Source organism: Phocoena sinus, chromosome X, assembly GCF_008692025.1.
Source record: "Phocoena sinus isolate mPhoSin1 chromosome X, mPhoSin1.pri, whole genome shotgun sequence".
NCBI classification, from domain to species: Eukaryota; Metazoa; Chordata; class Mammalia; order Artiodactyla; family Phocoenidae; genus Phocoena; species Phocoena sinus.
The window spans coordinates 53,961,385-54,033,473 of NC_045784.1; the positions used below are offsets into that span (position 1 = coordinate 53,961,385).

The 72,089-nt window shown below is 40.0% G+C and overlaps 1 protein-coding gene across 1 annotated transcript; it reads right to left on the reverse strand.

Annotated features, from left to right (window-relative positions):
- Window positions 1-4,514: 4,514 nt before the first annotated feature.
- ZC4H2 (zinc finger C4H2-type containing) lies at window positions 4,515-40,649 on the reverse strand. Its single transcript, XM_032618721.1, is given in 6 exon segments — window positions 4,515-5,975; window positions 8,602-8,764; window positions 9,636-9,808; window positions 11,405-11,460; window positions 11,463-11,575; window positions 40,523-40,649. Coding segments are annotated over 6 exon segments (672 nt in total). The 5' UTR covers window positions 40,576-40,649; the 3' UTR covers window positions 4,515-5,861.
- Window positions 40,650-72,089: the final 31,440 nt, after the last annotated feature.

The window sequence follows — 72,089 nt, forward strand, 5'->3', positions numbered from 1 at the left end:
TGGTGGGAGGTTCCGTAACAGGTTCACCCCATCACCAGCAGGGGGCAGCATCTGCCCAGATGGCAGGGTAAGTGGGTCAGGGCCAGATCTGAAACTGTCTGCCCAGAGCCCCTGAGCATGCTATGACGTGGATTAGAAACAAGAGGTGACAGCTGCCCTTAACACTACCAGAAAGAAAGAAGGCTCACAGTACAGCTGGGCCTAGGACTGAGGGATTTCCCAGGATGTTAAAACCAGAGCAGTCCTGGGCAAACTGGGACAAGTTGGTCACCCTAAGTAGGAACGCAGAGCTGTCTCTCCCTCTCTCTCCATTATCATCTGTTCTACCCGGTGCTCTGCCAATTCCACATGGTGGGGGTGGGGGGGGGGGTCAGTGAGAGCTATGCTGATTACACAAGAGGTCAAATTAGAAAGTGGGAGTGCTGGGGAACAAACCAAGGCTTTTAGGCAGAGAAGTAACATTATCAGGTAGATGTATTATGGCCCCGATATTTTATTATGAAAAAAAATTACATATACAGCAAATTTTACAGGTAGCACCCATATGCCCGCACCTAGATCCTACAATTAGCATTTTACTGGACTTCTTTTATCACATGTCTATTCTTCTATCCATCCACCAATCCACCTAAGTTTTGATGCATTTCAAAAAAGATTGTAGACATCACTACACTCTTCCAAGCATTTTTGAGGTTTAGTGGAGTCAGATAGACCCAAATTTGAAGGCAGTTGACTTCTACCAGCTTAAATTTTCTCATCTCTAAGTTGATGACACTGAGTGCTGGTAGGAAGATTTGATTTGTTTACTTTATGAAACACTCAGATAATGCTTTCTATGTGCAACTCATAAATCTTATCTCATTTAATCCTAGTAACAATCCAATGAGGTAAATTCTGTTATTACCCCCATTGTACAGATGAGGTTTCAAGAAGTTAAGGAGCTCCCTGAAGGTCACACGGTCAGCAAATGGCATTGCTGAGAGTTGAATCCAGACTCTCTGGCTTTGGTATCCACGTTCTTAGCTACTACACTATGCTGCCTCCCACAGCGCCCACTAAATTCTGGACATCCAGTGAATGGTCACCCTCGCCTTCTTTGTTTTTAGATCTTTCACTGCAACCCCACACAGTAGGTATTATCTCCAGGTTACAGATGAGGAAACTGGAGGTTGGAAAAGTTTGATAACTTCCTCAAGAATGCACTGCTAATAAATAAAGGATTGGGGATTTGAACCCAGGAACGACTCATTCCTGGGTCAGTGTCATTTCCCTGTACTGCACAGTACAGAAACCACTGAAGTGCACATGAGCCTAGACCACTTATGGGGGATTCTTGTTTAGGGATGGTCTTTCCTCAGCCATAGCAGAAAAGAATGTGGTGAAAAGAGGGGTTTCTGCCTAGTTACCATGAGGGGCCCGTGTCTTTTTATAGCTATGAAACAGACTCAGTGGCAAGTGGCAGCAGAGCCTCGGAATCTCATCAAGCTCCAGGAAAGGAACCATGACTCTTAGCTATCAACTCTCCCTCTGAGGGAGGCCTTACATGGGGGCAATCCCTTCCCTATTGTACCCTGCCTCCTCTTCCCTTTTCTCCCCCACCCTTCTCCTCCCCTTCCCTTCCCTTTCTCTTCTTCCTCCTCCTCCTCCTCCTCCCTCCCCTCCTCCTCCTCATCATCATCTTTGGCCTCTCAGGAAGCCAGTCATAATCATTATCATTTTCTTCCTCATAGCTATCATTTACAGAATGCTTCTCAAGTGCTGTTCTAGGCACTTTACATATATGATTAGCTCATTTAATCTTCACAACAATGCCATGAGGAGAGGACTACTACTATTCCTACCTCACATATGAGATATTGGAGCCCCAGAGAGGTTAAGTACCTAACCTAAGGGCACCTGGCCCTGAGTTAACAGCCTTCCCAGAGTTCACCTTGGGAGATGTTGATCATTGCAAAGATGCTGATAATCGCTATGGGAAAGCTGGGGGCATAATAGTAACAGGGAACTGGACTTTAAGAGCAGAATTGCTAAAATTGCCTGGCCTTCCCCTGTGGAGTGAGCACCTATCCTCAGTGTAAAAGCGACCCATCTGCCACAAAGCAGGTATACAATCATCCCCACTGTGTCAAACGTGTAAAGAGAGCCCCAAACCAGGTTATTCCCAGATTGGAAGGTCTGGATTCTAGTTGTGGCTTTGCTCTTAACCTGCTAAATGACCTTGCGTAAGTCAGTTCCCCTCTCTGGGTCTCATTTATAAAATGTAATACTACTAACAGTACAGGGCTATTAATGTGAGCATTAAATGAGAATGTTGAAGAAGGTGCTTTACAGCATCTTACCAATATAACAAATAACTTCCCTTACTCTCCTCCTCCTCCTTCATCTCTCTCTCCTTCACCTGCCTCGTCTTCATCTTTTACTCTATTTTGTTCCTTCTCTTCCTTTCTTCAGTCTCCTCTAACCAGGTCTCAGACTTACCTGAAGAACTGCTCTTAGGCAGAAGAAACACAGGCTTTAAAGGCAGACAGACCTAGCTTTGCCTCCTGGCTTTGCCCCTTCCTAGTGCTTTGTTGGGCAACTATTTTACCCTTTTTGAGCCTCAGTTTTATCATCTGTAAAAATGGACACGCATAATGCCTTCGTTGTAAGGTTTCTGTTGGATGATGTGGTAGGTTGTCTGCAAATACGACCAAGAATTGCCCCCATCTCTGGCATACATGCAGCTCCTCCCATCAAGAGGCGGAGTCTCTTTTCCCCACTCCTTAAATCTGGGCTGGCTCTGTGACTTGCTTTGACCAATAGAGTACAGCAGCAGTTTTGCTGTATGACTTCTGGTCTTATGCCACAAAAGGCCTTGCAGCTTTTGTTTTCACCCTCTGGGAAGACTGCTGCCACATAAAAAAAATGTCTCACTATTCTACTTGGAGAGAGAGGTCCAATGGAGAAAGAAAGGCCCTGGAGAGTAAAATACTACAAAGGGAGGTGGGAGGCCCAGCCAGCCCACAGCTGTTTCAGCCACCACAGCTGAGGTATCAGATATGAGAGAGCACACATCTTGGGTCCTTCAGCCCCAGCCAAGCTGTCTGAGGCAACACCACATGGAATAGAAATAAGCCATTCCCAGCAAGTCCTGCTCAAATTGCAGAATCACAAGCAAACACATGGTGGCTGTTTTAAGCCACTAAGTTTTTGGGTGGTTTGTTTCACAACAGATAGCTGAACCAGAAAAATTAAATGAGATAGTAGCACCCCACCCAGTGGCTGGCAGGTATAGGTACTCAACATTTGATTGTTCCCTTCCCATTCAGAGGTGTTCCCTGGGAAACAGCTGACCTGGCTAGTTGTGCTGCAGCTGCATTGACAGATCTGACCTCCAGTGTGCCAAAGATGCAAAGCAATGACCACTTCTCCTATACTTTACGGGGACCTGCTGAGAGCTATACAGGTTAAGGTGTACTCCAAGTTACACAGCTGAGTGTCCTCCCTTTGCCCAGAGTGAGTCTAGGCCACCTTAAAAGCAGGCTTGTAGCTGAACAAAATCTGGGGTGGTAGAGTAATGTCAGCTAAGACAAATAGTGTTTCTTTTGACCGCTTATCCAATCTACCTGGTACCAGAGGCACAAGGGGTAGAAGTACTTACTACATGCCTGGCATTGAGTGCTTACTATATGCCTGGCATTGCTCACAACAGTGCCAGAAGTAGGTACTGTTATTTTCCCAGATGAGGACACTGAAGCACAGAGAAGTTTCTGTCAACTGTTGGGTTTCTGGAAAGCATTGGGACAGTTTAATGTACAGGATATTAATTAGGGTGCCCTTGGGATCAACACTTGTAGAAGAAAAGGGAAGAGAAGGAGGCAGGATTGGACAGAGGGAGCTATTGAACTGCAACTCAGTCTTAACGGAAACCACAGCCCACCCATGGGGAGCTCTGAAGCTGGGATGACCCTTCGGAGTTGTTCCCTATTGTATCCTCATAGGGGAACAGGCCTTTACATTCCTGCATCAGTCACTGAATTCCTAGTCCCTGATTTCTAGTTCAGAGTTATTTCACCTACTCCTGTGATCAAGCCATCCCAAACGGGAGAAAAGCTTAAAAAAGTGATCATGGAGAAAAAGTAGGGAAAAAAATGGACTCTGGTACCAGACAAATCTGTGTTCAAATCCTGAAACTTCTCTTACTACCTGTCTGTTTAACTCTGTACAAGTTATTTAACTTCTCTGAGCTTCAGTTTACATTTTTGGAAAATGGCAATAAGAATACTTAGCTTGAAAGGTTGTTTTGAAAACCAAATACAATCATCTATATAAAGCATCTTACATAGAGACTTGACACAGAGTAGGCACTGAATACATGGAAATTATTATAAAAATAGGGTAAATTATTATGCGGCGGTGTGCCTGGTTTTCTCACTTGTAGGGTGGAGTGAATAAGAGTAAAGAAGAGTTACCCAGAAGGGGAAAGGGCATTACATCTTTTCTGTTACCTGGTACTTGTAGGCACTGAGTCAGCATTTACTCCAATGAACAAACGTTTATTTAAAAGGATTTGTACAGACATAACGCTCTTACTTTCAAAGAGAAGAGGAACCTTTTATATATTATGAACACACAGACGCTGTGGCAACTTAAAACTACAGCTAAGAAAGGAAGGAAAAATATCCCCCCTCCCCAGCCAGGAGCTAACACTTTTTCAGTCAGCCAGCCCCCATCCCTGTCCCTTAAGTTTGAGAGTGACTTGACTAGAGATGTGGCTTTGGAGGAGGGAAGAGCTGTAGGGCTTGGGGAGCCTGGTGCCTTTTCTTTTGAGAGGGAAATCCACCTACACAATCCACAGAAAAAGGGGTGGCCAAAAGCTGACCTGAGCTGAGGCTGCCTTAGAGAAGAGAGACTGGAGTAGAAATCCCACCTACCTGCATGTGTAAAGTGATTGGCATTCACTTGAATCTCAACCCACTATTCTGACCTCTAAGATATACCATTTGAGTAAGTGCCAGAGTAATGGTTTTGAACAAAAGTCAACACAAATGTCAGCCTGGGGCCTCTCCAGCCTAAGGCAGCCCCGATAGCAGAGCCCTCAGACCAACGACTTAGGCAACGAGTTAGGCAGGACTTGTGGAGTGGGTCTGGCTCCCTGATTTCACTGTGGGGAACATCTGCTACTGATTTTCAAAAGCTAGGGTTTATTATGGGAGAAAAGCCCACAGATTTTAGGATCCCCAGACACATAGCCTGGTACCTGAGAACTTTAATATATCTGGGAAACTGCCAGGTGGTGGGGTGGTGAGCTCAATAATAACAGCCAGGCCTCCCGAATGAATATGAAAAAGGAGAGCTTGTCCAAGCTACCTCCGGGCCTTGAGGATGAGATGAGGTTGCGGGTGGGGCAGATAAATGCACCAAGCCTATTGAAAAGTCCAGCAAGAAGACTGTTGTCCCTTCAGAGCCTAAGGCAAAAGTACAGGGAGGGGGCACACTGGAGCCTTCACCTGAAACAAGATATGGGTCTCCCCAGGCCCTCAGGCCTTAGGCCCCAGGCCTCAGGCACAAGAGACAGAGAATCACATCTGGGACTTCCACCCTTCCCTTAGCTCCAAACAAGGGCAGGGGTTGAAATGTGGGTGAGAGAGAAGGGATCTTTAGACACAACTGTCATTAGCACCTGAACCACATCTCTTCCTAAACCAGAAACTCCAAGAGCAAAAAGAAATAAGAGCAAAGTGAGAGAGGGGTTGTGCTTCCATCACATTAAATAGGAGACTTTGTAGAGGTGGGGAAGGGTTGTTTCACATGGAGACATCAATCACTCTGGCCAAGGGGAGAGGTTATGAGCAGCAGAGCTCTAAGTGTTCTCCCTCTTTTCATTCATCCTGCTTCCGTTTTGGCTTTTTGGGGTTCCTGGACCGACTCTTGGCTTTGCACAGAGGGCATATAGGTGCATTCCGGTGAATTTGTTGGTGACATGACAAGCAGGCCTGGTGGGGGGCACAATACAAAGCAAGTTAGTGGTCAGATTCTTCTAGGCCATGGCCCATCTTTCCCAGGGGCCCCCACAAGCAATTGCGATTTCCCAACAGGAAGGAGCAAGACCCAAGTAGTGAGTCCCAAGTAGCAAGACCTGTGCTGGATGTAAGGGATGCAAAGGATATAAGGGAGTGAGAGTCAAAGAGGGGTACTGAGGAAAAATATCCAAAATTTGGCAATAAGGCAAAATGTGACTTGCATATTCATTAAGCATTATACTGGAGCATGATCTAACAGGCTCACTCAAGGATTATTTAATTCTCTAGGACAGGTATCAATAAACTTTTTCTGTAAAGGCCAAGATAGTAAATATTTTGGACTTTCTTTTCAGGTCATATGATTTTAGTTGCAACTACTCAGCTCTAACTGCCTTACATAAAAGAAGCTATAGACAATACATAAACAAGCAGGCATGTGTGGGGGCCAATAAAACTTTATTTACAAAAACAGGGAGCAGGTCACACTTGGCCTATGGGTTCTGGTTTGCTGACCCTTGCTCTAGGAGAATGTCTCTTTATTTGACTATTTACTACTTATTTAAAAAATTGAAGTATAGTTGATTTAAAATGTTGTGTTCGCTTCTGGTATACAGCAAAATGATATAGATGATAGATAGATAGATAGATAGATATTCTTTTCTGTTATGGTTTATTACAGGATATTGAATATAGTTCCCTGTGCTATACAGTAGGACCCTGTTGTTTATCTATTTTATACATAGTAGTCTGTATCTGCTAATCCCAAAAGCCTAATTTACCCCTGTCCCACCCCCTTTCCCCTTTGGTAACCATAAGTTTGTTTTCTATGTCTGTGAGTCTGTTTCTGTTTTGTAAATAAGTTCATTTGTATCATATTTTATATTTCACATATAAATGATATCATATGGTATTTGTCCTTCTCGGTCTGACTTACTTCACTTAGTATGATAATCTCTAGGTCCATGCATGTTGCTGCAAATGGCATTATTTCATTCTTTTTTATGGCTGAGTGGTATTCCATTGTATATATGTACCACATCATCTTTATCCGTTCATCTGTCGATGGACATTTAGGTTGCTTCCATGTCTTGGCTATTGTAAATAGTACTGCTACGAACATTGGGGTGCATGTATCTTTTTGAATTAGAGTTTTCCCCTGGATATGTGCCTAGGAGTGGGATTGCAGGATCATATGGTAGCTCAAATTTTAGTCTTTTAAGGAACTTCCATACTGTTCTCCATAGTGGCTGCACCAATTTACGTTCCTGCCAACAGTGTAGGAGGGTTCCCTTTTCTCCACACCCTCTCCAGCATTTGTTATTTTTTAATGATGGCCATTCTGACCGGTGTGAGGTGATACCTCATTGTAGTTTTGACTTGCATTTCTCCAACAATTAGTGATGCTGAGCATCTGTTCATGTGCCTATTGGCCATCTGTATGTCTTCTTTGGAGAAATGTCTATTGAGGTCCTCTGCCCATTCTTTGATGGGATTGTTTGTTTTTGTGTTATTGAGTTGTATGAGCTGTGTTTATATTTTGGGAACTAAGTCCCTGTTGGTCGCATCATTTGCAAATATTTCCTCCCATTCCTTAGGCTGGCTTTTCATTTTTGTTTATGGTTTCCTTTGCTGTGCAAAAGCTTATAAGTTTGAATAGGTCCCATTTGTTTACTTTTGCTTTTATTTCTATTGCCTTGGGAGACTGACCTAAGAAAACACTGGTACAATTTATGTCAGAGAATGTTTTGCCTGTGTTCTCTTCTAGGAGTTGTATGGTATCATGTCTTACATTTAAGTCTTTAAGCTGTTTTGACCTTACTTTTGAGTATGGTGTGAGGGAGTGTGCTAACTTCATTGATTTACATGCAGCTGTCCAGCTTTCCCAATACCACTTGCTGAAGAGACTTTCTTGTCTCCACTGTATATTCTTGCCTCCTTTGTCGAAGATTAATTGAACGTAGGTGAGTGGGTTTATTTCTGGGCTCTCTATTCTGTTCCACTGGCTATAAATACTTTTCCACTAAATAGTATACTATTTGCCTATTTACTATTGATCAGGGCCCAGATGCTGTGACTTAATGTTGATAAGGCACAAATGGCTTTTGCCCAGTAGAGATGCAAATTATTTTTGTTACAAAGAAAAGGTAATCCTAAAGATTACAGTTTTATTTTCCTGTAGGACATTAACCAGTTCTGGATTTAACATTGCAAACTTATTTCGGCATTCCTTTCCTTTCTTGACTATATAATTATCTGTTCCTCTAATGCTTCTGGAACCAGCTTTGTGATGCTGCTGGCTCCCTTGTTAATGACACACGTTCACTGTATATTTGTCCGAGTCACGTTTCTAACTTTCTGAAAATTATACTTTAGCAGAGCCTGCCAATCTCCCTGCATTCTAACCTCTCTGGGAATATGAGGCAACAAGACCAGTGGCTCTACTATAGCACACATACACACCACCCCTTCCTCTGTGTCCCAAGCAAAGGCTGTTTTAGGAAGACCCCAAACAAGTAAGGCCAAAGCCCCAGACCCAACCTTCCATGGGGCGGCTTGAGGATACCTTGCTTCCTCCACAGTCCATACCCAGCTCACTCACCTTCATAGGTGGGGGCTGCTGCCTGAAGGTGGCTGTCTGCCGAGTGTCCTGCTTCCTAGCCACTTGGAGTTGTTGGGCGGCAGCGGCTGCGGCGGCCAAGGATTCGGGGATTGGGGGCTCCTGAGGCTCCGTCTGCCACTCTGCTTTCTGCTTCTCAAAGTAACTTTGGAGATGAGAGACATTAGCTGGATCATTCTGAAAGCAAGGAGGACCTTGCCCCTCTTAAGGACTCCATGCTACAGAACGAAGGGGGTTGGGCTGTGGCTCACTGTAGGAAGCTCCTGCACCCTCTCCAGCCCAAGGCTCTTTTCCCTGGGTACCAGGCCCACTGTGTGTTGGGAAGGGTACTCCTCCTGCTCCTTGGCTCTGACAGGCCCAGAAAAATAAAAAAAATCCCAAGGCTAGCCAAGTCCTCAAAGGGCATTTGTCTGCCCTCCATCCCATGTTCCTTTGCAGTATTCCTATTAAGTGTTCTCAGGCCTCCGCTGGCATACCTCTAGGAATAAGAAGCTCACCACTTCCACAGGCAGCCTGCTCTACCTTAAGGAAGTATGTTCCCTTGTATTCCTTCTACAGAAATGAGCTCTGTGTCTCTGTAAAGTAAGCCCAGTTCTTAACTCTGGGTCTTAAGGTGAAGTTCCAGGCTAGCCCCTGGAGGCCATGAAAGCTCACCCTTTCTGTGTGTTCAAGGTTTCTGGACACCCCTTCTAGACCTTGACTTGGAAAGTGACCTCTTAAGAGTCACAGACACATACACACACAAAGAGTCATAGCCATAGTCTTGTATTGTCAAATTGCACAAGGAACTTTAAAAGCCATCTAGTAATTCTAGTCTAATCATCTGACAGCCCAACACAGAGACTTACCCAAGGTCATGCAATGAGTCGGCCACTGACAGGCCTGGGGCTAGGACTGGGTACCCTGACTTTCAGACCAGGCTTTATGTGTGTATATATACGTGTGTGTGTGTGTGTGTGTGTGTGTGTGTGTGTGTGTGTGGTGTATGTTGCAGGGACAGGAGGCAGGCAACTTACTCCAAGGAGAGCTTCTCCTCCTCTTCACATAGGTCAGGGAGCCTCTGCAGGCCCAGAGTCATGCGCAGGGCATCCACATGTTCCTTCAGCGGCTTATACTCATCATGTAGCCGCCGGGTAGACTCTAGCAGCTTGTTTAGGTCATTCTCAGACTGTTTGATGGTGTTTTCCATCTGGAACACAGAGTGAGGCAAGCACAGAGAAAAGACTCCAAGATTCTCAGCGAGGCTGTACAGCTGAGTGGATAATAGCACAGGCTCCAGAGCCAAACCAATCTGTGATCAAGTCCTCAACCCACTATGTATTCTATGTGACTCTTGTCAAGCCTCAGTTTTTTCATCTGTATAATGGTGGTAACTTTCATACCTACCTCATATAATCTTGGTGAAGATTCAATGATTGAATTCATATAAGCGCTCAGTACAGGGGCTAACACAGAGTAAAGGTTCAATTAGTGGTAGTTGTTATTCAAATATAGAATCTTAGAGCTGGAATGGCCTTTAGAGTTCATGTAGTGCACCCCACCACCATTGTACAGATCAGAGAATTGAGACTCAGAGAGAAGAAGTAACTTCCTCAGAGAAATGCTTCCTAGGAGCAAAGACTACATAAAGACTCAGGGCTTTTGCCTCCCAGGCCAGTGGCTTTTCTCCTAGATCAGTGGTTCCCAAAATGCAGTTACCAGATCAGCAGCATCAGCATCAACTGGGAACTCATTATGAATGTAAATTCTCAGGCACCACCCCAGATATAAGCAATCAGAAATTCTGCGGTGAAGTCCAACAATCTGTGTTTTAACAGGCCCTCTAGGTGACTCATGAGGCATGTTCAAGTTGGAGATCCACTGGCCCAGATTTTCAGCCCCTCTGTGATTAATACCTTGTTTATTTCTCTATCCTTAGTTACCTGGCAGCAGAACTGCCAACTCCTCATGAGACCCTGATATCCTGTGATCTTGTGACACAGACAATCCCAGGTAACTACTGTCCAAATTGCATTCATATTTCCTTTAAGACCCTAGGCCTGGCAATATCAGGAAGTAGATATTGCCACAGAAATGAGTCTCCCAAGAATAGAAACTTAGCTCCTTCAAACGTGATTTAAAAAAAAAAAAATTCTCATTATCATAGGCTCTAAGGGTTGGAAAGGGCCTTACAGGTCAGCACCTCCAACCTCCCTCCTGGTGAAGGAATCACCAATACTGCAGCCCAGACAGGTGATCATTCAGACTCTGCTTTAATAACTCTATAAAGTGGGGGACTTATCACCATAGCAGGCAGTTCATTCCCCACATTCCAAGGGTCTCCAAAAGAGAGACTGTAATGAGGGAGCCCCAGTTGGGTAGGCTGGCAGAGATGGTTTGTTTGGCTTAGTTGGAAGCTTTGGATGGAGCCCTAAATTTAAGTTAGATCCCCAAGGCATCTGCCTGCTCTGCTTTTCCCCAAAGCTAGCTCTCAACTTCTAGACTCCCAGAATGAGAGTACACCAGTGCTGAGTGAGACCTCAGAGGTGACTGAATCCCTCTCACGGTACAGAAAAGGAAAATGAGGCCCCGAGAGAAGAAGGAACTTGTCCAGTGATATACAGTCGATCAGTGACAGAGCCAGGGCTGGATCTCAGAACTCCTGGATTCTTCCATTTCACCATAGCCTGATGCCTACTCCCCCAAATTGGCCACAGCCATATCTCAAGGAGAGTCCACAGCACTCACCACTGCCTATTCCTCCTCAAAGGGCCCAGAAATAGGCTTCAGGCAGCCAGCCACATACCACATTGATATCAGCGTGGATCAGTCGGAGTTCCTCCACATGGGCCATTTTCTCTGTAGCAGGAGGTCCATCTCCTGCTTGTATTCCTTCAGGTGCCTCTCTTCTGATTCAAGGGCCTCAAACTCAGCCTTCAAACGGGTCTTGATCTTTTCCATCTGCAGGGTCTTGTTCCTGCCATTCCCCCAAAGGAGGAAACAGACCAGGCAGGAGAAGGCAGGAAAAGGGAAATGGAGTACAGAGTTAGGGAAATGGAGTACAGAGTTAGAGAAATGGAGTACAGAGTTAGGCCCTGAGCCAGGGCTATCTTGTTAAGCCATCTTTCTAAGCTTCCCTCTCTTCAGGCAGAGGCAGCCTGAAGCCGTCCCCACAAAGGCAGGAGATTCTTTCTTCTAAGCTAAAAGCTCAGTGGGTCTTGAATGGGGATGATTTTGTTCCTTGATGGAGCATTTGAAAACATGGGGCAGGTTTTAGCTGTTAGATTTATTCAAGGGAGAGCACTACTGGCATTTAGTGGATATGGGCCAGGAATGCTAAACAGCCTCTCAACGCACAGGAAAGTCCCACATCACAAATAACTCCCACCCAAGATGCCAACCATGACCTCTTGAGAAACTCTAGAGCAGCACTATCCAATAAATTTTCTACAATGACGGAAATTTTCTGTATCTATGCTTTCTAATACAGTAGCCACTAGGCACCTGAAGCTACTGAGCATTCAAAATATGGCTAGTGCAACCGAGGAACTGAATTTTGAATTTTATTTAATTTTACTCAATTGATCAAAATTAAGTTTAAACAGCCACATGGGGATAATGGCTCTCATATTGGACCACACAGCTCTATAGGGTCCCCTCATCAGTTCCAGAAGAGGCAGGAGACGGGAAGAACTGCAGCTCATTTCTTTTCCTAGAAAGCATAAAACCTATTTCTGGTTGTTAAATCCCAATTGCATACCCTCTGGCTCAGTAATCCCACACCTAGCAATTTATTCTAAGGAAATAAGTCAAGGAAGCAAAAAGTTACACAGGGATATGCTTTCTGGTCTATGGGCAAAATTGGAATATTTGGCAGCCACTAAAAGGAATCATTATGAAGACTTGTGACATGGAAAATGTTGAAGATACTCCATGAAAATGTATATACACTAGGATTGCAATTTCAAAATACACATGTATGTGACTAAACAAAAGGAATTGGCAAGAGTACAGTTTCAAGGATCTTTGAGACCACTGAAGCCTGCCTAAGTGAAAGAGCCACAAAACTTTGGAAGGAAGCCCCTCTAGGGCACACTGATGCCCTCCCACTCACTCTCTACTCTCTGGTTCTCAGGTTCTGTCTAGCCATCATCCATTACTCAGATTAGGCATCTCCTTTATTCTGCCTCAGTAGCTGGCTTTCTCCTCTGCCCCAGCCCATCCCATGGTTACTCTTGCTCCACACCCTGGCCTCTGGCCTCTGACCTCAGCCTGCTTCTGTGTTCATTCTCTCTCCTTCCTTCAGCATTGCCTGTGGCTCCTGCCTCAAGAGGTGGCCCTCAATGGCACAGAACCACAGAAAGAATTATGTAAGGTGGGTAGGATGACAGACGAAATTTTTCTTTCAATATTCAAAATTTTCTTTTCAAGTTATTATATTGCTTTTACCTTAGAAAAGGTTAAAAGGATGGGTGTTATTATCCCATCTGTAAAGAAGGAAATTGGGAGTTCAGGATGGTAAGTTGCGGTAAATGGGATGTTGTGATTTGAACCCAGGGCTCTCTAACACCACCCACTACTCCACACTGCCTGACTGGGGTTACCCAGACTAAGGGGCGTAAACATAGTGAGGGTTTTCGGTATACCTGTTCAACTGCCTTGCAGAGGGATGATAGTGATTTGTACTGGTCAGTTAATCCACTACTTAGAGCCCCCTCCCATCTAGACTTCTATTCTCTTCCTCTAGATTGCATACAGTGCAGTCTAAACTTCACCTATCCCTACCCCAATTTACAGATGGGAAAACTGAGATTCAGAGTGATATAGTGTCTCACACTGATTCATACAGCCAGTTTGTGGCAGTGCTAGGCCTAGAACCCATTTCTGCAGGCAGAGCCATAATTTGAAAGGAACATGGGCTTTAGATTCAGACGTGGGTATAATTCCTGGTTCTGCCCCTGACTAGCTATTTGCCCTTGGACAATAAGAATAACAACTATATTTATAGTTTAATTATATTCATTGAGCACCGATTATGCACCAATTATAGAAGGTTTGAAGATACATTCATTCAACAAATACTTATGGAACATTTATCATGTGCCAGCCACTGTACTAGGTGCTAGAGATAGAGCAGAGAACAGGACAGCCTGTGGACAGGAATCTTCACCTAATGAGGAAAATAGACCCTGAACACATGTAAAACTAAGTGGTAAGTAATATGGATGAAATGCAGAATGCAATGGAAGGACACACCAAAGGGTTCTAACATAGTCTGAGGGACACTGTAGTCAAGGGGGCTGTCACAGGAAGCTCCCCTGAGAAACTGAGAATGTGACATCTAAGCTAAGACCTGGAGAATGGGTCGGAGGTAGATGGTGGGTAGCAGGTAGACATAGAGGAGAGCAGTCCAGGCAGAGAATACTATTTGCAATGGCCCTAGAACAGAAAAGAATGTGGCACATTAGAGGAACTGAAAAAAGGTCAATGTGGCTGGAACACCTACTGCAAGTGGTGTGTGTGTGTGTGTGTGCATGTGCACACGCGTGTGCGTGTGCGTGTGTGTGTGTGTGTGTGTGGTGGGGGCTGTCTGAGATGAAATTAGGGAAGTTGCCAGAACACAACCTGGAGATTGAGATGAGGAGCGAGTACTTTTATCTTCAGGAGAAGGGGGAATCATTGTAGAACTTTAAGCAGCAGGAGTGACATAATCGGATTATCTCTTTTCACTTCTCTCAGCCCTGGTCTCTTCATCAGTAACACAGGAATAATAATAGCACTTACCTTACAGGTTCTTTGCTGAGGGCTAAATGAGCTAAGACATGTAAAGTCCCCAAGCAGAGTATGTGGCACGTGGTGAGCAGTCAACAAATGATAGTACCTATCCCTCCCCACACTGCCCAACTCTTCTGCTATGGTTATCTCCTTTACCACAGTGGTTTAAATTTTGTTATAAAGAGCCTACAATGGGTAGGATGTGTGTATAATGTGTGTGTGTGTGTGTGTGCCCACATGCATGTGTGCACATGTACTAGCATGAGTAGCGAGGTATATTACCACTTATTAAGACTATAATAATAATCATTAACATAAGTCACCTCGTAATGTCAGTATGAATAATGGCATTTTATAGGGCTGGCCCAAGACTTCCTAATTTGTGATCAATTCAGTTAAGATGCTAGCGACTACTACTAAATGAAATCAGGGGTGAGAGGTCTCTCTCACTGACACTTCATAGAAATCAACATAGTACATCTTTCCCTGCTTGGATGAGTGCCTTTTATCTAATCCTCCCTCCTCCATCCATGTCCAATTCTGCTTATAGACAACCCCGTGTTGTCGGGCAGGGGACACTGCAATCCCAGATTAAGTCAAAATAAACCAAAGGTTTTCACCTGGTGGGGTCACAGTTAAAGTGCTGCCTGGAACTGGAAAATCAAAGGCACAAAGGCTTCCTCAAAAGCACCGTGGTATTTCCTCTCCTTCAGGAGGAGGGCTGTCACCAGCAAAATGGCAGCTTTATCCTTTGGGTATGAGGGCCAGGGAGGCCACAATCCAAGGTGTTTTGGAGCCTTTTCCTATTGTCCACCGTGGCAAGAAATGGCAAGGACTAGGGACCCTGACTAAGGGGCAGAAGGGCTAAGACTCCTCGTTATGAGAAGGAAGCAGGGTTATGAAGATGGAGTTCAGAAATAGCCTCTATTTACTGCTATTTCTAAAGTCAGTTTCTCAGGGGCTGGCGGGGAGCCCGGCCCATGCTTTAGTGGAGGGACAGTGGTGTCACTGCAGCCTTTGACGGTACCACTGTTACCTCTCAGCAGTGGTTTACCAAGGGCCGGGCAGTGAGAGCAGTCCACCTCAGGTGCGGAAAATAAAGAGGTGCATTGTGTGCAGAGAATTAAAAAAAAAAAAATAGAACCAATTAAAAAGTTGGCCTGCTCTTTATTATCACCATGCACTGACAATTCTAAACACTGTCCACTGAAGGACATCTGGACTGATTCCAGTTTTTGGCGATTATGAATAAAGCTGCTATGAATATGCAACTACGAGTTTTAGTGTGACCGTAAGTTTTCATTTCTCTAGGATAAATGACCAAGACTGCAATTGCTGGTTTGTATGGTAATTGCATGCTTAGTTTTTTTTTTTTTTTTTTTTTTTTTTTTTTTTTTTTTGCGGTACGCGGGCCTCTCACTGCTGTGGCCTCTCCCGCCGCGGAGCACAGGCTCCGGATGCGCAGGCCCAGTGGCCATGACTCACGGGCCCAGCCGCCCCGCGGCATGCGGGATCCTCCCGGACTGGGGCACGAACCCGCGTCCGCTGCATCGGCAGGCGGACTCCCAACTACTGCGCCACCACGGAAGCCCCATGCTTAGTTTTTTGAGAAACTGCCAAACTGTTTCCCAGAGCGGCTGTACCGTTTCACATGCCCGCCAACAATGTATGAGTGATCTAGTTCCTCTATGCGGCCAGCCATTTTGCTTGAACTGTTTTAAAAGGTATATGGTGATACCTCAAAGTGATCTTAATTTGCATTTCCCTAGTGGCTAGTGATACTGAACATCTTCTCATGTACTTATTTGCCATCTGTATGTCCTTTTCCAAAAAATGTCTGTGCAGGTCTTTGGCCCATTGGACTGTTTGTTTACTCAGGGCTGAGTATTGAGAACTCTTTATGTGTCCTAGATATGAGTGCTTTGTCAGATATGAGGTTTGCAAATATTTTCTCCCATTTATTAGCTTGCCTTTTCATCCTCTTAACCAGGTCCTTAGCAGAACACTTAAAACTGTTTTTTTGATGAAGTCCTATATATATATAGGACTATATATATATATATATATATATATATATGTATTATGGATAATGCTCTGGTGTCATGTCTAAGAGTCTTCACTAAGCTCTAGGGTCTGCAAATTTTCTCCTATGTTATCTTCAGAAAGTTTTATAGTTACATTTATGTCTACAATCCACTCTGAGTTAACTTTGGTACAAAGTTTGAGGTTTAGGTTGAGATTTTTTTTTTTTCTTATGGATATGCAATTGCTTCAGTACCGTTTGCTATAAAGACTGTCCTTCCTTTGTCGGATTACTTTTGCACCTCTGCCAAAAATCAGTTGGCCATACTGTGTGGGTCAATTTCTGGATTCTCAATTTTGTTCCAATTACCTATGTGTCTGTCCCTTTGTCAGTATCACACAATCTTAATCACTGTAGCTATATAATAAGCTTTGAAATCAGGAAGAGCGATTTCTCCCATTTATTTTTATATCTCAAAATACTTTTGGCCATTCTAGTTCTTTTGCCTTGCCATATAAATTTTAGAATAATTTTGTCTATATCTACCAAAAATCTTTCTGGCATTTTGATGGGAATTTTATTAAATTTGTACATCAGTTTGGGAGGATTGGCATCTTTACTATATTGACTCATCTTCCAAACCCTGGATACAGTGTCTCTCTCTATTTAGATCTCCTTTGATTTGTTTTATTAGCATTTTGTAGTTTTCAGCATAAAAGTCCTATGCATCTTTTGTTAAATCTTTGTTTCACTTAGGTATTTCATGTTTCTGAGTGCTTGTAAGTGGTTTCATGTTTTGTAATTATAGTTTCCACATGCATATTGCTATTTGTTTTTGATGCTGATCTTACATTCTGCAATCTTGCTGACTCACGTATTAGATGTAGGAGTTTTTTGGTTTTTTGTTTTGTTTTTGACTTATCAGGATTCCCAACATAGACAAATCATGTTATCTGCAAACGAAAACAGTTTTATTTCTTCCTTTCCATCTTGTACGCCTTTTATTTACTTTCCTGCCTAATTGTCCTGCCTAAAACCTCTAGTGCTATATGGACTAGCAGTGCTGAGAGTGGACATCCTTGCCTTGCTCGTGATCTACGTAGGACAGCATTCATTCTTTGACAAGTAAGTGTATTGTTAGCCAGCTGAAGGGTATTTGTAGATGTACTTTATCAAGTTGAGAAAGTCCCCCCACCCCCGTTCCTAGTTTTTAAAAGAGATTTTATCATAAATATGTGCTGACTTTTGTCAAGTGCTTTATCTGTATTAATGGACATAGTCATGCGATTTCTCTTCTTTAGCCTTTTGATATGATAAATAATATTGATTGATTTTTGAATAACAAACTAACCTTGCATCTCTGGAATAAACCCCTCTTGGTCATGGTGTCAATTTTTTTTTTAATATATTGCCGAATTCTGTTTGCTAATACTTTGATAACGATTTTTACATCTATAATCATGAAGGATATTAATTTATAATTTTCTTGTATTGTCTTTGCCTGAAATTGTTTCAGGGTATTAAGGGCTTCATAAAATAAATGGAGATGTGTTCTTTCCACTTCTGCTTTTTGGAGAGACTGTTAAGAAATAGGGTTAGTTCTCTTTAACCATTTGTTAGAATTCTCCAGTGAAACCAAATGGGCATGGAGGTTCTGGTTTTGGGGGTTGTTACTTTACAAATTTAATTTTCTAAATAGTTTCAGGGTTATTCAAATTATCTATTTTATATCAGGTGAGTTGTGGTAGTGTTTTTTGAGAATCGGTCCATTTCATGTAACTTGTTTAATTTACACGAGTAGAATTGTTCATAGTATTCCTTTGCTATTCTTTTGAAGTCTGTGGGGTTGGTAGTGACATTTTCTGTTTCATTCCTGATGTCTGTAGTTTGTGTCTTCTCTCTTTTTTCTTTGTTAGGGTTGCTAGAGTTTTTTCAATTTTATGTATTTTTTTCAAACATTAAGCTTTCTGTTTCATTGATTTCCCTACTTTTCTTTCTGTTTTTAATCATCAATATCTGCTCTTATCTGTATTATTTCCTGTTTTCTGCTTGCCTCGGTGTTATTTTGCTCTTCTTTTCTAGTTTCTTGAGGTAGGAGCTTAGATTATTAATTAGAGGCATTTCCTCTGTTCTAAAGTAAACATTGGTGCTAAAAATTTCCCTCTCACCACTGCTTCTGCATCATCCCATTTTGATATGTTCATTTTTCATTTTGATATGTTTCATTTTCATTTTCACTCAGTTCAGTGTATTTTTATTTCACGTGAGACTTCATCTTTGAAACATGCGTTATTTTAGAATTTTTTTTTATTATTATCCTTTTCCTGGTATTTTTTCTGACTTCTTGATTTCTAGTTTGACTTTATTAATGTCAGAGAACACACTGTATTTCCTGTCTTTTAAATTTGTTAAGAATTTTTTTTTTGTATCCCAGAATATGGTCTATCTATATTCGTCTACGTTCCATGGACACTTGAAAAGTATGTGTATCCTGTTGTTGGGTGGAATGTTCTATAAATGTTAATTAGATCCTGTCATTGATGGTGTTGTGGAGCTCTATACCCTTGCTGATTTTCTGTCTAGTTTCATCAAATGATAGACGTGTGTTAAAGACCCCAGCTATAATTGTGGCTTTGTCTATTTCTTCCTTTGGTTCTGTCAGATTTGCCTCTCATATTTTACAGTTCTGTTGTTGGTGTATACCCATTTAGGACTGCTAGGTCTTCTTGGCAGACTGACACTTTTGTCATTATCTAATGTACCTCTCTGTACCTAGTAATTTTCTTTGCTCTGAAGTCTACTTTATCTGATATTAATATATCCATTCCTGCTTTCCTTGGATTAATGTTTCCACGGTATATCTTCTTTCATTATTTCAACATACCTATGTCTTTATATTTGAAGTGAGATTCTTGTAGACAGCACATAGACGGGTCATATTTTTTAATCATCTTGGCTGATCAGTATTTGGATTGCAGTATTTAGGCCATTTATATCTGGTGTACTTATTGATAAGTTAGAACTTAAGTGTATCATTTAATTTTTGTTTACTATTTGATCTCTCTCTTATTCGATTCTCTGTTTCCTTTTTGCTGCCTTCCTATCTTTAATTGAATGTGTTTTGGAATTACATTTTACCTATACTGTTTTTAAGTGTATCTCTTTCTATAGTTTTTTCAGTGGTTGCTCTAGGTATTATATTTCATAATTTATCATAGTCTTCTGTGTCATCTTTTTATTAGGGTGAGTGAAGAGTAGAAACATTACCTCCCTTTACGCCCCCTTTACCCTCCACCATTTATAATATAACTATCTGAAATATTTCTCCTACATAAGAGTTATGTTTGTAGAGAACCATATTACTGCTTCCACCATCAGAAATGATTTAGAAAACTAAACAGGAGAAGGAAAATGTACTGTATTTTAATTATATTTTTACTCTTTCTCTTGGTTTTTCTTCCTTCCTGATATTCCATGTTGTCTTCTTTTAGGAAAGATTCCTTTAGCTATTATTATTTTAGGGTAGATCTGCTGGTGACAGATTCTCTTAGTTTTCTTCATCTGAGAATGTCTTAATTTATTCCTCATTCTTGATGGATATTTTTGCTACATGTAGTATTTGCGGTTGATAGTTCTCTTCTTTCAGGACTTGAAAAATCTTGTGCCACTTCCTTCTGGCCTCTATATTTTCTGATGAGAAATTCACTGTCATTCAAACTGTTTTCACCTATAGGTAAGGTGTAATTTCTCTTTGACTTGTTTAAGGCATTCTTTGTCCCTAGTTTTCAGACATTAACCATGATGTGTCTTGGTGTGGATTTCTATGAGTCTATCCTCTTTGAATCACTTGGCGTATATCTCTTGACAAATCTGGAGAGTCCTCAGCCATTATTTCAAATATTTTTAAATTTCACCCTCTTTTTTCTCTGTAGATAAGGCCTCTCTGTTGTGTAATTCCCCTTCCTTCCTTCCTTATGCCTTCCTTCTCGTTTATCCCCATTTCCTACACCATTTACGCCCCACATAGGCAACCATTCAAAACTACTTAATGCCTATTTATTGTGTTGCATGTGCTCTTCTAAATGGTAAATTATTGATGTATATTAAGGAGAGAAAAGGAGAGGAAGAAGGAGAGGGAGAGGGGAAGAGTGTGTGTGTGTGTGTGTGTGTGTGTGTTTGTGTGTGTGTGTGTGTGTGTGAGAGAGAGAGAGAGAGAGAGATCTAGAGAGTGTGAGTGTTATGGACTGAATCATGTCCCTCCAAAATTCATATGTTGAATCTCTAATCCCCAATGTGAGTGTGTTTAGAGGGGGGCCTTTAGAGAGGTAATTAAGGTTAAATGAGGTCATAAATGTGGGACCCTAATCCAATTGGATTGGTGCCCTTTGAAGAAGAAGAAGACACAACAGAGGTTGCCTCCTCTCTGTCTCTACATGCACAGAGGAAAGGCCATGTGAAGACATAGCAAGAAGGCAGCTGACTATAAGCCAGGAAGAGAACCCTCACAAGAAAGCAAATTTTCTTGCACTTTGACCATGGACTTCTAGCCTCCAGAACTGTGAGAAAAGAAATGTCTGTTGTTTAAGCCACCCAGTCTGTGGTATTTTGTTGTGGAAGACTGAGCAGATTAACACAGATTTTGGTACCATGAAGTGGGGTACTACTTTAATAAAAACCTAAAAATGTGGAAGTGTATTTGGAACTAGATGAGGAGTAGAGGCTGGGAGAGGTTTCAGGCGCATGCTAGAAAAAGCCTATATTGCATTGAAGTGACTGTTGGTAGAAACATGGACATTAACGATGCTCCTGGTGAGGTCTCAAAGAGAAAAGAGGAACATGTCATTAGAAACTGGAGAAAAGGTGATCCTTATTATAAAGTGGCAAAGAATTTGGCTGAATTTTGTTCTAGTGTTCTGTGGAAGGTAGAGCCTGTGAGCAATGAAATTAGATATTTAGCTGAGGAGATTTTTACGCAAAGTGGTGAATGTGAAGCTCAGCTGCTTATAGTAAAATGCAAGAGGAGAGAGAGAAATCAGCAGAATCGTTAAGCAAGATGAACCAGGACTTGAAGATTTGAAAAATTCTCGTTCTATCCATATTGCAAAAAATATAAAGCATCTTCTGGAGAGAACACCAAGGATGTGGCTAGAAAACCACTCCTTGAGATTACTCATTATTTTAATTAGGTATCTCAGCAGAAGTCAGGAACAGAGGTGGGATTATACAAGCACAGACACTGTCAGCATGGACCAAGGGGAGCAGAGGGAGGATGAAATAAAGGAAAGTTTTTGGAATCTACAAGGCAGGACAATAGAGTTACTTAGCTGCAGACATGCTTCACCCTTCAAGTAAAGGAAAGAATGACACCAAAGGTGATTAAGAGATCATCAAGGCTGCCATTCCCACCATTGGGTCTAGACCTAACAGGCCCTGGGGGCAAGGCTGTTGCCTCCTCAGTTTCAGTAGGACAGGCTTCCCCTGACTAGTGCCTCAGGAGAAAGGCAACAGCAAAGGGCTGTGAGGGTGGGGGTGATACTGCCCAAAGCATCCAGCCAAAGATTATTCTCCAGCCTGAAAATATAATGAAATTTGCCTTGCTAAGTTTTGCACTTTCTTGGGATCTATCATCCCTATCTTCTTTCTGGTTTCTCCCTTTTCAAAAGGGAATGTCTATCCTATGCTTGTCCTATTACTATACTTGGGAAGCAGATCATTTGTCTGGTTTCACAGCTGGAGAGGAATTTCGCCCTTTGGATGAATCATAACTCAAGTCTCATCCAAACCTAAATTAGGTGATATTTAGATGAGACTTTTGACTGGACATAGGTTCTGGAGTGCATGAAGACATTTGGGGCTGTTGGGAAGGGATGAATGAATTTTGCATGTGAGAAAGACATGCATTTGGTGGGAGGCATAGGGAGGAATGTTATGGAATGCATTGAGTCCCCTAATATACATATGTTCAAGCCCTAACCCGCAAAGTACTTCCAAGTACTTTGAGGGAACTTTCAGGGAGGTATAAGGTTAATCTCCAAAATATTTGGAGAGAGAATTTTAGGAAGGTGTAAGGTTAAATGAGGTCATCACAGTAGAGCCTTAATCTGGTTGTATTGACGTCCTTATAAGTAGAGGAAGGGACGCATGAGCTCTTTCTGTCTCCACACAAGACCAGAGGAATGGCCAAATGAGGACACGGGGAGGAAGCAGCCATCTACAAGACAGGAAGAGAGCCCTTACCAGAAATCAAAATTTCTGGTATCTATATCATGAATCTCTAGCCTCCAGAATTGTGAGAAAATAAATGTCTGCTATTTAAGCCACCCAGAATGTGTTATTGCTTTGTGGCAGAATAAGCTGACTAATACACGCGTGCCTGGGCACCCGCGTGCATGCACACACACACACACACGCACACACACGGTATAGACTCATGATAACATATAGTTTTCACATGGCACTCTGACGTTAAGATCCAGGATTCCTTGCTTCTAAGTGTGGTCATCCACCACATTTTACCTGTCCACCCTTCCAAGGATAAACTCTCACTTTGCTTCTATATCCCCCCTCCACAAACAATACTTTGATGAATTTTCTTGTACCTGTCTGAGTATATTTAGGGGGCTATATCCCAGGAGTGGGAAATCTAGCACACAGGTAACGTGTATTCTTGTTTCATGTAAGCAGTGCCAATTTGCTGTGCAAGATGGCTACACCATTTCACACTCCCACCAGTAGTGCATGAGGGCACCTGTTATCTGTGCTTGTACTCAGAAAGGAAGAGCAATGGGGAAGTTTAGGGGATGCCCCAACTGGAGACCTGTAACAGAATGCACCCTGAGCTGGTCTCATTTCTCTCTTAAACAACCTCTGCCTGACTCACCCAGCAGCTCTATCTTACCACCATCAAGATCTGATTAAGAGCTTTGACTAGTTATTGCTGCTCTGCCCACCCCCATGCCCCATCCCTGATCTCTGGGGGTTAAATAGAATTTTATCTGGAGCTCTCTGTATGTACTTGGGCATTTTCAGTGACGCCAAACCCTTGGCACAGACAGCAGACAAGTGATTCACATACAGGCAGTGGGACTCACAGACCAATGTGGGTAGGACATGAGCACATGTGACTCTCCAGGCTGGGAGGGACCTTCAAAGGCATCTATCGTCCCTTTGCCAACCACTGCTTAAGTGCTTTCTATAACATCACTTCCAAGTGTTCAATTAGGCCTTCCTTGAACAACTTAGTCACAGAGCTCTCACTATTTCTCTAGACAATCCATTCCTTCTCTAGGCAGCTCCAACAATTTGAAAACCCTAGGGTCACACAGAACACAGATCAGATGCTCCTTGTCCCCCCACCTTATTCATTTTCCCCCCGTCCATAATAATAGAACCTCTGATTTTCATCTGGGCCTGTGACACCTTGACTAAGGTCTGTATTTCCCTCTCTCCTTTGCAGCTGTTTGTGGCCATGTGACAATGTTCTGGCCAGTGGGATGAAAACACATGTGATATGTGCAACATCTAGGCTGTGACCCTAAAGGGAAGGAGTATGCCATTCACTTCTCCTTTGCCCTCTTCCCACTGCCTAACATGTATACACAACATCAAGTCATCTTCAACCCTGTAGATGAAGGCTACACCCTGCACATGGTGAAGTAACAATATAAAAAGAGCCTGAGTCCCCAACATGGAATAACCACACAAACCACAGGTCACTTGTTCCCAGACTGATAATGTGAGAGGGAAATGAACTTCTGTCTTGTTTTAACCACTGTTAATTTGGAAGCAAGTTGGATTAGCTTTACCAATAAACATCCCAGTTAATTGGCTACTGTATTTAATTGAATCTAAAATGCCATTGGACATAGGGTACACATTATCTTATGGACTACTAAGAGAAAAATGCTACCTATTATATTATGACAAAATGTTTTCTTTTAATTTAAATGTTCATTTAATAGTTTTTGAAAGAGCTCTGGTAGACTGATTTAAGACACTATTTTTAAAAATTAATTAATTAATTAATTTACTTTGGGCTGTGTTAGGTCTTCGTTTCTGTGCGAGGGCTTTCTCTAGTTGTGGCAAGTGGGGGCCACTCCTCATTGCGGTGCATGGGTCTCTCACTAGCGCAACCTCTCTTGTTGCAGAGCACAGGCTCCAGACGTGCAGGCTCAGTAGTTGTGGCTCACGGGCCTAGTTGCTCCGTGGCATGTGGGATCTTCCCAGACCAGGGCTCGAACCCATGTCTCCTGCATTAGCAGGCAGATTCTCAACCACTGCGCCACCAGGGAAGTCCCTAAGACACTATTTTAATCAGACTTTTCTAGTCTGAGTCATTTCTCATACACAATAACTTTTTATTTCAAGGGAAAACCATGATGAAATCTTTTTGAAGATACTTTAAATGGCAATTAAACTCAACACATACAGTGTTAATCATGCACATAATTCAATTGAAGGGATGATAATATGAACAGCCATGGCCAAGTTCACATGTGCTCATGCGTGAACAATAACACAATTCCCTCTTGGCCAATGGCAGTTGTAAGGTAGAATTGTATTTAAGACACATCCTGACTTTAGATTTTTAAAATATAAAATATGTGTGTATTAAATGGTGAAATCTGGTCCTTTAAAACCAAATTTGGGGAATAACTTTCACTTCCACTCTAGTCAAGATAGAGTAACAGGGACCAGATTTACCCACCTGTGCAAAATAACTAAAAGCAAAACAAACAAAAACACCAAGACAAAATCTATGAAAAAAACTCAAGTCATTGGACATCAGGCAAGTAAGGTTAGTGATCTCTGAGAGATGGAAAAGCTTAGATGAGCCTGAAGATTGCCCCATCCTACTGCCTAGAGAAATATTCTAGACTGTAAGACAGGGATGGGGAACTCAGACAGAGCCTGGCCATCTCCCTCAATTGAGGAAATGGAGATATGAGTCTGGAGAATCCAAGGAAACTCGAGTTCACAGGAAAGAGTTTTGGAGAGGGGAGACCTGTGTAGAGAGAGAATGCTTACAATTTTCAGAGGTTCCCCCTCAAGTACTCACTGAATTATTGATCAGCACATGTGTGTAAGGAAAGTAACTACCTGAAGCCAAGGAAAGAAACACCTCAAAGGATTAGAGGAAACAGTGATCAGAGTCCACAAAGGGCTGAGTATAGTGACTGTTCCAAACAACAAAGGTAGAAAATATTCACAATTTGTATAGCATTAGAGTACAAAGACAAGTTCTGCATCAGTAATGAGGAAAATGAGCTCTACACTAAATGCTGATATGGTTCCACTTAACTAAGCTGAAAAGCAAGGCCCAGAAGGATAAAACAGATTCCAAGTGTCTTAATGGCATGCCATAAGGAAGCTCAAGAATATTTATAGGAATGCAAAAATATGCAGTCAACAAGGTAAATTTGAAAATGTCTGGCATCCAACCAAACCTTGCCAGGTGTGCAATTTGAAGCAGGAAAAATGCAATCCACAATGTTGAGAATAAAAATCAAAACTGACCAAGAAATGACATGGTTGATAGAACTAGTAGCCAAGGATACAAGTAGTTATTATAAATGCATTTCATATGTTCAGAAAGCTTGAAGAAATACTGACCACATTAAGTAAAGTTGTGGGAGAGATGAAAAATACCCAAATAAAATATCTAGAGATGAAAACTACAATGTCTGAGGTGAAAACTACATTAGTCAATTTAGACAATAAAGGAGAAAAGATTAATGAACATGAAGACATACCAATAGAAAGTTTCCCAAATGAAATATATAGAGAAAAATGGTCAAAAAAATAAACAGCATCAGCAAACTGTGGGACAACTTCAAGTGGCTAAAAGTACATGTAACTGGAGATGAAGAAGGAGGAAGAAAAGAAAAATATTTGAAAAATTAATAACTGAAAATGTTTCCAATTTGATGAAACCTATACATGCACTGATCCAAAATGTTCAACAAATCTCAAGCATGGGAAGCAGGAAGAAAACTACACCAAGTCATATCACAATGAAATTGCTCAAAACCAATGATAAAGAGAAAATCTTAACAGCAGCCCAAGGAAAAAAGGCATGCTACCCAAGAGGAAAGAAGTAGGATCGAAGCAAGATGACAGTGGCATATTATTTTTAAAGTACTGGGAAAAAAAAAAGAAAAAACCTCTGCCAATATAGAATTCTTTACACATTGAAAATAACTTTTAAAAACAAAGGTGAAATAAAGACTTGCTGAGACATAGAAAAGTTGGGATGCTACATCACCAGCAAACCTGCTCTATGATAAATGTTACAGTATGCTCTTCAAGCAGAAGGAAAATAGTAGCAGAGGAATACAGAGCATCAAACATGGAAAAATATAATGACTCTTTTTCTTATTATTTAAATTCATTAAAAAGATAACCAACAGTTTAAACCAAGAAGTGCATCAATGTCATAGCACAGAGGGCAGAAAGGGAGAAATAAAATTACAGTGCTGTAAGTTTCTTATACTATATCTGCAGTAGTATGAGATCACTTGAAGATAAACTGTGACAAGTAAAGATGTATATTATAGACTCTAAAGCAACTACTAAAATAATAAAAACCAGTATAATATCTAATAATCAGAAAAACAGATCAAATGGGACCATAAAATATACTTAATCCAAAAGAAGGCATAAAGGGAGGGGAATGGGAACAAAAAACAGATGAGATAAATGAAAAACAAAAAGGTGGTAGATCTCAACCTAACCATATCAACAAGCATATTAAATATAAATAGTCTAAACACCCTCAATTAAAAAGCAGATTGCCAGATTGGAAAAAACAAGCAAACAAACAAACAAACCAAAATGTGGACTGCCTATAAGAATCCCACTTTAAATATAAAGGAACAAGTAAAGGTGAAAATATACCCCATGCTAACACTATTCAAAAGAAAGCTGTCTAAATGCAGTGTGGTACCTTGGAAATCCTATCAAAATCTCAGCAGGCATTTTTGTAGAAATTGATAAGTGAAACCTAAAATTCACATAGAAATGCAAAGGGCCTAGAGTCGCCAAAACAACTCTCAAGAAGAATAGCAAAGTTGGAGAACTTACAATCCCTGTTTAAATAATTAGTTTAAAGCTGTAGTAATCAAAACAGTGAAGTATAGGCATAAAGATACACAAATAGACCTATGGAGCAGAACAGAGAGTCCTGTAATAAACCCACAAATATGGAGAGCTGATTTTTTTTTACAGTGATACAAAGGCAATGCTGTGGAGAAAGAATGGCTTTTTCACCAAATGGTCCTGAAACAACAGGATATCTACATGCAAAAACAAGCAAAAGGCTTCAACCTATACCCTTTGCATCATATACAGAATTAAGTGAAAATGGATTATAGGCCTACATGTAAAACTTAAAATTCTGGAAGAAAATCTTTGTGACTTTTGGCTTAGGCAATGGTTTTTTCTTTATGTGATACAAAAAATCACAATCCATAAAAAAAAGAATACTGATGAGTAAGACTTCTTTATCAACATAAAAACTTCTGCAATTCAAAAGACACTCTTAAGAAAATGAAAAGACCAAGTTGCAAACTGGGAGAACATCTTTGCAAAGCATGTATCTGCTGAAGGCCTTGTATCCTGAATATATAAGGAACACTCAAAATTCACATAAGTAAAATATATAAACCCACTGAAAATGAGCAAAAGGTTTGCTAATAAACACTCACCAAAGAAGACAGAGAGTGGCAACTAAATGCATGAAGACAGATGTTCAACAGGATTAGAAATTGGAACCTTCATACTCTGCTTCTGGGGATGGAAATTGCACAACCAACTTGGAGAACACTTTGCATTATTTAAAAAAGTTATACACATGCTTGTCATATGACCCAGAAATTTCACTCTAGGAATCTAACCAGGAGAAATGAAAACATATTTCCACACAACAACTTATATGTAAAGGTTCAGAGCAGCATTCATAAGAACCAAAAGGTGGAAACAACCCCAATGTTCATGTGGTGAGTGAATAAACAAAATGCAGTATATCCATACAATGGAATACTGTTTGCCATAAAAAGGAAAGAAATACTGATATATGGTACAATGTGTATGAGCCTAAAAGACAATATGCTAAATTATGTGCAATGTCCTGAAAAAGCAAATCTATAGAGACAGAATATATATTTACTGGTTTGCCTAAGCCAGTGTGGTGGAAGAGAGATGGACTGATACTGAGCATAAGGGCTCTTTTGGGGATGCCTGGGCATGTTCTAAATTGTATTGTGGTGATAGTTGCACAACTCTGTACATTTACTAAGAGTCATTGAAATTGTACAGTAAGTCCCCTACATATGAACAAGTTCCGTTTCAAGAGCACATTTGTAAGTTCAATCTGTTCGTAAGTCCAACAACGTTAGCCTAGGTACCCAACTAACACAATTGGCTATATAGAAAGTACTGTAATAGGTTTATAATACTGTTACACCAAATAATACATAGAAAACAAACACAAAAAAATAAACATTTTTAATCTTACAGTACAGTACAGTACCTTGAAAAGTACAGTAGTACAGTACACGTTTGGTGCTTCTTAGCAGTATCAGCTGCATCACTGCTGCTTTTACGCTTCTGGACATCTTGGGCTTGAAATAAAGATACTTACTACTGTGCTCTATACAGTACTGTAACAGTAAAGTACACAAAAGTACAACCACTTGTAGAAGATGCGCCCACATAACAATGCACGTCAGACACGTGAACTAATCTACAAGATTGGACATGTGAACACAGGTTTGCATCTTTTGAAAGTTCACAACGTGTAGGGAACTTACTGTATACCTAAAATGGATGGTTTCTATGGTATGTAAATCACAACTCAATAAAGCTGTTAAAAATATATCCTCCAATGTCTTCTTACTGTACCCAGAATTAAATCTAAACACACAAATTCTAAGCTCTTTGTACCCCTCTGCTCCTGTTTCCCAGGAAAATGAGTGATTCGTCAAAAAGTCTGTGTAAGAAAAAACAGATTTTTAAATGGATTTGGACAAATGAGGTACCGGGAGGAATGGGAAGTGGGTTAATGATGAAAAAAAGAAATGGGGACTTGTTACCCTTGTGGTTGATTGTGTACACCATGCTGTTCAGGCTTAGGATTTAATGCCCAGCCTTCCATGTTCTATCCAGCAACTGGGTAGTTTGGGCTAAGATTAAATGTAAGTAAAAGGTTGTTTCTTTCACAGATCTACAGAGTGGGCATTATGCCAGCCACTGCTTAAATGCACACACCACATAACAGCTTCCTTCTCTTTTCCATTTTCTATCAATCTTGTAGACAAAAAAAATGTATTAAGCAAGTGCCACTTACCCAACAGTGTGCTGGATCCTGGGGATGACTGAAGAGAAGACCCCTTCCTTCAAGTAAAATTATTGATTGTGGTCCAATATAGAAAATAGATCAAATCATAACTATTATGGTTCAAGTGGAAGTGGGTCCCAGAGTCTTTATTCTCTCCTCAAATCCAACCCTGCCTGACTCTACCAGAGTGGCCCTTGATACACCTCCCTGCAACTCCCAGGGCTCCTCAGAACATTACTTCAAAGCCACCAATAAAATCTATCCTCTTCATTTCAGAAATGAAGAAACAAATGTCCAGAATGGGAAAGGAACTAGCCCAAGAGCATGCAGCTATGGTCCTCTGGGTCCTCTACATGTACAGACTTTCAAATGAAGCAATTTGAAATCTGGATAATTATATATATAAGAGCCTTCTAGAAACTGACACCATACCATATTTCTGTCTGTAAACTCCATGTCATCTATCACACTGCTTTGGCTCAACAATTACATTTTGAGTGACAATAATGAATGCAAATAAGTGGTTAAGTCCAGGGTACTGACTGTAATCTCAGTAGTCTCAGAGAAAGAAAGATATTACCATGGGTGGGGGGCTTTAATTCATTCAGTTAACATTTACTAAGAGTGTATAAGTTCCAGAAACTGGGAAGGAATTGGGTGTTAAGAAAGGATTTATTTAATAAAAATATCTACCTATCTATCTACCTATCTATCTATCTGTCTATCTATTTTTGGTGTCTACTATGTTCCAGCAACTGTGCTGGGCACTTGATACGCTATCTAATTTAATCTTCATCATAACCGCATAATTAGGTGTGTTTAGCTTCATTTTTACAGATGAAGAATTTGAGGCTGTGAGAAGTAAAGTGACCTGCCCAACATCACAAAGCCAGGAAGTGCAGAATCCAGTGTGCTGAACCTGATGACCTTTTCACCATACCAAGGAACTTTCCTCATATGATTTATTTCAAGCCATGGAAAACAAGCCAATGGGGTGAATCTTGTCCTGGATCAGTCAGTCACCAATTTTAAGGGTAAAATAGGGCACATCATGGAACAAGAAGCTTGGAAATTCTATCTACCTGAGAAGTAGGACTCAGTGTAGCCCTGCAAAGAGTTGTTGGATGACTCCATGAGATGGAATCTGTGGAATGTTTGGCCCTACAAGTGAGGAAAGCATCCAAGTCATTAATGACCCAATTTTATATGGAAAATGTCCTAATGAAATCCTCCCAAGAGGCTAAGGCGCAGCTGGTATGACCACGGAATCCCAGAAATCCACAGAATACTTCTTTAGGGTTTTCCACAATCACTGGGGCTACAGTCTTTCTTAAATCTTGAATGAAGATTCCTGACCTCCCTAGGCCACAGCCTCTCCAGACAGAGTCCTGGACCAAGACAAAAATATTCAGCTGGCTAATTTCTTTCCAATGGCTCTTTGCTGACTAATGTGGAGAAGGAAGGATAGAGAGCAGGAGAGGTTCTAGGCAATGGATCATCTATTCCTGGGACAAACTTGGCGGGCTCAACTGTCACCCAGCTTAAGGGGTGACTTAGCCCCAACACTCACTCAACAAGCAGAGTAGGAAAGCTGGGACCTGTAGGACTTGAGGATGGGCAGACAAAGTGAAGACACCGGCTAGCAGAGTTGGATGGAAAACTACCCAGATTTGTTGATGAGCTAAGGGAATGGTGGAAAGTGGACAGATCCAGAATATATTACATAGGCATAATCCGCCAGGTCTTACTAATGCAGTGGTTTTTCCAAGTGTGTTCCCTGGACCAGCAGCAACAGCATTGCCTGGGAACTTGTTAGAAATGCAAATTCTCAGGCCTTCCGAATAAGAGACTCTGAAGATGGGGACCCAGCAATCTAGGTTTCAACCCGCCCGCCAGGTGGAGCCTAATGCACGCCCAAGTTTGACAACCACTGTGCTAGTGTTTAGATACATGGAGTAATAGAGGGAAGAATGAAGAATGATTCCAGATTTGGGGATGGGGGTGAAATTTACTTACTGATGGGGGAGACTAGGAAAGGAGATTGGGGGGTGGGGATGCGGGTTAAAGTTGAGAGTTCTGTTGGGGTCTGTTTAAGGTGCCAGTGATATATCCAGTGGGGTTGGTTAAGTGGGAAGTTGGATATGTCAGTACAGAACTCAGGGGAGAGATCAGAGCTATTCACCTTGATTCTAAGATCCTTGATAACAGGTCTAATTCATCTTAGACCCTGAGAATATCCCAGTCCTGTGTATGCCCTAGAACAGGTGCTTGGTAAATGTAACTGAATGAAAAAAAAAGGAGCCAGCTTTTCCTGCCTACTCTAGTCTGATGAGAACACTGCCTAAGTACCAAGTGTTCTTCCATTTAATATCTATTTGTGCATCTGGAAAAGCAGCTACTGTTGGAAAAGAAGTTTTCTTTGAAAAGTTCACCTTGAAGACTTTCTTATAGCTTAGCACTAAATGTCAACTCCCTTGCATTCTCTCTCCTGTAGTCAGGATTGACTTGACTTGCCCATCCCTAAGTCCCAGAGTTGCCAGCTGTTCTGTGACTTGTTGTTGAGTGAGCACTGGGACCAAAGCTGACTTAGTTTTCAAGCGAGGTGATAGTGGAGCCTGCTGAAGCTGCCACAACAATGACAGAGGGAAGGAAGGAAGGAAGGAAGGAAGGAAGGAAGGAAGGAAGGAAGACAGACTCATGTCAATTCAAAACTTTACCATAGGGGGCTTCCCTGGTGGCGTAGTGGTTGAGAGTCTGCCTGCCAATGCAGGGGACATGGGCTCGTGCCCCGGTCCGGGAAGATCCCACATGCCGCAGAGCGGCTGGGCCCGTGAGCCATGGCTGCTGAGCCTGCGCGTCCGGAGCCTGTGCTCCGCAACGGGAGAGGCCACAACAGTGAGAGGCTCGCGTACTGCAAAAAAAAAAAAGAAAAACTTTACCGTAAGGCAGAATAACTTGAGTGCTATAATAAATCTCCCTGCGAGAGCCCAAAGTGGTAAGTGATTCATTTGGACTAGGGAATTTGAGGTTTTGAAAAAGAGATGGTGTTTGCTCTGGATCTTCCTTGAAGAATAAGTAGGATTTACAGGCTTGGAATAAGGGAAGGGCATTAAGAAAGAGGGATCTGCCAGCTACATGTAAAAGAATGAAATTAGAATACTCCCTAACACCATACAGATAAATAAACACAAAATGGATTAAAGACCTAAATATAAGAACTGACAGTATAAAACTCTTAGAGGAAAACATAGGAAGAACACTTTCTGACATAAATCACAGCAAGATCGTTTTTGCCCACCTCCTAGAGTAATGAAAATAAAAACAAAAATTTTAAAATGGGACCTAATGAAACTTAAAAGCCTTTGCACAGCAAAGGAAACCATAAACTTAACGAAAAGACAACCCTCAGAATGGGAGAAAATATTTGCAAATGAAGCAATGGACAAGGGATTAATCTCCCAAATATACAAACAGCTCATGGAGCTCAATACCAGAAAAACAAACAACCCAATCAAAAAATGGGTGGAAGACCTAAATAGGCATTTCTCCAAAGAATACATACAGATGGCCAAGAGGCACATGAAAAGATGCTCAACATCACTAATTATTAAAGAAATGCAAATCAAAACTACAATGAGGTATCACCTCATGCTGGTCAGAATGGCCATCATCAAAAAGTCTACAAACAATAAATGCTGGAGAGGGTGTGGAGAAAGGGGAACCCTGTTGCACTGTTGGTGGGAACATAAATTGATACAGCCACTATGGAGAACAGTATGGACGTTCCTTAAAAAACTAAAAATAGAATTACCATATGACACAGCAATCCCACTACTGGGCTTATACCCTGAGAAGATCATAATTCAAAAAGACACATGCACCCCAATGTTCATTACAGCACTATTTACAATAGCCAGGTCATGAAAGCAACCTAAATGGCCATTGATAGATGAATGGATAAAGAAGATGTGGTACATATATACAATGGAATATTACGCAGACATAAAAAGGAATGAAATGGGGTCATTTGTAGAGATGTGGATGGACCTAGAGACTGCCATACAGAGTGAAGTATTGTTTTGGCCAAAACGTTCGTTCGGATTTTTCCATAACATCTTACAGAAAAACCTGAATGAACTTTTTGGCCAACCCAATAAGTCAGAAAGAGAAAAACAAATATCGTATACTAATGCATATATGTGGAATCTACAAAAATGGTACCGATGAACCTGTTTGCAAGGCAGCAATAGAGACACAGACGTGGAGAACAAATGTATGAACACCAAGGGGGGAAAGAGGATGTGGGATGAATTGGGAGATAGGGATTGACATATACACTAATATGTATAAAATAGATAACTAATGAGAACCTATGGTATAGCACAGGGAACTCTACTCAATGCTCTGTGGTGACCTAAATGGGAAGGAAACCAAAAAAAGAGGGGATATATGTATATTTATAGCTGATTCACTTTGCTGTACAGCAGAAACTGACACAACATTGTAAAGCAATAATACCCCAATTAAAAAAAAAAAAGAATGAAGGACTGACATTAGCAAAGGCGTGGAAAAATGGAAATATATAAAACAGTGAGGAACTTCTGTGTGGATAAAGAATAAGGTGAATGAAAATGAGAGGTAGTAGATAAGATTGGAAAGGTAGGTCTGGGACAGACTTGTGGGGAAGAGGGACATGAATGCCATGTCAACAATTATAGGCAAATGTCTATGGACATACAGTAGGAAATGACTTACAATGATAAATGAATCTTATATTGTGACCCAATACACACAAACACAGATAGAAAACTGAAACAAAAGTTCCCACAGAGAATACCTACCATTTCTTATGCAATGTATGCTGATATTTTCTATCTTATTTTGTTTAATTTCTTTTTTTACAAATCCTACTAGCAGCTACTTCATTTCATGACCTACTAATGGTTCACAATCTGTGTTTTGAAAAATACTGCTACAGGCAATGGGAAATCGGTGAATGTGTTTGAGGAATAACATAGTAACCCCAGTGCTTTAGTAAGGTAGTTCTCATAGCAGTGTGGATGGAATTAAAAATAGGGGGCAGACTGAAGATAAGAAAGCAATTCTATAGGTAGAAAGTGATACAATATTATAATTATCCAGGTTGGTCATGATGAAGGCCTAAAACAGGACAGTGAGTGTGGAGGTTGAGAGTGGGGCATGAATATGAGCCAGATGTTGAAGGTGGGACTTGCTAACGGATCAAATGTGAGTTATAACAAAGCAAGGGTAATCAGCATCAATATCCAGGTTTCAATCTGAGGTAACTGTGCAGAGAATGATGGCATTAAACAAGTGGTTTAGTGGGAGGAGCTGGATTAGGGCAGGAAGAGACAAAGTCTTAAGAGTTGATTGACTTCAGCTGTGTCTGTGGAACAACCAGGTGGACAAGCCCAGTAGACTGTGGAATATATCAGGTTGAAGCTTGGAAGGAAGTTAGGGGGTAGAGACTGGAGATATGAAGATAATATTTGAAGCTGTAGGAATATAAGAGGTAACTCAGGAGAATGTGTAGAGAGAGAAAAAGAGAAGACTTAAGGAAAAGACTTAAGAGGACCTACTTAATGCTACAATATTTACTTCCAAAATGAGTTTTTCCTTTCTTAAGTGAGGAAAGTTTATTGTGTATGGATATGTGTGCACTAGGGCCATGGATGTGTGCAATGTGTATGTATGAATGGCATGTGCATGTTAAGGAAATATTAGTATGTATTTGGGGAGCTGGTGAAGGGCTCTGGTTGCTCTAGCAGTGGCTACACTCACTTTCTTTGCCTCATGGCTTCTTCTCCTTTCCTTCTCTCTTTTCCATCTCTCCTCTTTTGTTCCATTCTTTCCTTCTCCTTTCCACATATCCACATGCTCCTTCATCACCACTTAGAAGCCCAAGAAATTGATGGGCAAAATAGACCAGTGTGGGACTTGGGGCCCAAGGTCTGCAGCATAGTGTTGGAGTGTGGTTGGGGTTAGGAGGAAAGACAGGGCTGTGAGCATGTGGTCAGAGTCAGAAGTGGGAATGGTTTGTGGTGGGAGAATCCATTCCTGAGACATTTTCCACTTCAAATTCTGCCATCAGTGTGTATGTACATGAATGTGTGTCACTATGAATGTGTATATTTCTGTGCTTGTGCCTGGGGGTGTGTCTGACTCTTAGCTTGACTTAATCAGGTTTTTGGGCGATATTATCCTCATCACTGCTACTTCAGTACAGAAGTAAAATTATTTTTTTAACAGAAATAGGTTGCTTTGTTTATAACTTTGAGGGATTTAGGATTAGAGCAGTTGAAGAACTGTGAATAATGCTTAATTAGATTATCAGCATTTGTTGAAATGCATATGCCATGTGAATAGGAGGATACATTCTCTCTTCCTTTCCTAGCTGTGTGACCATAGATAGGTTACCTAACCTCCCTGAGCCTTAGTATCCTTATCTGTAAAATGGGGATAATAATTCCTACCACAGATTTCCATTAGCAAGAGTTGAACACTAAATGAGCTAAGAGCTTTGAAATCAGTAGGTGTTCAACTAATGTTAGTTCCTTTCTCCAGTTCCTTCTACCCCTTCCTTCTCTCCACCTCTCATACATGTTTTACTGGTCCACGTGTGAAAATCGAGTTGTATTTGTAATAATTTCCCTATTTTCAGTTCTTAAACCAAGTGATATAACATTTGCATATTACTGTAAAATTATCAAAAGAAGGCTAATTTAAATCACTTTTGGTGCATACACATCTAGAATTATGTCTTCTTTATGGATTGACCCTTTCTCATATAGTTCAGTCATGTTTTTAAATCGACTGTCATTTCATTGGTGTATTTAGACCATTTATATTCAACATAATTATTGATATGTTAAGGCTAAGTCTGTCATTTTATTTTCTGTTACCTGTTTTTTCTCTCTGATTTAGTTTTTTCTCTTTTCTTTGCCCTGCCTTCCTGTGGGTGACTTGAACATTTTCTTCAAATTTCATTTTGATATATCTATAATTTTTTTAACTAAAGCATAGTTGACATGCAATATTATATTAGGTTCAAATGTACAGCATAGTGATTCAATATTTTTATAGATTATACTCCATTTGAAGTTGTTATAAAATATTGGCACTATTTCCCTGTGTTTTACAATACTTGTATCTTATTTATTTTATATATAGTATTTTGTTTCTCTTAATCCCCTACCCCTTATCTTGCCCCTCACCCACTTTCCTCTCCCTGCTGGTAACCACTAGTTTGTTCTCTATATCTGTGAGTCTGTTTCTGTATTTTGCTATGTTCATTCATTTGTTTTATTTTTTAGATTCCACATATAAATGACAACATACAGAATTTATCTCCTCAAAAAACTAAAAATAGAACTACCATATGATCCAGTAATACTACTCCTGTGTATATGATCCAAAGAAAATGAAAACACTAATTCGAAAAGTTACATGCACCCCAGTGTTCATAGCAGCATAATTTACAATAGCCAAGATATGGAAGAATCCGTAGTGTCCTTCAACAGATAAATGGATAAGTAAGATGGAAATTTACCTCCCTTTTACATTCTTTTATACTCCCTGCTTATAGCATAAATGTCTTAAATATTTCCTCTACATACATTCAGAACCACGTGAGACAGTGTAATAAATTTTGATCCAATCATCAAACAGGATTCATACAACTCAAGAGGAAAAGAAATTCTGTTGTATGTACCCATGTTTTTGCCTACTGTACTCTTTCTTCCAAGGTTCCTACTTTTATTGTTTCTTTTCTGTTTTAAGACTTACTTTTCTCATTCTTATAGGGTAGACCTCCTACTGATAAATTCCCTGTTTCCTTTCATCTGAGAATGTCTTGATCATCCCTTTATTCCTGAAGGATATTACCACTGCACATAGGATTCTGGGTTGATGGTTCTTTTCCTTCAGCACTTGAAAAATGTTGTGCTACTTCCTGCTAGGGCCTCATCAGTTTCTGATGAGGAATCTGCTGACTTTCTATTTTTTTTCCCTGAAGGTACAGGTAAGATGTTGTTCCTCTTTGGCTGTTTCCTACATCTTTTCTCTGCTTCTGATTTCAGAAGGTTGACTATGATGTGTCTTGGTATGAATTTCTTTGGGCCTTTTTGATGGTGTTTGCTTAGCTACTTGGATCTAGAAATTTATGCCCTTTGCTCAGTTTGGAAAGTTTTAAGCCACTACTTCTTCAGGTACTTCTGGTCCTGCCTTATTTCTCCTCTCTTTATGAGATTCTGTTGACATGACTGTTAGATCTTTTGTTATAGTCTCACAAGTCTGGAGGATCTGGCTCTGCTCAATTCCTTCTTTTCTTTTCTTTTCTTTCCTTTCTTCCTTTCTTTCTTTCTTTCTTTCTTTCTTTCTTTCTTTCTTTCTTTCTTTCTTTCTTTCTTTCTTCTTTTTTCTTTTTACATTTAATTTCCCTCTGTTTTTTTACACTGGGTTATTTCTACTGTTTATGTTTAAGTTGTCTGATTCTTTCCTCTGTCTTCTCCATCTTGCTGTTGATCCCATCCATTGAGTTTTTAGAGATTTTTTTCCAGTTTTTAAACTTCCACTTGGTTCTTCTCTGTGTTTTATATTTCTTTTTGAGACTTTCTATTTAAATGGTGAGATTTTATATTGTATCATTTGTTGCAAGTGTGTTGTGATTGCTCCCTGAAGCATTTTTATGATGGCTGCTTTAAAATCCTTGTCAGATAATTCCAATCTCTGTGTCCTCTCAACCCTGGCATCTGTTTACTTCCTCTTGCCACTGAAACTGATAATCTTGGTATGTCAAGTAATTTTTTTTCAATTAAATTTGGACACTCTGGATCTCTCTTAACACTTTTGTCTTTGCAGGCCTCCTCTGATGTGCTAGTTTTGCAGGGAAGGGGGGCAGTACAAGTCCAGGTTCTCCACTGGGTCTCTGATTGACATCCAGGTTGGGGAGAGGATCTTTGTTATTGCTGGTTGAGGGTGAGAGTTCTGGCCTCTCTTAGGCCTCTTAGGATCCCATCCCAGCTAGTAGTGGTAGGAATGCCAGGTTTAACACTGGTGAGGGTCAAAGCCATGGCCCCCCATTTGGTCTGTACTAGAAGGAGTCATTTTTCCTTGTTCCCAACTGTTCCTTCCCTTGGGGTTGGGTAGGAATTCCTTTAAAATCTGGTAAAAATAAGTCTAGGCTCTTCACTTGCAGGCATAAGTTTCTTATTAGCTGCACTGTTATTATGACAGCTGACTTTTTCCTGCACCAAGGTGTCTCACTCCCTATATCCTGATTCTTTTGCAGAAAAAAATTGCAATATAAACCCTGTCTACCTTTTCCTAGGCCCTGAAGGGATAGAGTGGGAAGACCAGAGCCTCTGCACACAAATTGACTGGGTTCTTGTCAAAATCTGGCATTTCCAAACTGTTTGGCTCTGGAGAAATTACTTAAATTTTCTGAGCCTCCATTTTCCCAGTTGTAAAGGAAGTGTAGGAAGTTCTCAGGATAGCCAAATGCGCAATAGTAGGTCAAGCGGCTTGGCACACCAGGGGCTCAATAAATAATAGTCCCTTCCTTTTATTCTCCAGCAAAAGTAGAAATATAACCCCTGTAAAGGACAGAAAAGCCAAGGTGCTTCCCCACCACCACCATCTTGTGTGAGTCTCACCCAAGGCATTCACTCCAAGAGTTAAATCTCTTGGTCAAACTCTTATTTCTTAAAGGGACACACTTGATATCCTACCCCATTTTTCTTCAGGTTCCTGGAAAACACTAAAGGGAACAGCCCAACCCAGGGCACCCTCAGAAGGAGGGTGGAAGCCGAGGCAGAGTCGGGTCAGTGGTGGGGAGGGGGTCCTGGCAGAGAAGAGTGGGTGAAGGAAGGCCTGGTATTGGCCCAGGCAGTCCACTCAACTGGCGTTATTGTGCTCTGAGCAAGGACAGCATCATTGCCTAGCCAATGCCACTCCTGGAGAAAAGGGGTAGGGGATGCAGGCAACACGCACTTTGCATCCCGCCCATTCGCCCATCACCTCTGGGGCCTGAGAGCAACTGTTGCAGGCGGCAACTGCCTCCCCAGTCTCCATCACTCCCATCCCCCTTCCCAAGCACCGGGTAGGAGAGGAAGAAAGTGGTAAGTGAAAGCAAAAAATACATAAGAGCGAGTGCTCTCTCTCCTCCCTATCCTGGCCTGCAGGGATTCCTCCGCATCCCCAGTCTGCAGCCCCCAGCAGCCGCCACCAGCCCCGATGTGTTAGACTCTGCTCTCAAAAGGCTCGCCGGAGCTCGAGGTCCTGAAGTTGAACAGAAGACTGAAAGAAACAAATCTAGACACCTAAAGAGCAAGGAGCCAAATACACCTTGGATCTTACAAACACTTTAAAAAATAATGTGTCCAAGAATGCCATTGCCCCAACTCCCACCCAAGAAGCATAAAGCTGTCTTTGGACCAACACCCACCCACCCCCGTCCCCCCCCCAACACAAACACACTTACACCGTGTGTCTGCATCTGGCTTTCTCAGACACATCTGGCAAGAGATTCCTCTCGGTAGGTCTGTTTCTCTGTCTGCCTCTCTCTCTCTCTCTCTCTCTGATAGTCTCAGTTCCGATTCTCCCCTGCCTCATTCCCATCCTTAAATTCCGTGGTGAATGGGATCGTTTTCAGTCCCCCTCCGCAAGTAGCCCAACAATAGACACTTTCCGTAGCTAGCAGCCCTCTCCCGCAGTGAGGGATTTGGGTAGCTTCGGAGGGGACAGGGAGGGCGCTGCAAAGTTCCACTTACCTGATCTCTTTAATGCTTTCCAATTTGCACATGATTTCTTGTTCATCTGCCATGCTTTTCACTCTCACTTTCACGTCCTGAGAAATGTACAAACACACAAGCCCAGGGATACAATAGACACAATGTAACCACCTCCTCCCGGCATGGGGCTCTGAGCCTGTGCGGTAGGGACATGGAGAAGGCCTGGGAGCTGTAGTCCGCAGCTCCAGGACCAGCCAGGCAGCCCGGGGGTCTGCAGGACTACAACTCCCAGAAGGCCAAGCGAGACATTCCTGTTTCTCTTCCTGCAGCTGCACTTTAAGTCAATTTGTCACAGATAATTGTGTCAAAGGTCGTGAGGAGTACAAGGGAATAGTGATATTCGTTTGGCCCGTGCGAGCGAGAGGTTGAGTGTTCTGGCAGCTGTCTGGGAACTCGTGGCTTTGGCATTCAGATGGAGGTGGAGAAGAGGTGGAAGGGAGGAGGGAGCAGCTGCAAAGGCTGAAGGATGGGGAGAGGTTGACCACGTTCCTTCCAGCTCTCCATCCATTCTAGTTACTGAGTTCAAATTTTGTCAGTCAACGAAGGAAGTACTGGGGGAGGCACTGGGTGAAACAAAGATAAATAGAAGCAAGTCCTTGCCTTTGAGGAGCAGGAGAGAAAGAAAAGTAACCCATTAATTACAGTGCATTGTGCTGTCACAATACAGAAATGGATAAAGTGTAATCTGAGCAGAGATGTAAATAGGTCTCAAAATATAACTGAGAATTTTCCAGTCCACTGGGGAGGACTGACTTTCCAGGACAGGGCACAACACATATAGAAAGGAAAGAACAAGTGAGCCAAGGTGTCTGGAACATAAGGTTCATATATGGAGTGGGGAGGTGGGAAAGAGAAATGGGAGATGTACCTAGAAAAGCTAGGTTGGAACCAGATTGTGAAAGACCTTTAACTTAATCCAAAATAGAGTTTGGATTTAATCCTATAGGCACACATTCATCCAATACACATTTATTAAGTGTGCTAAATAATGCCAAGTTATTTTATGTTTCAAAGCACAGGAGTGATAAGGTTGGAAGGATGTCTTAGGGAGGTAACTCTAGAGGCAAAGCGGAGAATGACTGGGAGGAGATGAGAGCATGTAAGAAGAGGTAATTGCTCAGAGAGAATGGAGAGGCCCAGAGAGCTGGGTTTTGGACACATAGAGGACTTTGACTCACTCAACTAAAAGTAAGCTGGAGCTCTCTCTGATTGATCTTGTCCTTTCTTTTTCTAGGCCTCAGTTTCCTAATCTGAAAAATAGACATACTTAGCCCCACCTCAAAGGCCCTTTGTAAGTAGTCAGTGAGATCTTTCCAAGATAGTGCTAGATACAGGGCTTGATATTTTGGGGAGTGGGACAATAGTAGAACATGAGTCTCATGACATTCTGGATATCCACACTGATTTTTAAGAGTTTTCTAGGGAAGGATCTGAAGCCCTTCTCTTCTTTGGATCCCAGACATAATAACTTTCACAACCAGGAAAGTCTCCATGGTGTCCAGCTTAACAGTTTCCTTGTGATCTTGAAGATCCTTGTTTTGTAGTGTCACTAGCAGGCGTTTGAAGACTATTGAGTTTGTTGGTCAGAAAGACTGTGGGTCTGAGCTACTCTACCTTAGAGTCCAGAGCCAAGAATTTGCTGCAGCCCTGTTCTATTAGAGGAGGGGGAAGGGAACAGATCCATGTAAGTGCCTGGTATGTATCAGCTACTGTGCTGAGAGCTGTATGTACAGTCCCTCATTTCATTCTCTCAATCTCTGTGAAGGGGATAAGTAGATTTATCTGTTTTTACAAGGAAGAAAACTGACTCTGGAAAACTGGCTTGGCCAAGGCCACAAAGTAAGTTACAAAGCTAGAGCCTGGGCTCAGGTTGGACCAAGGGACTTGGGAATATCTATGAAAAAATATGAAGAACAAAAGTAAAATGGCATCTTAAATGTATATATTTATGTCAAAATATCACTTTATAAGTTAACTCTTGTTTGAAGAGAAATGGAAGGTGTGCATGGGGATGTGGAGGGAAAAATTTAGGAATGGCCTCTGAGGTTTTAAAACTAATTTCTCTTCTTCTGCCATCCACTTCCTCTTAGAATCTTTACCTCATGCTGTGTTCACATGTCTGGTAAGGGTCTAGAGATAGCTTTGTATCTGTTTCAGTTAAATGTGTTAATAGGTTTACAATACGATTTTTCAAAGTAATTTGGCAAATGTCTAACAAGCCTCACCAAAACCCTATTTCACAGATGAGGAACAAGGCCAAGAGAGGCAATGGACTTATCCAAGGTAAACCCAGACTGTCTGATGCAGAAACAGAGCCCTGTACTCAGGGACTTGTGCTCTTCCCATAGCCCCACATTACCCATATCAAGCTGCTGCTACCCCAATGGAATACAAACTCCTCTGTTACTTGGGCCAGAAATTACACCCAATAAAGGGAGCCTGTAGAGGGCCAAGTGTGTTCCATGATCCCAATCCAAGGACATTAAAGGTAGATGACAGTTAATCTAGGTGAAGGGGCCCTGGAAGCATCTGGAGCTTGGAGTAAGTTTTGTGCTATTTGTAACAGTTAAAGTATCCAATTAAGAAAATGGTCCATTCCTTGTAGCTTTCATGGATTTGTCTTGGCTTCTTGACACCTTTAAGTAACAGGTGTCTCGCCTGCACCTTGCTGAGTTGTAAGAAATCAGGCTAGCAGTGAGAGGAAGGTAAATGTTACAGGTAAAGAGAGGGGAATAGAAAGAAACCATACCTTCTGCTCTTGCTCCTGAAACAGTACTTCAAACAGTATCTTCAAGCCAAGCTGGTAGTCATATAGTAAGAGGTGTTCAATGACTCTCGATTGATCAGAAGGCTGTAACAGATGAGAGAATATTTTGGAGTTGTGCTAGCACTGAGTTATAAAGTGTTATTTTATTAGAAAAAGTTCATTGATTTGAGGTGGTGGGAATAAAATAGCTCAGTCCTATCAGGATCAATATTCTCCATATTACTAAGAAACAGGTAAGGAGGCAGGATATGTTGGGATGAATACCATTAAAATGTAAGGAGTTAGCAAAGGGGAAGTGAGCCAGTTTCTTCTTGATACTTTCAGGGAACAGATCAAAATTTAAAGAGTGGAGGCCAGAATGTTTGAATTCATACATCTTTCCCTCTGTTTCAATAATGAACTGAATTAAGACAGGAGGCAGAGATGCAACAACAGCTTTCAATCTGAATTGCCTTTCAAAACGTGATGAAAAAAAAAAATACAGAGGGAGGAACACTCCCAAGCTCATTTTATAAGGCCACCATCACCCTGACACCAAAACTAGAGAAAGATGTCACAGAAAAAAAAAATACAGGCCAATATCAATGATAAACATAGACACAAAAATCTCCAACAAAATACTAGCAAACAGAATCCAACAACACATTAAAAGAATAATACACCATGATCAAGTGGGATTTATCTCACAGATGCAAGGATTCTTCAACATATGCAAATCAATCAATGTGATACACTAAATTAAGAAACTGAAGGATACAAACCATATGAAAATCTCGATAGATGCAGAAAAATCTTTCAAAAAAATTCACACACGTTTATGAAAAAACTCTCCAGAGAGTGGGCACAGAGGAAACCTACCTCAACATAATAAAGGTTATATATGACAAACCCACAGAAAATGTCATTCTCAATGGTGAAAAACTGAAACCATTTCCTCTAAGATCAGGAACAAGACAAGGATGGCAACTCTTGCCACTATTATTCAACATAGTTTTGGAAGTCCTAGCCATGGCAATAAGAGAAGAAAAAGAAATAAAAGGAATCTAAATTAGAATAGAAGATGTAAAACTGTCACTGTTTGCAGATGATATGATACTATATATAGAAAATCCTAAAGATGCCAACAGGAAACTACTAGAGCTAATCAATGAACTTAGTAACGTTGCAGGACACAAAATTAATACACAGAAATATCTTGCATTCCTATACAATAACAATGAAAGATATGAAAAAAAATTAAGGAAACGATCCCATTTACCATCACAACAAAAAGAATAAAGTATCTAGGAATAAACCTACCTAAGGAGACAAAAGACCTGTATGCAGAAAATTATAAGACACTGATGAAAGAAATTAAAGATGATACAAACAGGTGGAGAGATATACCATGTTCTTGGATTGGAAGAATCAATGTTGTGAAAATGACTATACTACCCAAAGCAATCTACAGATTCAATGCAATCCCTATCAAATTACCAATGGCATTTTTCACAGAATTAGAACAAGAAAATTTACAATTTGTATGGAAACATAAAAGACCCTGAATAGCCAAAGCAACCTTGAGAAAGAAAAACAGAGCAGGAAGAATCAGGCTCTCTGACTTCAGACTATACTACAAAGCTACAGTTATCAAGACAGTATGGTACTAGCAAAAAACAGAAGTATAGCTCAGTGGAACAGGATAGAAAGCCCAGAGATAAACCCACGCACCTATGGTCACCTAACCTATGATGAAGGAGTCAAGAATATACAATGGAGAAAGAACTGTCTCTTCAATAAGTGGTGCTGGGAAAACTTGACAGCTACATGTAAATGAATGAAATCAGAATACACCCTAACACCATACACAAAAATAAACTCAAAATGGATTAAAGACCTAAATGTAAGGCTGGATACTATACAACTCTTACAGGAAAACATAGGCAGAACACTCTATGACATAAATCATGGCAAGATCCTTTTTGACCCACTTTCTAGGGTAATGAAAATAAAAATAAACAAATGGGACCTGATTAAACTTAAAAGCTTTTGCACAGCAAAGGAAACCATAAACAAAAGGAAAAGACAACAGTCAGAATGGGAGAAAATAGTTGCAAACGAAGCAACTGACAAGGGATTAATCTCCAAAATATACAAACAGCTCATTCGGCTCAATATCAAAAAAATAAACAACACAATCCAAAAATGGGCAGAGGACCTAAATAAACATTTTTCCAAGGAAGACATACTGATAGCCAACAAATACATGAAAAGATGCTCAACATCACTAATTATTGGAGAAATGCAAATCAAAACTACAATGAGGTATCACCTCACACTGGTCAGAATGGCCATCAACAAACAATCTGTAAACAATAAATGCTGGAGAGGGTGTGGAGAAAAAGGAACCTGCTTGCACTGTTGGTGGGAATGTAAATTGATACAGCCACTATGGAGAAGAGTATGGAAGTTCCTCAAAAAACTAAAAATATTTTTTCTTAAATTCCATATATATGTGTTAGCATACGGTATTTGTCTTTCTCTTTCTGACTTACTTCACTCTGCATGACAGACTCTAGGTCTATCCACCTCATTACAAATAGCTCAAAAAAATGTCGTGAAGAACCTAGGGGTAAGACGAATAAAGACACAGACCTACTAGAGAATGGACTTCAGGATATGGGGAGGGGGAAGGGTAAGCTGTGACAAAGCAAGAGAGAGGCATGGACATATATACACTACCAAATGTAAGGTAGATACCTAGTGGGAAGCAGCCACATAGCACAGAGAGATTAGCTCGGTGCTTTGTGACCATCTGGAGGGGTGGGATAGGGAGGGTGAGAGGGAGGAGATGCAAGAGGGAAGAGATATGGGAACAAATGTATATGTATAACTGACTCACTTTGTTATAAAGCAGAAACTAACACATCATTGTAAGCAATTATACTCCAATAAAGATGTAAAAAAACTAAAACTATAACTACCATATGACTCAGCAATCCCACTCCTTGGCACATACCCAGAGGAAACCATAATTCAAAAATACACATGCACCCCAATATTCATTGCAGTACTATTTACAATAGCCAGGACATGGAAGCAACCTAAATGTCCATCAACAGAGAAATGGATAAAGAAGATGTGGTACATATATACAATGGAATCTTACTCAGCCATAAAAAAGGAACGAAATAGTCCCATTTACAGAGACATGGAGGGACCTAGAGACTGTCACACAAAGTGAAGTAAGTCAGAAAGAGAAAAATAAATATTGTATAATATCACTTATATGTGGAATCTAGAAAAATGGTACAGATGAACTCATTTGCAAAGCAGAAATAGAAACACAGTTGTAGAGAACAAACTTATGGTTACCAAGGGGTAAGGGGAGAGGTGGGATGAATTTGGAGATCAGGATTGACATATATACATTATTATATATAAAATAGGTAACCAATGAGAACCTAATGTACAGCACAGGAACTCTACTCAATGTTCTGTCGTGACCTAAATAGGAAGGAAATCTAAAAAAGAGGGAATATATATATACATATAACTGATTCACTTTGCAGAACAGCAGAAAGTAAGACAACATTATAAAACAACTATACTCCAATAAAAATTAATTTTAAAAGTGCTGCAAAATACTGAATTTCTCAAGTCATGTTTCTTAATCAGCATTTCTAAGAGAACAATGAGCCAAAGTTTTTGAGTCATTCAGCCAAGAAATATTTATTGTGTACATTTTGTGTCAGGCACTATGCTAGGCAGCAGAGATCCCATAGTAGATATGACAGACATGGGCCCTTCCTTAGCCAAGCTTGTAGTTAAAAGAGACCAGTTATTAAAAAGATCACACACACATAAATATACAACTATATGCAGCAATTAAGGATTGCAAGAAGTCTGGGTTCTGTGAGCACACAAAATAGGAGAACCAACTTAGTCCTAGAAAGTAGAGAACGGTCAGGGAAAGCTTCCTGAAGGAAGAGTCGTGAGGGGAAACTAGACAGGAAAGGAGGGAAAGAGCAGGAGGCATCAGGATTCATTCATTCAGTCAGCCATTAAATACTTCTTAGGCACCTGCTACATGTCAGACACTCTTCTAGGCACTAGGAATATAGTGCTTTGCATGTATTAATTCAGTTTAACCCTTGCAACGACCCTATGAAGTATTACTATTACTGTCCCCGTGTTACAGAAGAGGAAGCTGAGACATAGAGAATTTAAGTAACTTTCCCAGGGTCACTCAGCTAATAAGTGGCAGAACTGGGATTTGAATTTAGACAGTCCAACTCCAGAAGCCATGTTCTTAACCACTATGTTCTATTGCTCCCCTCATGAAGTTTATTTTCTAGTGGGAGGTGCGAGACAATAATCATGGAAAAGAAAACAAACAAATAAATATGATAATTTTAGGTAGAGATAAGGCCAGTAAAAAAACTAGAAGAAGATAATGGAGACAAAGGCACCCTCCTACACTGTTGGTGGGAATGCAAACTGGTACAGCCACTATGGAGAACAGTATGGAGGTTCCTTATAAAACTGAAAATAGAGCTACCATATGATCCTGCAATCGCACTCGTGGCCATATATCTAGAGGGGACCGTAATTTTAAAAGATACGTGCACCCCAATGTTCATTGCAGCACTATTTACAATAGCCAAGACATGGAAACAACCCAAATGACCATCAACAGAGGAATGGATAAAGAAGATGGTGGTACATATATACAGTGGAATATTACTCCAGCAGCAACATGGATGGACCTAGAGATTCTCATACTAAGTGAAGTAAGTCAGACACAGAAAGACAAATATATGGTATCACTTATATGTGGAATCTAAAAGAAAGCTACAAATGAACTCATCTACAAAGCCGAAATAGAGTTGCAGATGTATAAAATAAACTTATGGTTACCAGGGGATAGGGAAGGGGGAGGGATAAATTGGAAGATTGAATTGACACATACACACTGCTATATATAAAATAGATAACTAGTAAGGATCTACTATATAGCACAGGGAACTCTATTCAATACTATGTAATGGCTATATGGGAAAAGAATCTAAAAAAGAGTGGATATATGTATTTGTATAACAGATTCACTTTGCTGTACACCTGAAACTAACACAACATTGTAAATGAATTACACCCCACAATAATTTTTAAAAAATAAATAAAAATTTAAAAAGGAAGATAATCGAATAGAGTGGTGGCAGAAGAAGAAATGTTTAAGTTAGGATGTCAGAGAAGGATTTTCTCCAGGGATGACATTAAATTAGAGACCTGAGAAGGAGTCAGCCATGCAATGATCTGGTGAAAGAGTATTCCAGACAGAGGGATTAGCCAGTGCAATGGTCCTAAAGCAGAAACATGCTTGGCCTGTGAAAGAAAGTAGGCAGGGTTCAGAAGCAGCTGATTAAAGCTCCACAATCAACCTGATGTACCCTGCATCTGTGGAATACATGAATAGGCAACGAATCATCCCAAATTGAGGAGGTGGACTTTGAGAGCAAGATTTATGATTTTTTTCCCTTTTCCTCTTTTTCTGTGTGGATGAAAAGCTCTTGGTGCTACAGGCAGGAGTCAGTGCTGTGCCTCTGAGGTGGCAGAGCCAACTTCAGCACACTGGTCAACAAGAGACCTCCCAGCTCAACATAATATCAAACAGCGAAAATCTTCCAGAGATCTCCATCTCAACGCCAGCACTCAATTTCACTCTACGACCAGCAAACTACAGTGCTGGACACCCTATGCCAAACAACTAGCAAAACAGGAGCACAACCCCACCCATTAGCAGAGAGGCTGTCTAAAATCGTAATAAGTCCACAGACACCCCAAAACACATCACCAGACATGGACCTGCCCACCAGAACGACAAGATCCAGCCTCATCCACCAGAACACAGGCACTAGTCCCCTCCACCAGGAATCCTACACAACCCGCTGAACCAACCTTAGCCACTGGGGAAGACAGCAAAAACAAAGGGAACTACGAACCCGCAGCATGCAAAAAGGTGACCCCAAACACAGTAAGATAAACAAAATGAGAAGGGAGAAAAACACACAGCAGATGAAGGAGCAAAATAAAAACCCATCAGACATAACAAATGAAGAGGAAGTAGGCAGTCTACCTGAAAAAGAATTCAGAATAATGATAGTAAAGATGATCCAAAATCTTGGAAATAGAATAGACAAAATGCAAGAAACATACAACAAGGACCTAGAAGAACCAAAGAAGAAACAAACAACGATGAAAAACACAATAAATGAAATGAAAAATACTCTAGATGGGATCAATAGCAGAATAACTGAGACAGAAGAATGGATAAGTGACCTGGAAGATAAAATAGTGGAAATAACTACTGCGGAGCAGAATAAACAAAAAGGAATGAAAAGAACTGTGGACAGTCTCAGAGACCTATGGGACAACATTAATCGCCCCAACATACGAATGATAGGGTTTCCAGATGAAGAAGAGAAAAAGAAAGGGACTGAGAAAATATTTGAAGAGATTATAGTTGAAAATTTCCCTAATATGGGAAAGGAAATAGTTAATCAAGTCCAGGAAGCACAGAGAGTCCCATACAGGGAAAATCCAAGGAGAAATACGCCAAGACACATATTAATCAAACTGTCAAAAATTAAATACAAAGAAAACATATTAAAAGCAGCAAGGGAAAAAAATAACACACAAGGGAATCCTCATAAGGTTAACAGCTGAACTTTCAGTAGAATCTCTGCAAACCAGAAGGGACTGGCAGGACATATTTAAAGTGATGAAGGAGAAAAACCTGCAACCAAGATTACTCTACCCAGCAAGGATCTCATTCAGGTTTGATGGAGAACTTAAAACGTTTAAAGACAAGCAAAAGTTGAGAGAGTTCAGCACCACCAAATCAGCTTTACAACAAATGCTAAAGGAACTTCTCTGGGCACGAAACAGAAGAGAAGGGAAAGTCCTACAATAAAGAACCCAAAACAATTTAGAAAATGGGAATAGGAACATACATATCTATAATTACCTTAAATGTAAATGGACTAAATGCTCCCACCAAAAGACACAGATTGGCTGAATGGATACAAAAACAAGACCCATATATATGCTGTCTACAAGAGACCCACTTCAGACCTAGGGACACATACAAACTGAAAGTGAGGGTATGGAAAAAGATATTCCATGCAAATGGAAACCAAAAGAAAGCTGGAGTAGCAATTCTTATATCAGACAAAATAGACTTTAAAAAAAAGACTAATACAAGAGACAAAGAAGGACACTACATAATGATCAAGGTATCGATCCAAGAAGGAGATATAAAAATTGTAAATATTTATGTACCCAACATAGGAGCACCTCAATACATAAGGCAAATACTAACAGCCGTAAAAGGGGAAATCGACAGTAACACATTCATAGTAGGGGACATTAACACCCCACTTCCATCAATGGACAGATCATCCAAAATGAAAATAAAGAAAGTAACACAAGCTTTAAATGATACATTAAACAAGATGGACATAATTGATATTTATAGGACACTCCATCCAAAAACTACAGAAGATGCATTCTTCTCAAGTGCTTATGGAACATTCTCCAGAATAGATCATATCTTGGGTCACAAATCAAGTCTTGGTAAATTTAAGAAAATTGAAATTGTATCAAGTATCTTTTCTGACCACAACGCTATGAGACCAGATATCGATAACAGGAAGAGATCTGTAAAAAATACAAACACATGGAGACTAAACAATACACTACTTAATAACGAAGTGATCACTGAAGAAATCAAAGAGGAAATTTAAAAATACCTAGAAACAAATGACAATGGAGACACGACAACCCAAAACCTATGGGATGCAGCAAAAGCAGTTCTAAGAGGGAAATTTATAGCAATACAAACCCACCTTAAGAAACAGGAAACATCTCGAATAAACAGCCTAACCTTGCACCTAAAGCAATTAGAGAAAGAAGAACAAAAAAACCCCAAAGTTAGCAGAAGGAAAGAAATCATAAAGATCAGATCAGGAATAAATGAAAACGGGGCTTCCCTGGTGGCACAGTGGTTGAGAGTCCGCCTGCCGATGCAGGGGACATGGGTTCGTGCCCCGGTCTGGGAAGATCCCACATGCCGTGGAGCGGCTAGGCCCGTGAGCCATGGCCACTGAGCCTGCGCGTCCGGAGCCTGTCCTCCGCAACGGGGGAGGCCACAACAGTGAGAGGCCCGCGTACCGAAAAAAAAAAAAAAAAAAGAAAGAAATGAAAACGAAATGAAGGAAACGATAACAAAGATCAATAAAACTAAAAGCTGGTTCTTTGAGAAGATAAACAAAATTGATAAACCATTAGCCAGACTCATCAAGAAAAAAAGGGAGAACACTCAAATCAATAGAATTAGAAATGAAAAGGAGAAGAAAAAACTGACACTGCAGAAATACAAAAGATCATGAGAGATTACTACAAGCAACTCTATGCCAATAAAATGGACAACATGGAACAACTGGACAAATTCTTAGAAATGCACAACCTGCCAAGACTGAATCAGGAAGAAATAGAAAATATGAACAGACCAATCACAAGCACTGAAATTGAAACTGTGATTAAACATCTTCCAACAAACAAAAGCCCAGGAGCAGATGGCTTCACAGGCGAATTCTATCAAACATTTAGAGAAGACCTAACAGCTATCCTTCTCAAACTCTTCCAAAATATAGCAGAGGGAGGAACACTCCCAAATTCATTCTACAAGGCCACCATCACCTTGCTACCAAAACCAGACAAGGATGTCACAAAGTAAGAAAACTACAGGCCAATATCAATGATGAACGTAGATGCAACAATCCTCAACAAAATACTAGCAAACAGAATCCAACAGCACATTAAAAGGATCATACACCATGACCAAGTGGGGTTCATTCCAGGAATGCAAGGATTCTTCAATATACGCAAATCAATAAATGGGATAAACCATATTAACTAATTGAAGGAGAAAAACCATATGATCATTTCAATAGATGCAGAGAAAGCTTTTGACAAAATTCAACACCCATTTTTGATAAAAACCCTGGAGAAAGTAGGCATAGAGGGAACGTTCCTCAATATAATAAAGACCATATATGACAAACCCACAGTCAACATCATCCTCAATGGTGAAAAACTGAAAGCATTTCCACTAAGATCAGGAACAAGAAAAGGTTGCCCACTCCCTCTGCTCTTATTCAACATAATTTTGGAAGTTTCAGCCACAGCAATCAGAGAAGAAAAGGAAATAAAAGGAATCCAAATCGGAAAAGAAGAAGTAAAGCTGTCACTGTTTGCAGATGACATGATACTATACACAGAGAATCCTAAAGATGCTAGCAGATAACGACTAGAGCTAATCAATGAATTTGGTAAAGTAGCAGGATACAAAATTAATGCACAGAAATCTCTGGCATTCCTATACACTAATGATGAAAAATCTGAAAGTGAAATCAAGAAAACCCTCCCATTTACCACTGCAACAAAAAGAATAAAATACCTAGGAATAAACCTACCTAAGGAGACAAAAGACCTGTATGCAGAAAATTATAAGACACTGATGAAAGAAATTAAAGATGATACAAATAGATGGAGAGATATATCATGTTCTTGGATTGGAAGAGTCAACATTTTGAAAATGACTCTACTGCCCAAAGCAATCTACAGATTCAATGCAATCCCTATCAATCTACCACTGGCATTTTTCACAGAACTGGAATAAAAAATTCCACAATTTATATGGAAACACAAAAGACCCCGAATAGCCAAAGCAATCTTGAGAACGAAAAACGGAGCTGGAGAAATCAGGCTCCCTGACTTCAGACTATACTACAAAACTACAGTAATCAAGGCAGTATGGTACTGGCACACAAACAGAAAGATAGATCAATGGAACAGGATAGAAAGCCCAGAGATAAACCTACACACATATGGTCACCTTATCTTTGATAAAGGAGGCAGGAATGTACAGTGGAGAAAGGACAGCCTCTTCAATAAGTGGTTCTGGGAAAACTGGACAGGTACATGTAAAAGTATGAGATTATATCACTTCCTAACGCCATAGACAAAAATAAGCTCAAAATGGATTAAAGACCTAAATGTAAGGACAGAGACTATCAAACTCGTAGAGTAAAACCTAGGCAGAAAACTCTATGACATAAATCACAGCAAGATCGTTTTTGACCCACCTCCTAGAGAAATGGAAATGAAAACAAAAATAAACAAATGGGACCTAATGAAACTTCAAAGCTTTTGCACAGCAAAGGAAACCATAAAAAAGTCCGAAGGACAACCCTCAGAGTGGGAGAAAATATTTGCAAATGAAGCAACTGACAAGGACTAATTTCCAAAGTTTACAAGCAGCTCATGCATCTCAATAACAGAAAAACAAACAACCCAATCCAAAAATGAACAGAAGACCTAAATAGACATTTCTCCAAAGAAGATATACAGACTGCCAACAAACACATGAAACAATGCTCAACATCATTAATAATTAGAGAAATGCAAATCAAAACTACAATGAGATATCATCTCACACCCATGAGAATGGTCATCATCAAAACATCTAGAAACAATAAATGCTGGAGAGGGTGTGGACAAAAGAGAACACTGTTGCACTACTGGGGGGAATGTGAATTGGTACAGCCACTATGGAGAACAGTATGGATGTTCCTTAAAAAACTACAAATAGAACTACCATATGATCCAGCAATCCCACTACTGGACCTATACCCTGAGAAAACCATAATTCAAAAAGAGTCATGTACCAAAATGTTCATTTCAGCTCTACTTACAATAGCCCAGAGATGGAAACAACCTAAGTGCCCATCATCAGATGAATGGATAAAGAAGATGTGACACATATATACAATGGAATATTACTCAGCCATAAAAAGAAACGAAATTGAGCTATTTGTAATGAGGTGGATAGACCTAGAGTCTGTCATACAGAGTGAAGTAAGTCAGAAAGAAAAGGACAAATACCGTATGCTAACACATATATATGGAATTTAAGAAAAAAATGTCATGAAGAACCTAGGGGTAAGACAGAAATAAAGACACAAACCTACTAGAGAACGGACTTGAGGACATGAGGAGGGGGAAGGGTGAGCTGTGACAAAGCGAGAGAGAGGCATGGACATATATACACTGCCAAACGTAAGGTAGATAGCTAGTGCGAAGCAGTCACATAGCACAGGGAGATCAGCTCGGTGCTTTGTGACAGCCTGAAGGGGTGGGATAGGGAGGGTGGGAGGAAGGGAGACACAAGAGGGAAGAGATATGGGAACATATGTATATGTATAACTGATTCACTTTGTTATAAAGCAGAAACTAACACACCATTGTAAAGCAATTATACCCCAATAAAGATGTTATAATAATAATAAAAAATAAAGATGATACAAAAAACAGAAGAAGTAGGCAGGTCTCTGACTGTTGAGGGGAAGAGTAGTAGACTGAGGAAGGCAGAGACAAACAGTATCTTGTAAATCATGGTGAGGAGTTTGGATTTTATTCTCTTTACAGTAGGCAGCCATTTAGTGTTTTAAGTAAGGGAGTAACATCATCTAGTTTTTAAGGATCACTGTGACTGCTCTGCAAATAGATTGTATTGGGACAGTAATGGCAGCAGGAAAACCAGCCAGGAGATTATTGCAGTTATCCAGGAAATAGATGATGGTGACTTGGATTGGATTATAACAGTGAATATAAAGAAAAATATATTGATGGGAAACATATTATTGGATGCATAACTGATATGGTTAGCTCACGGATGTACGGAGAGAAAGATAGAGGCATCTAAAATGACTTCTGGATTTTTAGCTTGGGTAATAGGGTAGTGCCATTCACTGAGACAGGAAAGACTGGAAGATAACCATAGGATGTTAGAATTGGAGGGACCCCACATGTGGCACATGGAAAAACTGAAGAGCAGAAATTTTAATTGACCTGCCTTGGTCCAACCAGTGAGTTAGGTGCAGAGATGGGTAATCCCATTTTCACTCTTCCAGAAACTTGCATGTCCTTCATTCCTTCAATTACTCTGGCCTATTAATTCATATAATGGGGTGGGGGAGTAATTGAAGCCTTAACCAAGATTCCCCTAGTAGATGGGAATTGTGGGTAATTAGCATATAATTTGCATCTGCCTACATGGATTGTGCTAGGTATTTTCAGGCAATGTTTCAGCTGAGATTTTTGCTATTTTTGATGGCTTTGTGTCACTGAACTTTCTCACTTCTCTATCCTTTCTCAACTACCCAAAGTCACTGACCTAGATCCTCCACTTGTAAAGTGCAAGGTATAAAGAAGAGCTGGTAGAGTAGGGGAGACCCACTCCAAGTCTGTAAACCTTATTGTGAAAAACCCTATTAGAAAAGTAGCCTAGTATACCTCTACTTAATTTTCTTAATAAACATTACCAGCTTCCTCCAGAATGCAAGGGAGGAGAAGAAACACTGGCTACAAAGTCCAGGACCTTGGATTCACATCCCAGCTCTGACACTGCCTTAGTCTTACCATCTTTACAACAATAGGATAGAACTCTCTAATGTCCCCTGGAACTTAAAATAAAATACCTAACAGAGGATACATGCTTAAAACCTCATTTTCTAAGCCCAGCAAGATGTAAGCCTAAGGCCCTCTCTGGTTTATTTCACTGTGTCATCCATCCTCCCAACCCCCAGTAGATGTGAGTCATTTAGCCCATCTACCCTTGTCCTTTCTTATATATCCTCTTCTAAGTGATGTAGTCATTCTCTCATTTCCTTGAACTTTTTGTCCCCATAGCACTTGCATTCTGATCAGGAGAGGTGAGAAATCATGTGAACAATTACTTTTGTTGTATTTTTTATTAAATAAATTTATGCAGGTTTTCTAAATCTATGCTGATCAGCTTCCATGAAGAGGTAGACTAAGAAAGCAGGAGAGTTATGTTGAGGGACTTGCTGCACCACTAAGCAGCTAAGCCTTCTCTGGGTCTGTTTCCTCATTTATAAAATAACATCATACTAGGTGATGAACTCTAGGGACTTCTGTAGTGCTGACATTCTTGAGATTCTATTTTTTACCAGATATGCATTTAAAAATTCATCAACTTACTGGAAACATTTGTCATCAATCCTTTCCTCATTCATTTCTCATTTACTCAGAATCAAATGGGAGGAAGAGGAGGCAGGAGACCTGGATTCTCTGTTCAGCTTTGCCATTAACTCCCTGTGTGGCCTTGTGCAGGTCTGTTCCTTTCTCTGGGCTTTTGTTCCCACATTTCTAACACAAAGGGATTGGACTAGCTGGTCTGGTACTCTAGCTCAGTCATTTTGGGATTCTATGATGCTGTAAATAGTATCCTTTAGGACTGCTGGGCAGCAAAAGGAGCTGGTTAATTATCTTTGTAATTTTTCTGACTCCTTGGATAATTCCCTTCCACCAAAAAATAAGCTGGTAATGGTCAGAAGGATTTGCCAAGACATGTGTTCACCTGTGTGTGAGTATGTTTACTGTTCACCAAATGCTTTCATCTGTGTTTCATTTTTGTTGCAATCTGTCCTAGTTCTCACTGGCATCTATGGTAGCAGAGCAGCAGGCTAGCTTCTGGGCTCTGTCTGTATTGTTGCCAGAGGAGGTGGTCACAGCCATGTTCCCAGAGTGATGTCATGCTGAAATGAGGTTTCTTCCCTTGACTATCAAGCCACAGCACTGCCCTTATCGCCTTCTTCTCTGAGTGCGCTTTTCCTTCTTTAGATCCTTTTCTTTCTCCTGACTTCAGAATAGAAGTAATCACCAAGGCACTGACATCAAATCTTTTTTTCTTCTGCCTTCTCCCTCAGGGAACTGACAGTACCCCTTCCATCATCCTTCAACTCTTACCTCTTTGAGGATGACCAAACTGTATGTCTTGCTTCCAATAACCTTCAGAACCTCATTTTAACTGCTTTCTTTATATTGCCAGGACTGGGTATGCATCTGGGCTTCCAGGAGGGCTGAATCTTGCCAGGGTCCCCTCATACCTTTCCCAGTCTGGAACACCCTGAAACCACCTATAGGTCCCTACTCCCCCTCATAGAGATGTTTAAGTATTGGATGAAAAGAGATAACGTGTGAAAAAGCACTTAGCACAATGGCTGAAATATAGTAGGAATTCATGTTAATACCTTTCACCTTACTCTCCACTCCCCCTAATTCTCAGTCATTTTGTGCCCCCAAATTTGGAAAGAATTCAGTGAACAGAAACAGCATCAGAGCATGAAACATGATAAGTTGTTTTGATTTATGCTCAAGAAGACAATGATAGAGATTTTATTTAGATATCTCAAAGTGGACATTGCAACTTATGATGTGAAGGTTGGAGTTAGTCTCCCCTCAGTCCAGGGCAAAAACAGCTTTAATTATAGAAAAGGTTTAGAGGGATGATAAGTTTTAAAGCCACAGTGATGTATGGAAAATATGGAGAGATTCAACTATATAAGATCAAACCTGTACAATGAAAAGTGACATTCATAAAATAAAAATGAAAACAGACTGGGAAAATAAAAATAACTCCTACTTCTTGGTGTTACCTCACCTAGGGGTTGGTTGCATTATAAACAGTGGGCCAAATCTTAAGTCAAATAAATGAATCACAATAAATGAAACATCAGGAATCAGCAAGTAAATAGAGAGGTGAGTGGGAAGGCAAATGTCCATTCCCTGAGCCTTCAAAATCCCCTTGCATAGACTCCATATAATTGCCTAGCTTGGCTGCCCCAGATATTCCTTCGTTTCTTACAACTGGTGGAAGTATGCAGAATAGCGAGGCACCCAGACTCCGCAGTCAAGCTGCCTGGGTTCATGTCTGGGATCTGATATTTTTAGCGGTTTGACAGTCGGGAAAATCATTTCCTTTCTCTGAGTTTTAGTCTTCTCATCTGGAAAATGGAGATGATGATAATTATAATTACCTCTTAGGGTTGCAATGAGAATTAGATTGAGTTAATATTTGGAACTATCTTAAAATTAGATCCAGTTCCTGGTATAATAAGCACTATAGAAATACTTGCTATTATTATTAAGATGGATATTCTTCAATAAACTTTCTTGTCACCTCCTTGTTTTCCACTATTAGCAGCCTAGCACTTCCCACCAGGCAGGTTCCAGTATCCTCTAAAACTTAAGAATTAAAAGAAAAAATTGTGCTTATCTGCTTAAGGATGGAAATACCAATTAAGTGTGCTGTTGATATGGTCACCAATCTGTCATAAAATTGAGGATACAAAAAATTTAAACCTTGGTATTATTTAGATATGGGAAAATAATATTCCCATTCCTATAAAATTGTCATAATTTTACTATACACATTGATTACTTGATCTACTATTCATATTAATTAATTTCATATAAATCCTAAATATAGCACATTTGCACATAAAAATATATCTCAACTATATCATAAATCAGATACAAATTAATATATTAGCTCTGTTGAACATTATTTAAACATTTAATTAAAATAATTTTGCCTTCTTAAAATTTAGATATCTCAATTGGGGAATGATTTGCATGATTTGGGTTTCTTGCGGGGAAAAGGAATTCAAGGAACAAAGGAATTCAAGAAATGATTTCTTCTTGATCCAATATTTCACTTCGACATATGTTTATTTATTATTATTATTTATTTTTACATATGCACTCTTTTTATTCAAATGTTACAGTTGAGGAAACAGACTCACAGAGGGTAGGTTACACCCAAGGTCACACATCTAGGAAATGGCTAAGCCAGGGTTTAAAACCCTGACTGATTCCAAAGCATATGTTCTTTCCACAAATAAGAACAGTGTAGTTTCTTCTAGTTCCTACTCCATAAAATTGGGAGTGAGTGTTGACAACAGGCTTGCTCCGCCAGAAACATATTCCCAGCAGAACAACCTTCGCCTGGAAATAAATATTGTCAGCATTGTCAAGCCTGAGAAAATAATCTTGGCACATCCAGCAGCCTTATTACAGACGTCCTCTTCTTGAGGGAAACTAATCTGTGCCAAAATATGACACAACTGGGTACACATATCTGTTCTTTTATTTTTTTGTTTGTTTATTATAGTTTTCAAAAATCTTTGAAAAGAACATGTACATGAACATTTAACATCTGGATTAAAAATTATACAATCATAAAACTTGGTCCTACTGCATATTGAAGGCAAAAGGATAAGATTACACAGTAGGCAAGTATTTGTGAGGGATATACAATGATAAGACATTTATGGCATAAAACAAACAATGTCTAATGAAACACAGATTTTAGTTATAATATCACTACATATTTAAGTGTGTATAGATCAAATAACAACTGTTAGAACCAAGTATAGTAGTATGATTTTTCCTGTAATCAATTATTTTTATTTTGAAAGACATATAAAAAGGAATAATAAGTTTATGATGTAAAAGTTTTCTTAAATGCTTGTGGGAATTAAACACATTAGATGTCTAAATAAAAGGAAACAACTAGAAAACTGGACATGAGGAGGCCCAATTTCCTTGTTTACTATCAACCAGCTGTGTGACTTAACAGAGTCACCTAAAGAAATTACCATTCATGGAGCATAGATGATGTACAGAATGCTTTACAAATGCCTTGAATTTTTACAGTAGCTTTATGAAGTAAGAATTACCCCAATGGTACAGATAAGACACTGAGATTCATTAACTATTCAAGGTCACACCATAAGTAAATGGTAGAGTCATGTTTTGAACTGGAGTCTAACTTGTAAGCTGATACACTCTTTTTTTGTTTCTTTTTGTTTTGTTTTGCAGTATGTGGGCCTCTCACTGTTGTGGCCTCTCCCAACACAGAGCACAGGCTCCGGACGCGCAGGTCCAATGGCCACGGCCCACAGGCCCAGCCGCTCCGTGGCACGCGGGATCCTCCCGGACCAGGGCACGAACCCGCGCCCCCCACATCGGCAGGTGGAATCCCAACCACTGCACCACCAGGGAAGCCCTGATACACTCTTTTCATGACTTGATGCCTACGTTTCTCAGGAACTTTTTTTTTTTTGAGCAGCCAATCCTTTTTATTTTTCTTACTGTTTGGTAAACACTCATCTGACCCCAAACCAATTTGTTGAGCATCTATTGCAAAAGTGAACTCAGATCATATTTCTTAAGTACTCATCAGACATTCATGGGCAACCATATATGTTTTTCTCCAGGTAAATATAGGCAACCTTAGTCATCCCTGAGCATTTTTCTTCTCTTTTTTTAAAATATATTTTATTTTATTTTTTAATTTTTTTCACACACACACACACACACACACACACACACACACACTGTATTTTATTTTTACAAGAGATAAATAAGCATTGTAAATGGATGACCATAACAAAAGCAACAATGATTGCAATTACCAAACACAAGACACACTCATACTCTGTCATAATATTGACATTCAGTCCAGTAATCCTCCACTGTAACAGCTCCTTTACTTTGCAATGAAAACTGACTTGTATATTTTTTGTCTCTGAGTCCTTGTGGGATTAATTTTTATTCAAACAGAAAGTCACAAAAATTATAATCATCCTCATCAGTTCACTCAGTCCCATGTAATTAATTTTTTTATCTTGATCTTTCGTTAGCACTTTTATGAATTCATCAGTTTTCAGTTAGAGTTCTGAAAATGCTTATTCATTCAGTTCAGCAGTATAGTCAGTTACCAGAAACCTGTACTTGTCAGAGTCTTTTCCATAAATTCCTTGAAGATGAAAACCTTTTATAGGAACATTTTTGCAAAAGCATCAGAGTACACCCAGAACTGTCTGTTAATGACAAAAGACTTAAAAACGACCATGGTAAAAGATTTGAGGAAAGTTTAATAATGCAATTGACAAGGAAATTTAGTTATTTCTGAGATATACATTTTAAAGTAATAACTAGAATTATGACTTATAACATTTTACCAGAACATATAAGATTTTTAGAAATTTCATGTAATGTCTGAAACATTTATATTAACATATTTCCATAAAAATAACCCAAAGAAAGTTTAGTATTAGTTGTATTTCTTTGTTTGCTTGTTTTTTTATACTGAAGGTTCTTATTAGTCATCAATTTTATACACATCAGTGTATACATGTCAATCTCAGTCACCCAATTCAGCACACCACCATCCCCGACCTACCGTGGTTTCCCCGACTTGGTGTACATACGTTTGTTCTCTACATCTGTGTCTCAACTTCTGCCCTGAAAACCGGTTCATCTGTACCATTTTTCTAGATTCCACATACATGTATTAATATACGATATTTGTTTTTCTTTTTCTGACTTACTTCACTCTGTATGAAAGTCTCTAGATCCATCCACGTCTCAACAAATGACTCAATTTCTTTCCTTTTATGACTGAATAATATTCCATTGCATATATGTACCACAACTTCTTTATGCATTCACCTGTCGATGGGCATTTATGTTGCTTCCATGACCTGGCTATTGTAAACAGTGCTGCAATGAACATAGGGGTGCATGTATCTTTTTGAATTATGGTGTTCTCTGGGTATATGCCCAGTAGTGGGATTGCGGGGTATGGTAATTCTATTCTTAGATTTTAAGGAACCTCCATACTGTTCTCCATAGTGGCTGTATCAGTTTATATTCCCACCAGCAGTGCAAGAGGGTTCCCTTTTCTCCACACCCTCTCCAGCATTTGTTGTTTGTAGATTTTCTGATGATGCCCATTCTAACTGGTGTGAGGTGATACCTCATTGTAGTTTTGATTTGCATTTCTCTAATAATTAGTGATGATGAGCAGCTTTTCATGTGCTTCTTGGCCATCTGAATCTCTGCTTTGAAGAAATGCTTATGTAGGTCTTCTGCCCAGTTTTAAATTGGGTTGTTTGTTTCTTTAATATTGAGCTGCATGAGCTGCTTGTAAATCTTGGAGATTAATCCTTTGTCCATTGATTCATTTGCAAATATTTTCTCCCATTCTGAGGGTTGTCTTTTAATCTTGTTTATGGTTTCCTTTGCTGTGCAAAAGCTTTTAAGTTTCATTAGGTCCCATTTGTTTATTTTTGTTTCCATTACTCTAGGAGGTGGATCAAAAAAGATCTTGCTGTGATATATGTCAAAGAATGTTCTTCCTATGTTTTCCACTAAGAGTTTTATAGTGTCTGGTCTTACATTTAGGCCTCGAATCCATTTTGAGATTATTTTTGTGTGTGGTGTTAAGGAGTGTTCTAATTTCATTCTTTATATGTACCTGTCCAGTTTTCCCGGAACCACTTATTGAAGAGACTGTCTTTTCTCCATTGTATATCTTTGCCTACTTTGTCATAGATTAATTGACCATAGGTGTGTGGGTTTATCTCTGGGCTTTCTATCTTGTTCCATTGATCTATGTTTCTGTTTTTGTGCTAGTACCATATTGTCTGGATTATTGTAGCTTTGTAGTATAGTCTGAAGTCAGGGAGTCTGATTCCTCCAGCTCTGATTTTTTCACTCAAGACTGCTTTGGCTATTCGGGTCTTTTGTGTCTCCATATAATTTTTTTTTTTTGGCTTTTAACAAGTATGTTTATTTTGTTCATCTATTTTTATACATATTTATTGGAGTATAATTGCTTTATAATTGTGTGTTAGCTTCTGCTTTATAACAAAGTGAAACAGTTATACATATACATTTGTTCCCATATCTCTTCGCTCTTGTGTATCCCTGCCTTCCACACTCCCTATCCCACCAACCTAGGTGGTCACAAAGCTCCCAGCTGATCTCTGTGCTTTGCGGCTGCTTCGCACTAGCTATCCATTTTATATTTGGTAGTGTATATATCTCTATGCCACTCTCTTACTTTGTAAAAGCTTACCCTTCCCCCCTCCATATCCTCAAGTCCATTCTCTAGTAGGTCTGTGTCTTTATTGCTGTCTTAACCTTAGGTTCTCATGACAGTTTTTTTTCTTAGATTTCATATATATGTGTTGGCATACAGTATTTGTCTTTCTCTTGCTGACTTAACTTCACTCTGTATGACAGACTCTAGGTCCATCCACCTCATGACAAATACCTCAATTTCGTTTCTTTTTATGGCTGAGTAATGTTCCACTGTATATATGTGCCACATCTTCTTTATCCATTCATCCGATTATGGACCCTTAGGTTGTTTCCATCTCCTGGCTATTGTAAATAGAGCTGCAATGAACATTTTGGTACATAACTCTTTTTGAATTATGTTTTTCTCAGGGTATATGCCCAGTAGTGAGATTGCTGGGTCATATGGTAGTTCTATTTGTAGTTTCTTAAGGAACCTCCATACTGTTTTCCGTAGTGGCTGTAATAATTCACATTCCCTCCAGCAGTGCAAGAGAGTTCCCTTTTCTCCACACCCTCTCCAGCATTTATTGTTTCTAGACTTTTAATGATGGCCATTCAGACTGGTGCGAGATGGTATCTCATTGTAGTTTTGATTTGCATTTCTCAAATGATTAATGATGTTGAGCATTATTTCATGTGTTTGTTGGCAGTCTATATATCTTCTTTGGAGAAATGTCTATTTAGGTCTTATGCCCACTTTTGGATTGGGTTGTTTGTTTTGTTCTTATTGAGTTGCATGAGCTGCTTGTAAATTTTGGAGATTAATCCTTTGTCACTTGCTTCATTTGCAAATATTTTCTCACATTTTGAGGGTTGTCTTTTGGTCTTGTTCATGGTTTCTTTTGCTGTGCAAAAGCTTTAAAGTTTCATTAGGTCCCATTTGTTTATTTTTGTTTTAATTTCCATATCTCTAGGAGGTGGGTCGAAAGGATCTTGCTGTGACTTATGTCATAGAGTTTTCTGCCTATGTTTTTCTCTAAGATTTTGATAGTTTCTGGCCTTACATTTAGCACTTTAATCCATTTTGAGCTTATTTTTGTGTACAGTGTTAGGGGGTGAAAAAATCTCATATTTTTACGTGTACCTGTCCAGTTTTCAAAGTACCACTTGTTGAAGAGGCTGTCCTTTTTCCACTGTACATTCCTGCCTCCTTTATCGAAGATAAGGTGACCATATGTGTGTGGGTTTATCCCTGGGCTGTCTATCCTGTTCCATTAATCTATATTTCTGTTTTTGTGCCAGTACCATACTGTCTTGATTACTGTAGCTTTGTAGTATAGTCTGAAGTCAGGGAGCCTGATTACACCAACTTTGTTCTTTCTTCTCAAGATAGCTTTGGCTATTCGGAGTTTTTTGTGTTTCCATACAGACTGTGCACTATTTTGTTCTAGTTTTGTGAAAAATGCCAGGGGTAGATTGATAGGGATTGCATTGAATCTGTAGATTGCTTTGAGTAGTAGAATCATTTTCACAATTTTGATTCTTCAAATCCAAGTACATGGTATATCTCTCCATCTATTTGTATCATCTTTAATTTCTTTCATCAGTGTCTTATAATTTTCTGCATACAGGTGTTTTGTCTCCTTAGGGAGGTTTATTCCTAGATATTTTACCCTTTTTGTTGCATTTGTAAATGGGAGTGTTTTCTAGATTTCACTATCAGATTTCTCATCATTAGTATATAGGAATGCCAGAAATTTCTGTGCATTAATTTGGTATCCTTCTACTTTACCAAATTCATTTATTAACTCTGGTAATTTTCTGATAGCATCTTTAGGATTCTCTACGTATAGTATCATGTCATCTGCAATCAGTGACAGCTTTACTTCTTCTTTTCTGATTTGGATTCATTTTATTTCCTTTTCTTCTCTGATTGCTGTGGCTGAAACTTCCAAAACTATGTTGAATAAGAGCGGAGAGAGTGGGCAACCTTTTCTTGTTCCTGATCTTATTGGAAATGCTTTCAGTTTTTCATCATTGAGGACGATGTTGGCTATGTTTTTCTCATATATGGCCTTTATTATGCAATGAAAGCTCCCTCTATGCCTACTTTCTGGAGGGTTTTTATCACAAGTGGGTGTTGAATTTTTTCGAAAGCTTTCTCTGCACCTATTGAGATGACCATGTGGTTTTTCTCCTTCAATTTGTTAATATGGTGTATCACATTGATTGATTCACGTATATTGAAGAATCCTCGCATTCCTGGAATAAACCCTACTTGATCATGGTGTATGATCCTTTTAATGTGCTGTTGGATTCTGTTTGCTTGTATTTTGTTGAGGAGTTTTGCATCTATATTCATCAGTGATATTGGCCTGTAGTTTTCTATCTTTGTGACATACTTGTCTTGTTTTGGTATCAGGGTGATTGTGCCCTCAAAGAATGAGTTTGGGAGTGTTCCTCCCTCTGGTATATTTTGGATGAGTTTGAGAAGGATAGGTGTTAGCTCTTCTCTAAATGTTTGATAGAATTCACCTGTGAAGCCATCTGGTCCTGGGCTTTTGTTTCTTGGAAGATTTTTAATCACAGTTTCAATTTCAGTGCTTGTGATTGATCTGTACATATTTTCTATTTCTTCCTGATTCAGTCTTGGCAGGTTGTGCATTTCTAAGAATTTGTCCAGTTGTTCCAGGTTGTCCATTTTATTGGCATAGCATTGCTTGTAGTAATCTCCCATGATCTTTTGTATTTCTGCAGTGTCAGTTGTTCTCCTTTTTCATTTCTAAATCTATTGATTTGAGTCTTCTTCCTTTTTCTCTTGATGAGTCTGGCTAACGGTTTATCAATTTGGTTTATCTTCTCAAAGAACCAGCTTTTAGTTTTATTGATCCTTAATATCATTTCCTTCATTTATTTCTTATCTGATCTTTATAATTTTTTTTCTTCTGCTAACTTTTGGGGTTTTTTTTGTTCTTCTTTGTCTAATTTCTTTAGGTGCAAGGTTAGGTTTTTTATTCGAGATGGTTCCTGTTTCTTAAGGTAGGATTGTATAGCTATAAACTTCCATCTTAGAACTGCTTTTGCTGCATCCCATAGGTTTAGGATCGTCGTGTCTCCATTGTCAACTGTTTCTAGGTATTTTTTGATTTCTTCTTTGATTTCTTCACTGATCACTTCGATATTAAGTAGTGTAGTGTTTAGCCTCCATGTGTTGGTATTTTTTTACAGATCTTTTCCTGTGATTGATATCTAGTCTAATACTGTTGTGGTCGGAAAAGATACTTGATACAAATTCAATTTTCTTAAATTTACCAAGGCTTGATTTGTGACCCAAGATATGATCTATCCTGGAGAATGTTCCATGAGCACTTGAGAAAAATGTGTGTTCTGTTGTTTTTGGATGGAATGTCCTCTAAGTATCAATTAAGTCCATCCTGTTTAACGTATCATTTAAAGCTTGTGTTTCCTTACTTATTGTCATTTTGGATGATCTGTCCATTGGTGAAAGTGGGGTGTTAAAGTTCCCTACAATGAATGCATTACTGTCCATTTCCCCTTTTATGGCTGTTAGTATTTACCTTATGTATTGAGGTGCTCCTATATTGGGTACATAAATATTTACAATTCTTTTATCTTCTTCTTGGGTCGATCCTTTGGTTATTATGTAGTGTCCTTATTTGTCTCTTCAAATAGTCTTTATTTTAAAGTCTATTTTGTCTGATATGAGAATTGCTTCTCCAGCTTTCTTTTGGTTTCCATTTGCATGGAATATCATTTTCCATCCCCTCACTTTCAGTGTTTATGTGTCTCTAGGTCTGAAGTGGGTCTCTTGTAGACAGCATATATATGGGTCTTGTTTTTGTATCCATTCAGCCAGTCTGTGTCTTTTGGTGGGAGCAGTTAATCCATTTACATTTAAGGTAATTATCGATATGTATATTCCTACTCCCATATTCTTAATCGTTTTGGGTTTGTCATTATAGGTCTTTTCCTTCTCTTGTGTTTCTTGCCTAGAGAAGATCCTTTAGCATTTCTTGTAAAACTGGTTTCATGGTGCTGAACTCTCTCAGGTTTTGCTTTTCTGTAAAGGTTTTAATTTCTCCATCAAACCTGAATGAGATCCTTGCTGGTAGAGTAATCTTGGTTATAGGATTTTTTCCATCATCACTTTAAATATGTCCTGCCACTCCCTTCTGGCTTGCAGAGTTTCTGCTGAAAAGTCAGCTCTTAACCTTATGGGGATTCCGTTGTGTGTTATTTGTTGTTTTTCCCTTGCTGCTTTTAATACTTTTTCTTTGTATTTAATTTTTGACACTTTGAGTAATATGTGTCTTAGCGTGTTTCTCCTTGGATTTATCCTGTATGGGACTCTCTGTGCTTCCTGGACTTGATTAACTATTTCCTTTCCCATATTAAGGAACTTTTCAACTATAATCACTTCAAATATTTTCTCATTCCCTTTCTTTTTCTCTTCTTCTTCTGGAAACCCTATAATTCGAATGTTGGTATGTTTAGTGTTGTCCCAGAGGTCTCTGTGACTGTCCTCAATTCTTTTCATTCTTTTTTTCTTTCCTCTGCTCTGCAGTAGTTATTTCCACTATTTTATCTTTCAGGTCACTTATCCGTTCTTCTGCCTCAGTTATTCTGCTATTGATCCCTTCTAGAGTATTTTTCATTTCATTTATTGTGTTGTTCATCGTTGGTTGTTTCATCTTTAGTTTTTCTAGGTCCTTGTTAAATGTTTCTTGCATTTTCTGTATTCTATTTGCAAGACTTTGGATCATCTTTACTATCATAACTCTGAATTCTTTTTCAAGTAGACTGCCTATTTCCTCTTCATTTGTTAGGTTGGTGGGTTTTTATCTTGCTCCTTCCTCTGCTGTGTATTTTTCTGTCTTCTCATTTTGCTTATCTTACTGTGTTTGGTGCCTCCTTTTTGCTAGCTGCAGGTTCATAGTTCCCTTTGTTTTTGGTATCTGTCCCCAGTGGCTAAGGTTGGTTCATTTGGTTGTGTATGCTTCCTGGTGGAGGGGACTAGTGCCTGTGTTCTGGTGGATGAGGCTGGATCCTTACTTTCTGATGGGCAGGTCCATGTCTGGTGGTGTGTTTTGTGGTGTCTGTGGACTTATTATGATTTTAGACAGCCTTTCTGCTAATGGGTGGGGTTGTGTTCCTGTTTTGCTAGTTGTTTGTCATAGGGTGTCCAGCCCTGAGGCTTCTGCTTATTGAGTGAAGCTGGGTGCTGGTGTTGAGATGGAGATCTCTGGGATATTTTTGCCATTTGATATTACATGGAGCTGGGAGGTCTCTTGTGGACCAGTGTACTGAAATTGGCTCTCCCACCTCAGAGACACAGCACTGACTCCTGGCTGAAGCACCAAGAGCCTTTCATCCACACGGCTCAGAATAAAAGGGAGAAAAAGTAGAAAGAAAGAAAGAAAGAAAGAAAGAAAGAAAGAAAGAAAGAAAGAAAGAAAGAGGATAAAAGAAAATAAGTTAACGTAAATTAAAATAAAATAGTTATTAAAATTAAAAAATAATTATTAAAAAAATTAAAGTTAAAATAATAAAGTGGACAGAGAGAACCCTAGGACAAATGGTGAAAGTAAAGCTCTACAGATAAAATCTCACACAGAAGCATACACATACACACTTACGAAAAGAGGAAATGGGGAGAAAATAATAAATCTTGCTCTCAAAGTCCACCTCCTCAATTTGGGATGATTCATTGTCTAGTCAGGTATTCCACAGATGAAGGGTACATCAAGTTGATTGTGGATATTTAATCCACTGCTCCTGAGGCTGCTGGGAGGGATTTCCCTTTCCCTTCTTTGTTTGCACAGCTCCCGGGGTTCAGCTTTGCATTTGGCACCGCCTCTGCATGTAAGTTGCCAGAGGGCCTCTTTTCTTTGCTCAGCTAGGACGGGGTTAAAGCAGCCACTGATTCAGGTGCTCTGGCTCACTCAGCCCGGGGGTCGGGAATGGTACAGAGTGTGGGGTGAGCCTGCGGCGACAGAAGCCAGCATGATCTTACACCATCCTGATGGGCGCAGTGTGTTCTCCTGGTGAAGTTGTCCCTGGATCCAGGGACCCTGGCAGTGGCGGGATGCACAGGCTCCCCGGAAGGGTGGTGTGGAGAATGACCTGTGCTCACACACAGGCTTCTTGGTGGCAGCAGCAGCAGCATTAACGTCTCATGCCCGTCCCTGGGGTCCATGCTGTTAGCCACGGCTAGCCCCCGTCTCTGGAACTCCTTTAAGCAGCACTCTTAATCCCCTTTCCTTGTGAATCATGAAACAAAGAGGGAAGAAAAAGTTTCTTGCATCTTCGGCAGGTGCAGACAATTTCCTGGACTCTCTTCCAGCTAGCCATGGTGCCCAACTCCTTCAGGCTGTGTTCACGCCTCCAGTCCTCTCCAAAGCCCGTGCCTCAGCTCCCAGCCCCGCCTGCCCAGGCAGGTGAGCAGACAAGCCTCTCGGGCTGCTGAGTGCTGGTCGGCACCGATCCTCTGTGTGGAAATCTCTCCACTTTGCCCTCTGCACCACTGTTGCTGTGCTCTCCTCCGTGGCCCCGAAGCACCCCCACTCTACCACCCACAGTCTCTGCCCACGAAGGGGCTTCTAGTGTGTGGAAACATTTCCTCCTTCATGGTTCCCTCCCACTATTGTAGGTCCCGTCCCTATTCTTTTGTCTCTGTTTATTCTTTTTTCTTTTGCCCTCCCCAGGTATGTGGGGAGTTTCTTGTCTTTTGGGAGGCCTGAGGTCTTCTGCCAGCGTTCAGTAGGTATTCTGTAGGAGTTGTTCCACGTGTAGATGTATTTCTGATGTATCTGTGGGGAGGAAGGTGATCTCCATGTCTTACACTTCTGCCATCTTCCTCCCTCTCCATACAAATTTTAAGGTGATTTGTTCTAGTTCCGTAAAAAATGCGACTGGTAATTTGATAGGGATTGCATTGAATCTGTAGTTTGCTTTGGGTAGTATAGTCATTTTCACAATGTTGATTGTTCCAATCCAAGAACATGTTATATCTCTCCATCTTTTGGTATCATCTTTAATTTCTTTCATCAGTGTCTTATAGTTTCCTGCATACATGTCTTTTGTCTCCCTAGGTAGGTTTATTCCTAGGTATTTTATTCTTTTTGTTGCAATGGTAAATGGGAGTGTTTCCATAATTTATCTTTCAGATTTTTCATCATTAGTGTATAGGAATGCAATAAATTTTTGCCCATTTACTTTGTATCCTGCAACTTTACCAAATTCATTGATTAGCTCTAGTCATTTGCTGGTGGCATTTTCAGGATTCTCTATGTATAGTATCATATCATCTGCAAACAGTGATGGTTTTACATCTTCTCTTCCAATTTGTATTCCTTTTATTTCTTTTTCATCTCTGATTGCCATGGCTAGGACTTCCAAAACTATGTTGAATAATAGTGGTGAGAGTGGACATCCTTTTCTTATTCCTGATCTTAAAGGTAATGCTTTTAGTTTTTCACCATTGAGGATGATGTTGGCTGTGGGTTTTTCATATATGGCCTTTATTATGTTGAGGAAAGTTCCCTCTGTGCCTACTTTCTGCAGTGTTTTTATCATAAATGGGTGTTCAATTTTGTCAAAAGCTTCTTCTGCATCTATTGAGATGGTTTTTCTCCTTCAATTTGTTAATATGGTGTATCTCATTGATTGATTTGCATATATTGAAGAATCCTTACATTCCTGGGATAAACCCCACTTGATCATGGTGTATGACCCTTTTAATGTGCTGTTGGATTCTGTTTGCTAGTATTTTGTTGAGGATTTTTGCATCTATGTTCATCAGTGATATTGGCCTGTAGTTTTCTATGAAACTAACACTTGTCTGTAAAGTTTTTAATTTCTCCATCAAATCTGAATGGGATCCTTGCTGGGTAGAGTAATTTTGGTTGTAGGTTTTTGTTCTTCATCACTTTAAATATGTCCTGCTAGTCACTTCTGGCTTGCAGAGTTTCTTCTGAAAGATCAGCTGTTAACCTTATGGGGATTCCCTTGTGTGTTATTTGTTGTTTTTCCCTTGCTGGTTTTAATATGGTTTCTTTGTATTTAATTTTTGACAGTTTGATTAATATGTGCCTTGGCGTGTTTATCCTTGGATTTTTCCAGTATGGGACTCTCTGTGCTTCCTGACTTGATTGACTATTTCCTTTCCCATGTTAGGGAAGTTTTCAAGTATAATCTTTTCAAATATTTTCTCAGTCCATTTCTTTTTCTCTTCTTCTTCTGAGACCCCTATAAATCGAATATTGGTGCCTCTAATGTTGTCTCAGTGGTCTCTGAGACTGTCCTCAATTCTTGTCATTCTTTTTTCTGTATTGTGCTCTGTGGTAGTTATTTCCACTATTTTATCTTCCAGGTCACTTATCCATTCTTCTGCCTCAGTTATTCTGCTATTGATTCCTTCTAAAGAATTTTTAATTTCATTTATTTTGTTGTTCATTATTTTTTGTTTGCTCTTTAGTTCTAGTTCTTTGTTAAACCTTTCTTGTATTTTCTCCATTCGATTTCCAAGATTTTGGATCATCTTTACTATCATTACTGTGAATTTTTTTTCAGGTAGACTTCTATTTCCTCTTCATTTGTTTGGTCTGGTGGGTTTTTACATTGCTCCTTCATCTGGTTTGTGTTTCTCTGTTCTCTCATTTTGTTTATCTTACTGTGTTTGGTGTCTCCTTTTTCACAGTTTGCAGGTTCATATTTCCCGTTGTTTTTGGTGTCTGACCCCAGTGGGTAAAGTTGGTTTAGTGGGTTGTGTAGGCTTCCTGGTGGAGGAGGCCGGTACTGGTGTTCTGGTGGATGAAGCCAGATCTTGTCTTTCTGGTTGGCAGGACCATGTCCAGTGGTTGTTTTCGAATTTCTGTTACCTAATTATGATTTTAGGCAACCTCTCTGCTAATGGTTGGGTTTGTGTTCCTGTTTTGTATTTGTTTGTCATAGGGTGTCTAGCACTGTAGCTTGCTGTTC